Genomic DNA, 72,089 nt, shown 5'->3' with positions numbered 1-72,089 from the left:
GAAACTGAGTAAAACAGGAGCTTCTCATCAGTCCAATACACTGTACTGGCTGGGAACAGACGCGAATGCTATTTGCACTATATAAGGCCAGAATAGCACAAGTGTGCTGTTCTTAGCCTGAATGCACACTTGCTGCTAGAACTTGAATCTCAACGTGTTTCAACTCCGTTTAGGAAGTTTAATTGAACCCTAGTGTGCCATGAAAGAAAAACACTCTGTTTTAGAGAAAACATCATTCTTTCACTCTACTGTGTTTCCTATAGGGCCCATATGTGAGCTAGCTCAGAACAAAAGAAGTGTGCTTCCTACACAAACGGGGCATATCTAGTTCAACTCAGTATTGGAAACTGAGTAAAACAGGAGCTTCTCTTCAGTCCAATACACTGTACTGGCTGGGAACAGACGCGAAAGCTATTTGCACTGTATATGGCCAGAGAAGCACAAGTGTGCTGTTCTTAGCCTGAATGAACACTTGCTGCTAGAACTTGAATCTCAACGTGATTCAACTCCGTTTAGGAAGTTTAATTGAACCCTAGTGTGCCCTGCAAGAAAAACACTCTGTTTTAGAGAAAACAGCATTCTTTCACTCTACTGTGTTTCTATAGGGCACGTACAGTGAGCTAGCTCAGAACAAAAGAACTGTGCTTCCTACACAAACGGGGCATATCTAGTTCAACTCAGTATTGGAAACTGAGTAAAACAGGAGCTTCTCATCAGTCCAATACACTGTACTGGCTGGGAACAGACGCGAATGCTATTTGCACTGTATATGGCCAGAATAGCACAAGTGTGCTGTTCTTAGCCTGAATGCACACTTGCTGCTAGAACTTGAACCTCAACGTGTTTCAACTCCGTTTAGGAAGTTTAATTGAACCCTAGTGTGCCATGCAAGAAAAACACTCTGTTTTAGAGAAAACAGCATTCTTTCCCTCTACTGTGTTTCCTATATGGCACGTACAGTGAGCTAGCTCACAACAAAAGAACTGTGCTTCCTACACAAACGGGGCATATCTAGTTCAACTCAGTATTGGAAACTGAGTAAAACAGGAGCTTCTCATCAGTCCAATACACTGTACTGGCTGGGAACAGACGCGAATGCTATTTGCACTGTATATGGCCAGAATAGCACAAGTGTGCTGGTCTTAACCTGAATGAACCCTTGCTGCTAGAACTTGTCTCAACGTGATTCAACTCCGTTTAGGAAGTTTAATTGAACCCTACTGTGCCATGCAAGAAAAACACTCTGTTTTAGAGAAAACAATATTCTTTCACTCTAATGTGTTTCCTATAGGGCCCGTATGTGAGCTAGCTCAGAACAAAGAACTGTGCTTCCTACACAAACGGGGCATATCTAGTTCAACTCAGTATTGGAAACTGAGTAAAACAGGAGCTTCTCTTCAGTCCAATACACTGTACTGGCTGGGAACAGACGCGAATGCTATTTGCACTGTATATGGCCAGAATAGCACAAGTGTGCTGTTCTTAGCCTGAATGAACACTTGCTGCTAGAACTTGAATCTCAACGTGTTTCAACTCCGTTTAGGAAGTTTAATTGAACCCTAGTGTGCCATGCAAGAAAAACACTCTGTTTTAGAGAAAACAGCATTCTTTCCCTCTACTGTGTTTCCTATAGGGCCCGTAAGTGAGCTTGCTCAGAACAAAAGAACTGTGCTTCCTACACAAACGGGGCATATCTAGTTCAACTCAGTATTGGAAACTGAGTAAAACAGGAGCTTCTCATCAGTCCAATACACTGTACTGCCTGGGAACAGACGCGAATGCTATTTGCACTGTATATGGCCAGAATAGCACAAGTGTGCTGTTCATAGCCTGAATGCACACTTGCTGCTAGAACTTGAATCTCAACGTTTTTCAACTCCGTTTAGGAAGTTTAATTGAACCCTAGTGTGCCATGCAAGAAAAACACTCTGTTTTAGAGAAAACAGCATTCTTTCCCTCTACTGTGTTTCCTATAGGGCCCGTAATTGAGATAGCTCAGAACAAAAGAACTGTGCTTCCTACACAAACGGGGCATATCTAGTTCAACTCAGTATTGGAAACGGAGTAAAACAGGAGCTTCTCTTCAGTCCAATACACTGTACTGGCTGGAAACAGACGCGAATGCTATTTGCACTGTATTTGGCCAGAAAAGCACAAGTGTGCTGTTCTTAGCCTGAATGCACACTTGCTGCTAGAACTTGAATCTCAACGTGATTCAACTCCGTTTAGGAAGTTTAATTGAACCCTAGTGTGCCATGCAAGAAAAACACTCTGGTTTAGAGAAAACAGCATTCATTCACTCTACTGTGTTTCCTATAGGGCACGTACAGTGAGCTAGCTCAGAACAAAAGAACTGTGCTTCCGAACCAAACGGGGCATATCTAGTTCAACTCAGTATTGGAAACTGAGTAAAACAGATCTTCTCTTCAGTCCAATACACTGTACTGGCTGGGAACAGTCACGAATGCTATTTGCACTGTATATGGCCAGAATTGCACAAGAGTGCTGTTTTTAGCCTGAATGCACACTTGCTGCTAGAACTTGAATCTCAACGTGTTTCAACTCCGTTTAGGAAGTTTAATTGAACCCTAGTGTGCCATGCAAGAAAAACACTCTGTTTTAGAGAAAACAGCATTCTTTCACTCTACTGTGTTTCCTATAGGGCCCTTAAGTGAGCTAGCTCAGAACAAAAGAACTGTGCTTCCTACACAAACGGGGCATATCTAGTTCAACTCAGTATTGGAAACTGAGTAAAACAGGAGCTTCTCATCAGTCCAATACACTGTACTGGCTGGGAACAGATGCGAATGCTATTTGCACTGTATATGTCCAGAATAGCACAAGTGTGCTGTTCTTAGCCTGAATGAACACTTGCTGCTAGAACTTGAATCTCAACGTAATTCAACTCCGTTTAGGAAGTTTAATTGAACCCTAGTGTGCCATGCAAGAAAAATGCTCTGTTTTAGAGAAAACAGCATTCTTTCCCTCTACTGTGTTTCCTATAGGGCCCGTAAGTGAGCTAGGTCAGAACAAAAGAACTGTGCTTCCTACACAAACGGGGCATATCTAGTTTCTCTCAGTATTGGAAACTGAGTAAAACAGGAGCTTCTCATCAGTCCAATACACTGTACTGGCTGGGAACAGACGCGAATGCTATTTGCACTGTATATGGCCAGAATAGCACAAGTGTGCTGTTCTTAGCCTGAATGCACACTTGCTGCTAGAACTTGAATCTCAATGTGTTTCTACTCCGTTTAGGAAGTTTAATTGAACCCTAGTGTGCCATGAAAGAAAAACACTCTGTTTTAGAGAAAACAGCATTCTTTCACTCTACTGTGTTTCCTATAGGGCCGTATGTGAGCTAGCTCAGAACAAAAGAACTGTGCTTCCAACACAAACGGGGCATATCTAGTTCAACTCAGTATTGGAAACTGAGTAAAACAGGAGCTTCTCTTCAGTCCAATACACTGCACTGGCTGGGAACAGACGCGAATGCTATTTCCACTGTATATGGCCAGAATAGCACAAGTGTGCTGTTCTTAGCCTGAATGAACACTTGCTGCTAGAACTTGAATCTCAACGTGTTTCAACTCCGTGTAGGAAGTTTAATTGAACCCTAGTGTGCCATGCAAGAAAAACACTCTGTTTTAGAGAAAACAGCATTCTTTCCCTCTACTGTGTTTCCTATAGTGCCCGTAAGTGAGCTAGCTCAGAACAAAAGAACTGTGCTTCCTACACAAACGGGGCATATCTAGTTCAAGTCAGTATTGGAAACTGAGTAAAACAGGAGCTTCTCATCAGTCCAATACACTGTACTGGCTGGGAACAGACGCGAATGCTATTTGCACTATATAAGGCCAGAATAGCACAAGTGTGCTGTTCTTAGCCTGAATGCACACTTGCTGCTAGAACTTGAATCTCAACGTGTTTCAACTCCGTTTAGGAAGTTTAATTGAACCCTAGTGTGCCATGAAAGAAAAACACTCTGTTTTAGAGAAAACAGCATTCATTCACTCTACTGTGTTTCCTATAGGGCCCGTATGTGAGCTAGCTCAGAACAAAAGAAGTGTGCTTCCTACACAAACGGGGCATATCTAGTTCAACTCAGTATTGGAAACTGAGTAAAACAGGAGCTTCTCTTCAGTCCAATACACTGTACTGGCTGGGAACAGACGCGAAAGCTATTTGCACTGTATATGGCCAGAGAAGCACAAGTGTGCTGTTCTTAGCCTGAATGAACACTTGCTGCTAGAACTTGAATCTCAACGTGATTCAACTCCGTTTAGGAAGTTTAATTGAACCCTAGTGTGCCCTGCAAGAAAAACACTCTGTTTTAGAGAAAACAGCATTCTTTCACTCTACTGTGTTTCTATAGGGCACGTACAGTGAGCTAGCTCAGAACAAAAGAACTGTGCTTCCTACACAAACGGGGCATATCTAGTTCAACTCAGTATTGGAAACTGAGTAAAACAGGAGCTTCTCATCAGTCCAATACACTGTACTGGCTGGGAACAGACGCGAATGCTATTTGCACTGTATATGGCCAGAATAGCACAAGTGTGCTGTTCTTAGCCTGAATGCACACTTGCTGCTAGAACTTGAACCTCAACGTGTTTCAACTCCGTTTAGGAAGTTTAATTGAACCCTAGTGTGCCATGCAAGAAAAACACTCTGTTTTAGAGAAAACAGCATTCTTTCCCTCTACTGTGTTTCCTATATGGCACGTACAGTGAGCTAGCTCACAACAAAAGAACTGTGCTTCCTACACAAACGGGGCATATCTAGTTCAACTCAGTATTGGAAACTGAGTAAAACAGGAGCTTCTCATCAGTCCAATACACTGTACTGGCTGGGAACAGACGCGAATGCTATTTGCACTGTATATGGCCAGAATAGCACAAGTGTGCTGGTCTTAACCTGAATGAACCCTTGCTGCTAGAACTTGTCTCAACGTGATTCAACTCCGTTTAGGAAGTTTAATTGAACCCTAGTGTGCCATGCAAGAAAAACACTCTGTTTTAGAGAAAACAATATTCTTTCACTCTAATGTGTTTCCTATAGGGCCCGTATGTGAGCTAGCTCAGAACAAAGAACTGTGCTTCCTACACAAACGGGGCATATCTAGTTCAACTCAGTATTGGAAACTGAGTAAAACAGGAGCTTCTCTTCAGTCCAATACACTGTACTGGCTGGGAACAGACGCGAATGCTATTTGCACTGTATATGGCCAGAATAGCACAAGTGTGCTGTTCTTAGCCTGAATGAACACTTGCTGCTAGAACTTGAATCTCAACGTGTTTCAACTCCGTTTAGGAAGTTTAATTGAACCCTAGTGTGCCATGCAAGAAAAACACTCTGTTTTAGAGAAAACAGCATTCTTTCCCTCTACTGTGTTTCCTATAGGGCCCGTAAGTGAGCTTGCTCAGAACAAAAGAACTGTGCTTCCTACACAAACGGGGCATATCTAGTTCAACTCAGTATTGGAAACTGAGTAAAACAGGAGCTTCTCATCAGTCCAATACACTGTACTGCCTGGGAACAGACGCGAATGCTATTTGCACTGTATATGGCCAGAATAGCACAAGTGTGCTGTTCATAGCCTGAATGCACACTTGCTGCTAGAACTTGAATCTCAACGTTTTTCAACTCCGTTTAGGAAGTTTAATTGAACCCTAGTGTGCCATGCAAGAAAAACACTCTGTTTTAGAGAAAACAGCATTCTTTCCCTCTACTGTGTTTCCTATAGGGCCCGTAATTGAGATAGCTCAGAACAAAAGAACTGTGCTTCCTACACAAACGGGGCATATCTAGTTCAACTCAGTATTGGAAACGGAGTAAAACAGGAGCTTCTCTTCAGTCCAATACACTGTACTGGCTGGAAACAGACGCGAATGCTATTTGCACTGTATTTGGCCAGAAAAGCACAAGTGTGCTGTTCTTAGCCTGAATGCACACTTGCTGCTAGAACTTGAATCTCAACGTGATTCAACTCCGTTTAGGAAGTTTAATTGAACCCTAGTGTGCCATGCAAGAAAAACACTCTGGTTTAGAGAAAACAGCATTCATTCACTCTACTGTGTTTCCTATAGGGCACGTACAGTGAGCTAGCTCAGAACAAAAGAACTGTGCTTCCGAACCAAACGGGGCATATCTAGTTCAACTCAGTATTGGAAACTGAGTAAAACAGATCTTCTCTTCAGTCCAATACACTGTACTGGCTGGGAACAGTCACGAATGCTATTTGCACTGTATATGGCCAGAATTGCACAAGAGTGCTGTTTTTAGCCTGAATGCACACTTGCTGCTAGAACTTGAATCTCAACGTGTTTCAACTCCGTTTAGGAAGTTTAATTGAACCCTAGTGTGCCATGCAAGAAAAACACTCTGTTTTAGAGAAAACAGCATTCTTTCACTCTACTGTGTTTCCTATAGGGCCCTTAAGTGAGCTAGCTCAGAACAAAAGAACTGTGCTTCCTACACAAACGGGGCATATCTAGTTCAACTCAGTATTGGAAACTGAGTAAAACAGGAGCTTCTCATCAGTCCAATACACTGTACTGGCTGGGAACAGATGCGAATGCTATTTGCACTGTATATGTCCAGAATAGCACAAGTGTGCTGTTCTTAGCCTGAATGAACACTTGCTGCTAGAACTTGAATCTCAACGTAATTCAACTCCGTTTAGGAAGTTTAATTGAACCCTAGTGTGCCATGCAAGAAAAATGCTCTGTTTTAGAGAAAACAGCATTCTTTCCCTCTACTGTGTTTCCTATAGGGCCCGTAAGTGAGCTAGGTCAGAACAAAAGAACTGTGCTTCCTACACAAACGGGGCATATCTAGTTTCTCTCAGTATTGGAAACTGAGTAAAACAGGAGCTTCTCATCAGTCCAATACACTGTACTGGCTGGGAACAGACGCGAATGCTATTTGCACTGTATATGGCCAGAATAGCACAAGTGTGCTGTTCTTAGCCTGAATGCACACTTGCTGCTAGAACTTGAATCTCAATGTGTTTCTACTCCGTTTAGGAAGTTTAATTGAACCCTAGTGTGCCATGAAAGAAAAACACTCTGTTTTAGAGAAAACAGCATTCTTTCACTCTACTGTGTTTCCTATAGGGCCGTATGTGAGCTAGCTCAGAACAAAAGAACTGTGCTTCCAACACAAACGGGGCATATCTAGTTCAACTCAGTATTGGAAACTGAGTAAAACAGGAGCTTCTCTTCAGTCCAATACACTGCACTGGCTGGGAACAGACGCGAATGCTATTTCCACTGTATATGGCCAGAATAGCACAAGTGTGCTGTTCTTAGCCTGAATGAACACTTGCTGCTAGAACTTGAATCTCAACGTGTTTCAACTCCGTGTAGGAAGTTTAATTGAACCCTAGTGTGCCATGCAAGAAAAACACTCTGTTTTAGAGAAAACAGCATTCTTTCCCTCTACTGTGTTTCCTATAGTGCCCGTAAGTGAGCTAGCTCAGAACAAAAGAACTGTGCTTCCTACACAAACGGGGCATATCTAGTTCAAGTCAGTATTGGAAACTGAGTAAAACAGGAGCTTCTCATCAGTCCAATACACTGTACTGGCTGGGAACAGACGCGAATGCTATTTGCACTATATAAGGCCAGAATAGCACAAGTGTGCTGTTCTTAGCCTGAATGCACACTTGCTGCTAGAACTTGAATCTCAACGTGTTTCAACTCCGTTTAGGAAGTTTAATTGAACCCTAGTGTGCCATGAAAGAAAAACACTCTGTTTTAGAGAAAACAGCATTCATTCACTCTACTGTGTTTCCTATAGGGCCCGTATGTGAGCTAGCTCAGAACAAAAGAAGTGTGCTTCCTACACAAACGGGGCATATCTAGTTCAACTCAGTATTGGAAACAGAGTAAAACAGGAGCTTCTCTTCAGTCCAATACACTGTACTGGCTGGGAACAGACGCGAAAGCTATTTGCACTGTATATTGCCAGAGAAGCACAAGTGTGCTGGTCTTAGCCTGAATGAACCCTTGCTGCTAGAACTTGAATCTCAACGTGATTCAACTCCGTTTAGGAAGTTTAATTGAAACCTAGTGTGCCATGCAAGAAAAACACTCTGTTTTAGAGAAAACAGCATTCTTTCACTCTACTGAGTTTCTATAGGGCACGTACAGTGAGCTAGCTCAGAACAAAAGAACTGTGCTTCCTACACAAACGGGGCATATCTAGTTCAACTCAGTATTGGAAAATGAGTAAAACAGGAGCTTCTCATCAGTCCAATACACTGTACTGGCTGGGAACAGACGCGAATGCTATTTGCACTGTATATGGCCAGAATAGCACAAGTGTGCTGTTCTTAGCCTGAATGAACACTTGCTGCTAGAACTTGAATCTCAACGTGATTCAACTCCGTTTAGGAAGTTTAATTGAACCCTAGTGTGCCATGCAAGAAAAACACTCTGTTTTAGAGAAAACAGCATTCTTTCACTCTGCTGTGTTTCCTATAGGCCCCTTAAGTGAGCTAGCTCAGAACAAAAGAACTGTGCTTCCTACACAAACGGGGCATATCTAGTTCAACTCAGTATTGGAAACTGAGTAAAACAGGAGCTTCTCATCAGTCCAATACACTGTACTGGCTGGGAACAGACGCGAATGCTATTTGCACTGTATATGGCCAGAATAGCACAAGTGTGCTGTTCTTAGCCTGAATGCACACTTGCTGCTAGAACTTGAACCTCAACGTGTTTCAACTCCGTTTAGGAAGTTTAATTGAACCCTAGTGTGCCATGAAAGAAAAACACTCTGTTTTAGAGAAAACAGCATTCTTTCACTCTACTGTGTTTCCTATATGGCACGTACAGTGAGCTAGCTCAGAACAAAAGAACTGTGCTTCCTACACAAACGGGGCATATCTAGTTCAACTCAGTATTGGAAACTGAGTAAAACAGGAGCTTCTCATCAGTCCAATACACTGTACTGGCTGGGAACAGACGCGAATGCTATTTGCACTGTATATGGCCAGAATAGCACAAGTGTGCTGGTCTTAGCCTGAATGAACCCTTGCTGCTAGAACTTGAATCTCAACGTGATTCAACTCCGTTTAGGAAGTTTAATTGAACCCTAGTGTGCCATGCAAGAAAAACACTCTGTTTTAGAGAAAACAGCATTCTTTCACTCTACTGAGTTTCTATAGGGCACGTACAGTGAGCTAGCTCAGAACAAAAGAACAGTGCTTCCTACACAAACGGGGCATATCTAGTTCAACTCAGTATTGGAAACTGAGTAAAACAGGAGCTTCTCATCAGTCCAATACACTGTACTGGCTGGGAACAGACGCGAATGCTATTTGCACTGTATATGGCCAGAATAGCACAAGTGTGCTGTTCTTAGCCTGAATGAACACTTGCTGCTAGAACTTGAATCTCAACGTGTTTCAACTCCATTTAGGAAGTTTAATTGAACCCTAGTGTGCCATGCAAGAAAAACACTCTGTTTTAGAGAAAACAATATTCTTTCACTCTACTGTGTTTCCTATAGGGCCCGTATGTGAGCTAGCTCAGAACAAAGAACTGTGCTTCCTACACAAACGGGGCATATCTAGTTCAACTCAGTATTGGAAACTGAGTAAAACAGGAGCTTCTCTTCAGTCCAATACACTGTACTGGCTGGGAACAGACGCGAATGCTATTTGCACTGTATATGGCCAGAATAGCACAAGTGTGCTGTTCTTAGCCTGAATGAACACTTGCTGCTAGAACTTGAATCTCAACGTGATTCAACTCCGTTTAGGAAGTTTAATTGAACCCTAGTGTGCCATGCAAGAAAAACACTCTGTTTTAGAGAAAACAGCATTCTTTCACTCTGCTGTGTTTCCTATAGGCCCCTTAAGTGAGCTAGCTCAGAACAAAAGAACTGTGCTTCTTACACAAACGGGGCATATCTAGTTCAACTCAGTATTGGAAACTGAGTAAAACAGGAGCTTCTCATCAGTCCAATACACTGTACTGGCTGGGAACAGACGCGAATGCTATTTGCACTGTTTAGGGCCAGAATAGCACAAGTGTGCTGTTCTTAGCCTGAATGCACACTTGCTGCTAGAACTTGAACCTCAACGTGTTTCAACTCCGTTTAGGAAGTTTAATTGAACCCTAGTGTGCCATGCAAGAAAAACACTCTGTTTTAGAGAAAACAGCATTCTTTCCCTCTACTGTGTTTCCTATATGGCACGTACAGTGAGCTAGCTCACAACAAAAGAACTGTGCTTCCTACACAAACGGGGCATATCTAGTTCAACTCAGTATTGGAAACTGAGTAAAAAAGGAGCTTCTCATCAGTCCAATACACTGTACTGGCTGGGAACAGACGCGAATGCTATTTGCACTGTATATGGCCAGAATAGCACAAGTGTGCTGGTCTTAGCCTGAATGAACCCTTGCTGCTAGAACTTGAATCTCAACGTGATTCAACTCCGTTTAGGAAGTTTAATTGAACCCTAGTGTGCCATGCAAGAAAAACACTCTGTTTTAGAGAAAACAGCATTCTTTCACTCTACTGAGTTTCTATAGGGCACGTACAGTGAGCTAGCTCAGAACAAAAGAAATGTGCTTCCTACACAAACGGGGCATATCTAGTTCAACTCAGTATTGGAAACTGAGTAAAACAGGAGCTTCTCATCAGTCCAATACACTGTACTGGCTGGGAACAGACGCGAATGCTATTTGCACTGTATATGGCCAGAATAGCACAAGTGTGCTGTTCTTAGCCTGAATGAACACTTGCTGCTAGAACTTGAATCTCAACGTGTTTCAACTCCATTTAGGAAGTTTAATTGAACCCTAGTGTGCCATGCAAGAAAAACACTCTGTTTTAGAGAAAACAATATTCTTTCACTCTACTGTGTTTCCTATAGGGCCCGTATGTGAGCTAGCACAGAACAAAGAACTGTGCTTCCTACACAAACGGGGCATATCTAGTTCAACTCATTATTGGAAACTGAGTAAAACAGGAGCTTCTCATCAGTCCAATACACTGTACTGGCTGGGAACAGACGCGAATGCTATTTGCACTGTTTAGGGCCAGAAGAGCACAAGTGTGCTGTTCTTAGCCTGAATGCACACTTGCTGCTAGAACTTGAACCTCAACGTGTTTCAACTCCGTTTAGGAAGTTTAATTGAACCCTAGTGTGCCATGCAAGAAAAACACTGTGTTTTAGAGAAAACAGCATTCTTTCCCTCTACTGTGTTTCCTATATGGCACGTACAGTGAGCTAGCTCACAACAAAAGAAATGTGCTTCCTACACAAACGGGGCATATCTAGTTCAACTCAGTATTGGAAACTGAGTAAAACAGGAGCTTCTCATCAGTCCAATACACTGTACTGGCTGGGAACAGACGCGAATGCTATTTGCACTGTATATGGCCAGAATAGCACAAGTGTGCTGGTCTTAGCCTGAATGAACCCTTGCTGCTAGAACTTGAATCTCAACGTGTTTCAACTCCGTGTAGGAAGTTTAATTGAACCCTAGTGTGCCATGCAAGAAAAACACTCTGTTTTAGAGAAAACAGCATTCTTTCCCTCTACTGTGTTTCCTATAGTGCCCGTAAGTGAGCTAGCTCAGAACAAAAGAACTGTGCTTCCTACACAAACGGGGCATATCTAGTTCAAGTCAGTATTGGAAACTGAGTAAAACAGGAGCTTCTCATCAGTCCAATACACTGTACTGGCTGGGAACAGACGCAAATGCTATTTGCACTATATAAGGCCAGAATAGCACAAGTGTGCTGTTCTTAGCCTGAATGCACACTTGCTGCTAGAACTTGAATCTCAACGTGTTTCAACTCCGTTTAGGAAGTTTAATTGAACCCTAGTGTGCCATGAAAGAAAAACACTCTGTTTTAGAGAAAACAGCATTCTTTCACTCTACTGTGTTTCCTATAGGGCCCGTATGTGAGCTAGCTCAGAACAAAAGAAGTGTGCTTCCTACACAAACGGGGCATATCTAGTTCAACTCAGTATTGGAAACTGAGTAAAACAGGAGCTTCTCTTCAGTCCAATACACTGTACTGGCTGGGAACAGACGCGAAAGCTATTTGCACTGTATATGGCCAGAGAAGCACAAGTGTGCTGTTCTTAGCCTGAATGAACACTTGCTGCTAGAACTTGAATCTCAACGTGATTCAACTCCGTTTAGGAAGTTTAATTGAACCCTAGTGTGCCCTGCAAGAAAAACACTCTGTTTTAGAGAAAACAGCATTCTTTCACTCTACTGTGTTTCTATAGGTCACGTACAGTGAGCTAGCTCAGAACAAAAGAACTGTGCTTCCTACACAAACGGGGCATATCTAGTTCAACTCAGTATTGGAAACTGAGTAAAACAGGAGCTTCTCATCAGTCCAATACACTGTACTGGCTGGGAACAGACGCGAATGCTATTTGCACTGTATATGGCCAGAATAGCACAAGTGTGCTGTTCTTAGCCTGAATGCACACTTGCTGCTAGAACTTGAACCTCAACGTGTTTCAACTCCGTTTAGGAAGTTTAATTGAACCCTAGTGTGCCATGCAAGAAAAACACTCTGTTTTAGAGAAAACAGCATTCTTTCCCTCTACTGTGTTTCCTATATGGCACGTACAGTGAGCTAGCTCACAACAAAAGAACTGTGCTTCCTACACAAACGGGGCATATCTAGTTCAACTCAGTATTGGAAACTGAGTAAAACAGGAGCTTCTCATCAGTCCAATACACTGTACTGGCTGGGAACAAACGCGAATGCTATTTGCACTGTATATGGCCAGAATAGCACAAGTGTGCTGGTCTTAACCTGAATGAACCCTTGCTGCTAGAACTTGTCTCAACGTGATTCAACTCCGTTTAGGAAGTTTAATTGAACCCTACTGTGCCATGCAAGAAAAACACTCTGTTTTAGAGAAAACAATATTCTTTCACTCTACTGTGTTTCCTATAGGGCCCGTATGTGAGCTAGCTCAGAACAAAGAACTGTGCTTCCTACACAAACGGGGCATATCTAGTTCAACTCAGTATTGGAAACTGAGTAAAACAGGAGCTTCTCTTCAGTCCAATACACTGTACTGGCTGGGAACAGACGCGAATGCTATTTGCACTGTATATGGCCAGAATAGCACAAGTGTGCTGTTCTTAGCCTGAATGAACACTTGCTGCTAGAACTTGAATCTCAACGTGTTTCAACTCCGTTTAGGAAGTTTAATTGAACCCTAGTGTGCCATGCAAGAAAAACACTCTGTTTTAGAGAAAACAGCATTCTTTCCCTCTACTGTGTTTCCTATAGGGCCCGTAAGTGAGCTTGCTCAGAACAAAAGAACTGTGCTTCCTACACAAACGGGGCATATCTAGTTCAACTCAGTATTGGAAACTGAGTAAAACAGGAGCTTCTCATCAGTCCAATACACTGTACTGCCTGGGAACAGACGCGAATGCTATTTGCACTGTATATGGCCAGAATAGCACAAGTGTGCTGTTCATAGCCTGAATGCACACTTGCTGCTAGAACTTGAATCTCAACGTTTTTCAACTCCGTTTAGGAAGTTTAATTGAACCCTAGTGTGCCATGCAAGAAAAACACTCTGTTTTAGAGAAAACAGCATTCTTTCCCTCTACTGTGTTTCCTATAGGGCCCGTAATTGAGATAGCTCAGAACAAAAGAACTGTGCTTCCTACACAAACGGGGCATATCTAGTTCAACTCAGTATTGGAAACTGAGTAAAACAGGAGCTTCTCATCAGTCCAATACACTGTACTGGCTGGAAACAGACGCGAATGCTATTTGCACTGTATTTGGCCAGAAAAGCACAAGTGTGCTGTTCTTAGCCTGAATGCACACTTGCTGCTAGAACTTGAATCTCAACGTGATTCAACTCCGTTTAGGAAGTTTAATTGAACCCTAGTGTGCCATGCAAGAAAAACACTCTGGTTTAGAGAAAACAGCATTCATTCACTCTACTGTGTTTCCTATAGGGCACGTACAGTGAGCTAGCTCAGAACAAAAGAACTGTGCTTCCGAACCAAACGGGGCATATCTAGTTCAACTCAGTATTGGAAACTGAGTAAAACAGATCTTCTCTTCAGTCCAATACACTGTACTGGCTGGGAACAGTCACGAATGCTATTTGCACTGTATATGGCCAGAATTGCACAAGAGTGCTGTTTTTAGCCTGAATGCACACTTGCTGCTAGAACTTGAATCTCAACGTGTTTCAACTCCGTTTAGGAAGTTTAATTGAACCCTAGTGTGCCATGAAAGAAAAACACTCTGTTTTAGAGAAAACAGCATTCTTTCACTCTACTGTGTTTCCTATATGGCCCGTAAGTGAGCTAGCTCAGAACAAAAGAACTGTGCTTCCTACACAAACGGGGCATATCTAGTTCAACTCAGTATTGGAAACTGAGTAAAACAGGAGCTTCGCTTCAGTCCAATACACTGTACTGGCTGGGAACAGACGCGAATGCTATTTGCACTGTATATGGCCAGAATAGCACAAGTGTGCTGTTCTTAGCCTGAATGAACACTTGCTGCTAGAACTTGAATCTCAACGTGATTCAAATCCGTTTAGGAAGTTTAATTTAACCCTAGTGGCCATGCAAGAAAAACACTCTGTTTTAGAGAAAACAGAATTCTTTCCCTCTACTGTGTTTCCTATAGGGCCCGTAAGTGAGCTAGATCAGAACAAAAGAACTGTGCTTCCTACACAAACGGGGCATATCTAGTTCAACTCAGTATTGGAAACTGAGTAAAACAGGAGCTTCTCTTCAGTCCAATACACTGTACTGGATGTAAACAGACGCGAAAGCTATTTGCACTGTATTTGGCCAGAAAAGCACAAGTGTGCTGTTCTTAGCCTGAATGAACACTTGCTGCTAGAACTTGAATCTCAACGTGTTTCAACTCCGTTTAGGAAGTTTAATTGAACCCTAGTGTGCCATGCAAGAAAAACACTCTGTTTTAGAGAAAACAGCATTCTTTCACTCTACTGTGTTTCCTATAGGGCCCTTAAGTGAGCTAGCTCAGAAAAAAAGAACTGTGCTTCCTACACAAACGGGGCATATCTAGTTCAACTCAGTATTGGAAACTGAGTAAAACAGGAGCTTCTCATCAGTCCAATACACTGTACTGGCTGGGAACAGATGCGAATGCTATTTGCACTGTATATGTCCAGAATAGCACAAGTGTGCTGTTCTTAGCCTGAATGAACACTTGCTGCTAGAACTTGAATCTCAACGTAATTCAACACCGTTTAGGAAGTTTAATTGAACCCTAGTGTGCCATGCAAGAAAAATGCTCTGTTTTAGAGAAAACAGCATTCTTTCCCTCTACTGTGTTTCCTATAGGGCCCGTAAGTGAGCTAGGTCAGAACAAAAGAACTGTGCTTCCTACACAAACGGGGCATATCTAGTTTCTCTCAGTATTGGAAACTGAGTAAAACAGGAGCTTCTCATCAGTCCAATACACTGTACTGGCTGGGAACAGACGCGAATGCTATTTGCACTGTATATGGCCAGAATAGCACAAGTGTGCTGTTCTTAGCCTGAATGCACACTTGCTGCTAGAACTTGAATCTCAATGTGTTTCTACTCCGTTTAGGAAGTTTAATTGAACCCTAGTGTGCCATGAAAGAAAAACACTCTGTTTTAGAGAAAACAGCATTCTTTCACTCTACTGTGTTTCCTATAGGGCCGTATTTGAGCTAGCTCAGAACAAAAGAACTGTGCTTCCAACACAAACGGGGCATATCTAGTTCAACTCAGTATTGGAAACTGAGTAAAACAGGAGCTTCTCTTCAGTCCAATACACTGCACTGGCTGGGAACAGACACGAATACTATTTCCACTGTATATGGCCAGAATAGCACAAGTGTGCTGTTCTTAGCCTGAATGAACACTTGCTGCTAGAACTTGAATCTCAACGTGTTTCAACTCCGTGTAGGAAGTTTAATTGAACCCTAGTGTGCCATGCAAGAAAAACACTCTGTTTTAGAGAAAACAGCATTCTTTCCCTCTACTGTGTTTCCTATAGTGCCCGTAAGTGAGCTAGCTCAGAACAAAAGAACTGTGCTTCCTACACAAACGGGGCATATCTAGTTCAAGTCAGTATTGGAAACTGAGTAAAACAGGAGCTTCTCATCAGTCCAATACACTGTACTGGCTGGGAACAGACGCGAATGCTATTTGCACTATATAAGGCCAGAATAGCACAAGTGTGCTGTTCTTAGCCTGAATGCACACTTGCTGCTAGAACTTGAATCTCAACGTGTTTCAACTCCGTTTAGGAAGTTTAATTGAACCCTAGTGTGCCATGAAAGAAAAACACTCTGTTTTAGAGAAAACAGCATTCATTCACTCTACTGTGTTTCCTATAGGGCCCGTATGTGAGCTAGCTCAGAACAAAAGAAGTGTGCTTCCTACACAAACGGGGCATATCTAGTTCAACTCAGTATTGGAAACTGAGTAAAACAGGAGCTTCTCTTCAGTCCAATACACTGTACTGGCTGGGAACAGACGCGAAAGCTATTTGCACTGTATATTGCCAGAGAAGCACAAGTGTGCTGGTCTTAGCCTGAATGAACCCTTGCTGCTAGAACTTGAATCTCAACGTGATTCAACTCCGTTTAGGAAGTTTAATTGAAACCTAGTGTGCCATGCAAGAAAAACACTCTGTTTTAGAGAAAACAGCATTCTTTCACTCTACTGAGTTTCTATAGGGCACGTACAGTGAGCTAGCTCAGAACAAAAGAACTGTGCTTCCTACACAAACGGGGCATATCTAGTTCAACTCAGTATTGGAAACTGAGTAAAACAGGAGCTTCTCATCAGTCCAATACACTGTACTGGCTGGGAACAGACGCGAATGCTATTTGCACTGTATATGGCCAGAATAGCACAAGTGTGCTGTTCTTAGCCTGAATGAACACTTGCTGCTAGAACTTGAATCTCAACGTGTTTCAACTCCATTTAGGAAGTTTAATTGAACCCTAGTGTGCCATGCAAGAAAAACACTCTGTTTTAGAGAAAACAATATTCTTTCACTCTACTGTGTTTCCTATAGGGCCCGTATGTGAGCTAGCTCAGAACAAAGAACTGTGCTTCCTACACAAACGGGGCATATTTGGTTCTACTCAGTATTGGAAACTGAGTAAAACAGGAGCTTCTCTTCAGTCCAATACACTGTACTGGCTGGGAACAGACGCGAATGCTATTTGCACTGTATATGGCCAGAATAGCACAAGTGTGCTGTTCTTAGCCTGAATGAACACTTGCTGCTAGAACTTGAATCTCAACGTGATTCAACTCCGTTTAGGAAGTTTAATTGAACCCTAGTGTGCCATGCAAGAAAAACACTCTGTTTTAGAGAAAACAGCATTCTTTCACTCTGCTGTGTTTCCTATAGGCCCCTTAAGTGAGCTAGCTCAGAACAAAAGAACTGTGCTTCCTACACAAACGGGGCATATCTAGTTCAACTCAGTATTGGAAACTGAGTAAAACAGGAGCTTCTCATCAGTCCAATACACTGTACTGGCTGGGAACAGACGCGAATGCTATTTGCACTGTTTAGGGCCAGAATAGCACAAGTATGCTGTTCTTAGCCTGAATGCACACTTGCTGCTAGAACTTGAACCTCAACGTGTTTCAACTCCGTTTACGAAGTTTAATTGAACCCTAGTGTGCCATGAAAGAAAAACACTCTGTTTTAGAGAAAACAGCATTCTTTCACTCTACTGTGTTTCCTATATGGCCCGTAAGTGAGCTAGCTCAGAACAAAAGAACTGTGCTTCCTACACAAACGGGGCATATCTAGTTCAACTCAGTATTGGAAACTGAGTAAAACAGGAGCTTCGCTTCAGTCCAATACACTGTACTGGCTGGGAACAGACGCGAATGCTATTTGCACTGTATATGGCCAGAATAGCACAAGTGTGCTGTTCTTAGCCTGAATGAACACTTGCTGCTAGAACTTGAATCTCAACGTGATTCAAATCCGTTTAGGAAGTTTAATTTAACCCTAGTGGCCATGCAAGAAAAACACTCTGTTTTAGAGAAAACAGAATTCTTTCCCTCTACTGTGTTTCCTATAGGGCCCGTAAGTGAGCTAGATCAGAACAAAAGAACTGTGCTTCCTACACAAACGGGGCATATCTAGTTCAACTCAGTATTGGAAACTGAGTAAAACAGGAGCTTCTCTTCAGTCCAATACACTGTACTGGATGTAAACAGACGCGAAAGCTATTTGCACTGTATTTGGCCAGAAAAGCACAAGTGTGCTGTTCTTAGCCTGAATGAACACTTGCTGCTAGAACTTGAATCTCAACGTGTTTCAACTCCGTTTAGGAAGTTTAATTGAACCCTAGTGTGCCATGCAAGAAAAACACTCTGTTTTAGAGAAAACAGCATTCTTTCACTCTACTGTGTTTCCTATAGGGCCCTTAAGTGAGCTAGCTCAGAAAAAAAGAACTGTGCTTCCTACACAAACGGGGCATATCTAGTTCAACTCAGTATTGGAAACTGAGTAAAACAGGAGCTTCTCATCAGTCCAATACACTGTACTGGCTGGGAACAGATGCGAATGCTATTTGCACTGTATATGTCCAGAATAGCACAAGTGTGCTGTTCTTAGCCTGAATGAACACTTGCTGCTAGAACTTGAATCTCAACGTAATTCAACACCGTTTAGGAAGTTTAATTGAACCCTAGTGTGCCATGCAAGAAAAATGCTCTGTTTTAGAGAAAACAGCATTCTTTCCCTCTACTGTGTTTCCTATAGGGCCCGTAAGTGAGCTAGGTCAGAACAAAAGAACTGTGCTTCCTACACAAACGGGGCATATCTAGTTTCTCTCAGTATTGGAAACTGAGTAAAACAGGAGCTTCTCATCAGTCCAATACACTGTACTGGCTGGGAACAGACGCGAATGCTATTTGCACTGTATATGGCCAGAATAGCACAAGTGTGCTGTTCTTAGCCTGAATGCACACTTGCTGCTAGAACTTGAATCTCAATGTGTTTCTACTCCGTTTAGGAAGTTTAATTGAACCCTAGTGTGCCATGAAAGAAAAACACTCTGTTTTAGAGAAAACAGCATTCTTTCACTCTACTGTGTTTCCTATAGGGCCGTATGTGAGCTAGCTCAGAACAAAAGAACTGTGCTTCCAACACAAACGGGGCATATCTAGTTCAACTCAGTATTGGAAACTGAGTAAAACAGGAGCTTCTCTTCAGTCCAATACACTGCACTGGCTGGGAACAGACACGAATACTATTTCCACTGTATATGGCCAGAATAGCACAAGTGTGCTGTTCTTAGCCTGAATGAACACTTGCTGCTAGAACTTGAATCTCAACGTGTTTCAACTCCGTGTAGGAAGTTTAATTGAACCCTAGTGTGCCATGCAAGAAAAACACTCTGTTTTAGAGAAAACAGCATTCTTTCCCTCTACTGTGTTTCCTATAGTGCCCGTAAGTGAGCTAGCTCAGAACAAAAGAACTGTGCTTCCTACACAAACGGGGCATATCTAGTTCAAGTCAGTATTGGAAACTGAGTAAAACAGGAGCTTCTCATCAGTCCAATACACTGTACTGGCTGGGAACAGACGCGAATGCTATTTGCACTATATAAGGCCAGAATAGCACAAGTGTGCTGTTCTTAGCCTGAATGCACACTTGCTGCTAGAACTTGAATCTCAACGTGTTTCAACTCCGTTTAGGAAGTTTAATTGAACCCTAGTGTGCCATGAAAGAAAAACACTCTGTTTTAGAGAAAACAGCATTCATTCACTCTACTGTGTTTCCTATAGGGCCCGTATGTGAGCTAGCTCAGAACAAAAGAAGTGTGCTTCCTACACAAACGGGGCATATCTAGTTCAACTCAGTATTGGAAACTGAGTAAAACAGGAGCTTCTCTTCAGTCCAATACACTGTACTGGCTGGGAACAGACGCGAAAGCTATTTGCACTGTATATTGCCAGAGAAGCACAAGTGTGCTGGTCTTAGCCTGAATGAACCCTTGCTGCTAGAACTTGAATCTCAACGTGATTCAACTCCGTTTAGGAAGTTTAATTGAAACCTAGTGTGCCATGCAAGAAAAACACTCTGTTTTAGAGAAAACAGCATTCTTTCACTCTACTGAGTTTCTATAGGGCACGTACAGTGAGCTAGCTCAGAACAAAAGAACTGTGCTTCCTACACAAACGGGGCATATCTAGTTCAACTCAGTATTGGAAACTGAGTAAAACAGGAGCTTCTCATCAGTCCAATACACTGTACTGGCTGGGAACAGACGCGAATGCTATTTGCACTGTATATGGCCAGAATAGCACAAGTGTGCTGTTCTTAGCCTGAATGAACACTTGCTGCTAGAACTTGAATCTCAACGTGTTTCAACTCCATTTAGGAAGTTTAATTGAACCCTAGTGTGCCATGCAAGAAAAACACTCTGTTTTAGAGAAAACAATATTCTTTCACTCTACTGTGTTTCCTATAGGGCCCGTATGTGAGCTAGCTCAGAACAAAGAACTGTGCTTCCTACACAAACGGGGCATATTTGGTTCTACTCAGTATTGGAAACTGAGTAAAACAGGAGCTTCTCTTCAGTCCAATACACTGTACTGGCTGGGAACAGACGCGAATGCTATTTGCACTGTATATGGCCAGAATAGCACAAGTGTGCTGTTCTTAGCCTGAATGAACACTTGCTGCTAGAACTTGAATCTCAACGTGATTCAACTCCGTTTAGGAAGTTTAATTGAACCCTAGTGTGCCATGCAAGAAAAACACTCTGTTTTAGAGAAAACAGCATTCTTTCACTCTGCTGTGTTTCCTATAGGCCCCTTAAGTGAGCTAGCTCAGAACAAAAGAACTGTGCTTCCTACACAAACGGGGCATATCTAGTTCAACTCAGTATTGGAAACTGAGTAAAACAGGAGCTTCTCATCAGTCCAATACACTGTACTGGCTGGGAACAGACGCGAATGCTATTTGCACTGTTTAGGGCCAGAATAGCACAAGTATGCTGTTCTTAGCCTGAATGCACACTTGCTGCTAGAACTTGAACCTCAACGTGTTTCAACTCCGTTTACGAAGTTTAATTGAACCCTAGTGTGCCATGCAAGAAAAACACTCTGTTTTAGAGAAAACAGCATTCTTTCCCTCTACTGTGTTTCCTATATGGCACGTACAGTGAGCTAGCTCAGAACAAAAGAACTGTGCTTCCTACACAAACGGGGCATATCTAGTTCAACTCAGTATTGGAAACTGAGTAAAACAGGAGCTTCTCATCAGTCCAATACACTGTACTGGCTGGGAACAGACGCGAATGCTATTTGCACTGTATATGGCCAGAATAGCACAAGTGTGCTGGTCTTAGCCTGAATGAACCCTTGCTGCTAGAACTTGAATCTCAACGTGATTCAACTCCGTTTAGGAAGTTTAATTGAACCCTAGTGTGCCATGCAAGAAAAACACTCTGTTTTAGAGAAAACAGCATTCTTTCACTCTACTGAGTTTCTATAGGGCACGTACAGTGAGCTAGGTCAGAACAAAAGAACTGTGCTTCCTACACAAACGGGGCATATCTAGTTCAACTCAGTATTGGAAACTGAGTAAAACAGGAGCTTCTCATCAGTCCAATACACTGTACTGGCTGGGAACAGACGCGAATGCTATTTGCACTGTATATGGTCAGAATAGCACAAGTGTGCTGTTCTTAGCCTGAATGAACACTTGCTGCTAGAACTTGAATCTCAACGTGTTTCAACTCCATTTAGGAAGTTTAATTGAACCCTAGTGTGCCATGCAAGAAAAACACTCTATTTTAGAGAAAACAGCATTCTTTCCCTCTACTGTGTTTCCTATAGGGCCCGTAATTGAGATAGCTCAGAACAAAAGAACTGTGCTTCCTACACAAACGGGGCATATCTAGTTCAACTCAGTATTGGAAACTGAGTTAAACAGGAGCTTCTCTTCAGTCCAATACACTGTACTGGCTGGGAACAGACGCGAATGCTATTTGCACTGTATATGGCCAGAGAAGCACAAGTGTGCTGTTCTTAGCCTGAATGAACACTTGCTGCTAGAACTTGAATCTCAACGTGATTCAACTCCGTTTAGGAAGTTTAATTGAACCCTAGTGTGCCATGAAAGAAAAACACTCTGTTTTAGAGAAAACAGCATTCTTTCACTCTGCTGTGTTTCCTATAGGCCCCTTAAGTGAGCTAGCTCAGAACAAAAGAACTGTGCTTCCTACACAAACGGGGCATATCTAGTTCAACTCAGTATTGGAAACTGAGTAAAACAGGAGCTTCTCATCAGTCCAATACACTGTACTGGCTGGGAACAGACGCGAATGCTATTTGCACTGTTTAGGGCCAGAAGAGCACAAGTGTGCTGTTCTTAGCCTGAATGCACACTTGCTGCTAGAACTTGAACCTCAACGTGTTTCAACTCCGTTTAGGAAGTTTAATTGAACCCTAGTGTGCCATGCAAGAAAAACACTCTGTTTTAGAGAAAACAGCATTCTTTCCCTCTACTGTGTTTCCTATATGGCACGTACAGTGAGCTAGCTCACAACAAAAGAACTGTGCTTCCTACACAAACGGGGCATATCTAGTTCAACTCAGTATTGGAAACTGAGTAAAACAGGAGCTTCTCATCAGTCCAATACACTGTACTGGCTGGGAACAGACGCGAATGCTATTTGCACTGTATATGGCCAGAATAGCACAAGTGTGCTGGTCTTAGCCTGAATGAACCCTTGCTGCTAGAACTTGAATCTCAACGTGATTCAACTCCGTTTAGGAAGTTTAATTGAACCCTAGTGTGCCATGCAAGAAAAACACTCTGTTTTAGAGAAAACAGCATTCTTTCACTCTACTGAGTTTCTATAGGGCACGTACAGTGAGCTAGCTCAGAACAAAAGAACTGTGCTTCCTACACAAACGGGGCATATCTAGTTCAACTCAGTATTGGAAACTGAGTAAAACAGGAGCTTCTCATCAGTCCAATACACTGTACTGGCTGGGAACAGACGCGAATGCTATTTGCACTGTATATGGCCAGAATAGCACAAGTGTGCTGTTCTTAGCCTGAATGAACACTTGCTGCTAGAACTTGAATCTCAACGTGTTTCAACTCCATTTAGGAAGTTTAATTGAACCCTAGTGTGCCATGCAAGAAAAACACTCTGTTTTAGAGAAAACAATATTCTTTCACTCTACTGTGTTTCCTATAGGGCCCGTATGTGAGCTAGCTCAGAACAAAGAACTGTGCTTCCTACACAAACGGGGCATATCTAGTTCAACTCAGTATTGGAAACTGAGTAAAACAGGAGCTTCTCTTCAGTCCAATACACTGTACTGGCTGGGAACAGACGCGAATGCTATTTGCACTGTATATGGCCAGAATAGCACAAGTGTGCTGTTCTTAGCCTGAATGAACACTTGCTGCTAGAACTTGAATCTCAACGTGATTCAACTCCGTTTAGGAAGTTTAATTGAACCCTAGTGTGCCATGCAAGAAAAACACTCTGTTTTAGAGAAAACAGCATTCTTTCACTCTGCTGTGTTTCCTATAGGCCCCTTAAGTGAGCTAGCTCAGAACAAAAGAACTGTGCTTCTTACACAAACGGGGCATATCTAGTTCAACTCAGTATTGGAAACTGAGTAAAACAGGAGCTTCTCTTCAGTCCAATACACTGTACTGGCTGGGAACAGACGCGAATGCTATTTGCACTGTTTAGGGCCAGAATAGCACAAGTGTGCTGTTCTTAGCCTGAATGCACACTTGCTGCTAGAACTTGAACCTCAACGTGTTTCAACTCCGTTTAGGAAGTTTAATTGAACCCTAGTGTGCCATGCAAGAAAAACACTCTGTTTTAGAGAAAACAGCATTCTTTCCCTCTACTGTGTTTCCTATATGGCACGTACAGTGAGCTAGCTCACAACAAAAGAACTGTGCTTCCTACACAAACGGGGCATATCTAGTTCAACTCAGTATTGGAAACTGAGTAAAAAAGGAGCTTCTCATCAGTCCAATACACTGTACTGGCTGGGAACAGACGCGAATGCTATTTGCACTGTATATGGCCAGAATAGCACAAGTGTGCTGGTCTTAGCCTGAATGAACCCTTGCTGCTAGAACTTGAATCTCAACGTGATTCAACTCCGTTTAGGAAGTTTAATTGAACCCTAGTGTGCCATGCAAGAAAAACACTCTGTTTTAGAGAAAACAGCATTCTTTCACTCTACTGAGTTTCTATAGGGCACGTACAGTGAGCTAGCTCAGAACAAAAGAACTGTGCTTCCTACACAAACGGGGCATATCTAGTTCAACTCAGTATTGGAAACTGAGTAAAACAGGAGCTTCTCATCAGTCCAATACACTGTACTGGCTGGGAACAGACGCGAATGCTATTTGCACTGTATATGGCCAGAATAGCACAAGTGTGCTGTTCTTAGCCTGAATGAACACTTGCTGCTAGAACTTGAATCTCAACGTGTTTAAACTCCATTTAGGAAGTTTAATTGAACCCTAGTGTGCCATGCAAGAAAAACACTCTGTTTTAGAGAAAACAGCATTCTTTCACTCTGCTGTGTTTCCTATAGGCCCCTTAAGTGAGCTAGCTCAGAACAAAAGAACTGTGCTTCCTACACAAACGGGGCATATCTAGTTCAACTCAGTATTGGAAACTGAGTAAAACAGGAGCTTCTCATCAGTCCAATACACTGTACTGGCTGGGAACAGACGCGAATGCTATTTGCACTGTTTAGGGCCAGAATAGCACAAGTGTGCTGTTCTTAGCCTGAATGCACACTTGCTTCTAGAACTTGAACCTCAACGTGTTTCAACTCCGTTTAGGAAGTTTAATTGAACCCTAGTGTGCCATGCAAGAAAAACACTCTGTTTTAGAGAAAACAGCATTCTTTCCCTCTACTGTGTTTCCTATATGGCACGTACAGTGAGCTAGCTCAGAACAAAAGAACTGTGCTTCCTACACAAACGGGGCATATCTAGTTCAACTCAGTATTGGAAACTGAGTAAAACAGGAGCTTCTCATCAGTCCAATACACTGTACTGGCTGGGAACAGACGCGAATGCTATTTGCACTGTATATGGCCAGAATAGCACAAGTGTGCTGGTCTTAGCCTGAATGAACCCTTGCTGCTAGAACTTGAATCTCAACGTGATTCAACTCCGTTTAGGAAGTTTAATTGAACCCTAGTGTGCCATGCAAGAAAAACACTCTGTTTTAGAGAAAACAGCATTCTTTCACTCTACTGAGTTTCTATAGGGCACGTACAGTGAGCTAGCTCAGAACAAAAGAACTGTGCTTCCTACACAAACGGGGCATATCTAGTTCAACTCAGTATTGGAAACTGAGTAAAACAGGAGCTTCTCATCAGTCCAATACACTGTACTGGCTGGGAACAGACGCGAATGCTATTTGCACTGTATATGGTCAGAATAGCACAAGTGTGCTGTTCTTAGCCTGAATGAACACTTGCTGCTAGAACTTGAATCTCAACGTGTTTCAACTCCATTTAGGAAGTTTAATTGAACCCTAGTGTGCCATGCAAGAAAAACACTCTGTTTTAGAGAAAACAGCATTCTTTCCCTCTACTGTGTTTCCTATAGGGCCCGTAATTGAGATAGCTCAGAACAAAAGAACTGTGCTTCCTACACAAACGGGGCATATCTAGTTCAACTCAGTATTGGAAACTGAGTAAAACAGGAGCTTCTCTTCAGTCCAATACACTGTACTGGCTGGGAACAGACGCGAATGCTATTTGCACTGTATATGGCCAGAGAAGCACAAGTGTGCTGTTCTTAGCCTGAATGAACACTTGCTGCTAGAACTTGAATCTCAACGTGATTCAACTCCGTTTAGGAAGTTTAATTGAACCCTAGTGTGCCATGAAAGAAAAACACTCTGTTTTAGAGAAAACAGCATTCTTTCACTCTGCTGTGTTTCCTATAGGCCCCTTAAGTGAGCTAGCTCAGAACAAAAGAACTGTGCTTCCTACACAAACGGGGCATATCTAGTTCAACTCAGTATTGGAAACTGAGTAAAACAGGAGCTTCTCATCAGTCCAATACACTGTACTGGCTGGGAACAGACGCGAATGCTATTTGCACTGTTTAGGGCCAGAAGAGCACAAGTGTGCTGTTCTTAGCCTGAATGCACACTTGCTGCTAGAACTTGAACCTCAACGTGTTTCAACTCCGTTTAGGAAGTTTAATTGAACCCTAGTGTGCCATGCAAGAAAAACACTCTGTTTTAGAGAAAACAGCATTCTTTCCCTCTACTGTGTTTCCTATATGGCACGTACAGTGAGCTAGCTCACAACAAAAGAACTGTGCTTCCTACACAAACGGGGCATATCTAGTTCAACTCAGTATTGGAAACTGAGTAAAACAGGAGCTTCTCATCAGTCCAATACACTGTACTGGCTGGGAACAGACGCGAATGCTATTTGCACTGTATATGGCCAGAATAGCACAAGTGTGCTGGTCTTAGCCTGAATGAACCCTTGCTGCTAGAACTTGAATCTCAACGTGATTCAACTCCGTTTAGGAAGTTTAATTGAACCCTAGTGTGCCATGCAAGAAAAACACTCTGTTTTAGAGAAAACAGCATTCTTTCACTCTACTGAGTTTCTATAGGGCACGTACAGTGAGCTAGCTCAGAACAAAAGAACTGTGCTTCCTACACAAACGGGGCATATCTAGTTCAACTCAGTATTGGAAACTGAGTAAAACAGGAGCTTCTCATCAGTCCAATACACTGTACTGGCTGGGAACAGACGCGAATGCTATTTGCACTGTATAGGGCCAGAATAGCACAAGTGTGCTGTTCTTAGCCTGAATGAACACTTGCTGCTAGAACTTGAATCTCAACGTGTTTCAACTCCATTTAGGAAGTTTAATTGAACCCTAGTGTGCCATGCAAGAAAAACACTCTGTTTTAGAGAAAACAATATTCTTTCACTCTACTGTGTTTCCTATAGGGCCCGTATGTGAGCTAGCTCAGAACAAAGAACTGTGCTTCCTACACAAACGGGGCATATCTAGTTCAACTCAGTATTGGAAACTGAGTAAAACAGGAGCTTCTCTTCAGTCCAATACACTGTACTGGCTGGGAACAGACGCGAATGCTATTTGCACTGTATATGGCCAGAATAGCACAAGTGTGCTGTTCTTAGCCTGAATGAACACTTGCTGCTAGAACTTGAATCTCAACGTGATTCAACTCCGTTTAGGAAGTTTAATTGAACCCTAGTGTGCCATGCAAGAAAAACACTCTGTTTTAGAGAAAACAGCATTCTTTCACTCTGCTGTGTTTCCTATAGGCCCCTTAAGTGAGCTAGCTCAGAACAAAAGAACTGTGCTTCTTACACAAACGGGGCATATCTAGTTCAACTCAGTATTGGAAACTGAGTAAAACAGGAGCTTCTCTTCAGTCCAATACACTGTACTGGCTGGGAACAGACGCGAATGCTATTTGCACTGTTTAGGGCCAGAATAGCACAAGTGTGCTGTTCTTAGCCTGAATGCACACTTGCTGCTAGAACTTGAACCTCAACGTGTTTCAACTCCGTTTAGGAAGTTTAATTGAACCCTAGTGTGCCATGCAAGAAAAACACTCTGTTTTAGAGAAAACAGCATTCTTTCCCTCTACTGTGTTTCCTATATGGCACGTACAGTGAGCTAGCTCACAACAAAAGAACTGTGCTTCCTACACAAACGGGGCATATCTAGTTCAACTCAGTATTGGAAACTGAGTAAAAAAGGAGCTTCTCATCAGTCCAATACACTGTACTGGCTGGGAACAGACGCGAATGCTATTTGCACTGTATATGGCCAGAATAGCACAAGTGTGCTGGTCTTAGCCTGAATGAACCCTTGCTGCTAGAACTTGAATCTCAACGTGATTCAACTCCGTTTAGGAAGTTTAATTGAACCCTAGTGTGCCATGCAAGAAAAACACTCTGTTTTAGAGAAAACAGCATTCTTTCACTCTACTGAGTTTCTATAGGGCACGTACAGTGAGCTAGCTCAGAACAAAAGAACTGTGCTTCCTACACAAACGGGGCATATCTAGTTCAACTCAGTATTGGAAACTGAGTAAAACAGGAGCTTCTCATCAGTCCAATACACTGTACTGGCTGGGAACAGACGCGAATGCTATTTGCACTGTATATGGCCAGAATAGCACAAGTGTGCTGTTCTTAGCCTGAATGAACACTTGCTGCTAGAACTTGAATCTCAACGTGTTTCAACTCCATTTAGGAAGTTTAATTGAACCCTAGTGTGCCATGCAAGAAAAACACTCTGTTTTAGAGAAAACAATATTCTTTCACTCTACTGTGTTTCCTATAGGGCCCGTATGTGAGCTAGCTCAGAACAAAGAACTGTGCTTCCTACACAAACGGGGCATATCTAGTTCAACTCAGTATTGGAAACTGAGTAAAACAGGAGCTTCTCATCAGTCCAATACACTGTACTGGCTGGGAACAGACGCGAATGCTATTTGCACTGTTTAGGGCCAGAAGAGCACAAGTGTGCTGTTCTTAGCCTGAATGCACACTTGCTGCTAGAACTTGAACCTCAACGTGTTTCAACTCCGTTTAGGAAGTTTAATTGAACCCTAGTGTGCCATGCAAGAAAAACACTGTGTTTTAGAGAAAACAGCATTCTTTCCCTCTACTGTGTTTCCTATATGGCACGTACAGTGAGCTAGCTCACAACAAAAGAAATGTGCTTCCTACACAAACGGGGCATATCTAGTTCAACTCAGTATTGGAAACTGAGTAAAACAGGAGCTTCTCATCAGTCCAATACACTGTACTGGCTGGGAACAGACGCGAATGCTATTTGCACTGTATATGGCCAGAATAGCACAAGTGTGCTGGTCTTAGCCTGAATGAACCCTTGCTGCTAGAACTTGAATCTCAACGTGATTCAACTCCGTTTAGGAAGTTTAATTGAACCCTAGTGTGCCATGCAAGAAAAACACTCTGTTTTAGAGAAAACAGCATTCTTTCACTCTACTGAGTTTCTATAGGGCACGTACAGTGAGCTAGCTCAGAACAAAAGAACTGTGCTTCCTACACAAACGGGGCATATCTAGTTCAACTCAGTATTGGAAACTGAGTAAAACAGGAGCTTCTCATCAGTCCAATACACTGTACTGGCTGGGAACAGACGCGAATGCTATTTGCACTGTATATGGCCAGAATAGCACAAGTGTGCTGTTCTTAGCCTGAATGAACACTTGCTGCTAGAACTTGAATCTCAACGTGTTTCAACTCCGTTTAGGAAGTTTAATTGAACCCTAGTGTGCCATGCAAGAAAAACACTCTGTTTTAGAGAAAACAATATTCTTTCACTCTACTGTGTTTCCTATAGGGCCCGTATGTGAGCTAGCTCAGAACAAAGAACTGTGCTTCCTACACAAACGGGACAAATCTAGTTCAACTCAGTATTGGAAACTGAGTAAAACAGGAGCTTCTCATCAGTCCAATACACTGTACTGGCTGGGAACAGACGCGAATGCTATTTGCACTGTATATGGCCAGAATATCACAAGTGTGCTGTTCTTAGCCTGAATGAACACTTGCTGCTAGAACTTGAATCTCAACGTGATTCAACTCCGTTTAGGAATTTTAATTGAACCCTAGTGTGCCATGCAAGAAAAACACTCTGTTTTAGAGAAAACAGCATTCTTTCACTCTACTGTGTTTCTATAGGGCACGTACAGTGAGCTAGCTCAGAACAAAAGAACTGTGCTTCCGCAACAAACTGGGCATATCTAGTTCAAATCAGTATTGGAAACTGAGTAAAACAGGAGCTTCTCTTCAGTCCAATACACTGTACTGGCTGGGAACAGACGCGAATGCTATTTGCACTGTATATGGCCAGAATAGCACAAGTGTGCTGTTCTTAGCCTGAATGCACACTTGCTGCTAGAACTTGAATCTCAACGTGATTCAACTCCGTTTAGGAAGTTTAATTGAACACTAGTGTGCCATGCAAGAAAAACACTCTGTTTTAGAGAAAACAGCATTCTTTCACTCTACTGTGTTTCCTATAGGGCCCGTAAGTGAGCTAGCTCAGAACAAAAGAACTGTGCTTCCTACACAAACGGGGCATATCTAGTTCAACTCAGTATTGGAAACTGAGTAAAACAGGAGCTTCTCTTCAGTCCAATACACTGTACTGGCTGGGAACAGACGCGAATGCTATTTGCACTGTTTAGGGCCAGAATAGCACAAGTGTGCTGTTCTTAGCCTGAATGCACACTTGCTGCTAGAACTTGAACCTCAACGTGTTTCAACTCCGTTTAGGAAGTTTAATTGAACCCTAGTGTGCCATGCAAGAAAAACACTCTGTTTTAGAGAAAACAGCATTCTTTCCCTCTACTGTGTTTCCTATATGGCACGTACAGTGAGCTAGCTCACAACAAAAGAACTGTGCTTTCTACACAAACGGGGCATATCTAGTTCAACTCAGTATTGGAAACTGAGTAAAACAGGAGCTTCTCATCAGTCCAATACACTGTACTGGCTGGGAACAGACGCGAATGCTATTTGCACTGTATATGGCCAGAATAGCACAAGTGTGCTGGTCTTAGCCTGAATGAACCCTTGCTGCTAGAACTTGAATCTCAACGTGATTCAACTCCGTTTAGGAAGTTTAATTGAACCCTAGTGTGCCATTCAAGAAAAACACTCTGTTTTAGAGAAAACAGCATTCTTTCACTCTACTGAGTTTCTATAGGGCACGTACAGTGAGCTAGCTCAGAACAAAAGAACTGTGCTTCCTACACAAACGGGGCATATCTAGTTCAACTCAGTATTGGAAACTGAGTAAAACAGGAGCTTCTCATCAGTCCAATACACTGTACTGGCTGGGAACTGACGCGAATGCTATTTGCACTGTATATGGCCAGAATAGCACAAGTGTGCTGTTCTTAGCCTGAATGAACACTTGCTGCTAGAACTTGAATCTCAACGTGTTTCAACTCCATTTAGGAAGTTTAATTGAACCCTAGTGTGCCAGGCAAGAAAAACACTCTGTTTTAGAGAAAACAATATTCTTTCACTCTACTGTGTTTCCTATAGGGCCCGTATGTGAGCTAGCTCAGAACAAAGAACTGTGCTTCCTACACAAACGGGGCATATCTAGTTCAACTCAGTATTGGAAACTGAGTAAAACAGGAGCTTCTCTTCAGTCCAATACACTGTACTGGCTGGGAACAGACGCGAATGCTATTTGCACTGTATATGGCCAGAATAGCACAAGTGTGCTGTTCTTAGCCTGAATGAACACTTGCTGCTAGAACTTGAATCTCAACGTGATTCAACTCCGTTTAGGAAGTTTAATTGAACCCTAGTGTGCCATGCAAGAAAAACACTCTGTTTTAGAGAAAACAGCATTCTTTCACTCTGCTGTGTTTCCTATAGGCCCCTTAAGTGAGCTAGCTCAGAACAAAAGAACTGTGCTTCCTACACAAACGGGGCATATCTAGTTCAACTCAGTATTGGAAACTGAGTAAAACAGGAGCTTCTCATCAGTCCAATACACTGTACTGGCTGGGAACAGACGCGAATGCTATTTGCACTGTTTAGGGCCAGAATAGCACAAGTGTGCTGTTCTTAGCCTGAATGCACACTTGCTGCTAGAACTTGAACCTCAACGTGTTTCAACTCCGTTTAGGAAGTTTAATTGAACCCTAGTGTGCCATGCAAGAAAAACACTCTGTTTTAGAGAAAACAGCATTCTTTCCCTCTACTGTGTTTCCTATATGGCACGTACAGTGAGCTAGCTCACAACAAAAGAACTGTGCTTCCTACACAAACGGGGCATATCTAGTTCAACTCAGTATTGGAAACTGAGTAAAACAGGAGCTTCTCATCAGTCCAATACACTGTACTGGCTGGGAACAGACGCGAATGCTATTTGCACTGTATATGGCCAGAATAGCACAAGTGTGCTGGTCTTAGCCTGAATGAACCCTTGCTGCTAGAACTTGAATCTCAACGTGATTCAACTCCGTTTAGGAAGTTTAATTGAACCCTAGTGTGCCATTCAAGAAAAACACTCTGTTTTAGAGAAAACAGCATTCTTTCACTCTACTGAGTTTCTATAGGGCACGTACAGTGAGCTAGCTCAGAACAAAAGAACTGTGCTTCCTACACAAACGGGGCATATCTAGTTCAACTCAGTATTGGAAACTGAGTAAAACAGGAGCTTCTCATCAGTCCAATACACTGTACTGGCTGGGAACTGACGCGAATGCTATTTGCACTGTATATGGCCAGAATAGCACAAGTGTGCTGTTCTTAGCCTGAATGAACACTTGCTGCTAGAACTTGAATCTCAACGTGTTTCAACTCCATTTAGGAAGTTTAATTGAACCCTAGTGTGCCATGCAAGAAAAACACTCTGTTTTAGAGAAAACAATATTCTTTCACTCTACTGTGTTTCCTATAGGGCCCGTATGTGAGCTAGCTCAGAACAAAGAACTGTGCTTCCTACACAAACGGGGCATATCTAGTTCAACTCAGTATTGGAAACTGAGTAAAACAGGAGCTTCTCTTCAGTCCAATACACTGTACTGGCTGGGAACAGACGCGAATGCTATTTGCACTGTATATGGCCAGAATAGCACAAGTGTGCTGTTCTTAGCCTGAATGAACACTTGCTGCTAGAACTTGAATCTCAACGTGATTCAACTCCGTTTAGGAAGTTTAATTGAACCCTAGTGTGCCATGCAAGAAAAACACTCTGTTTTAGAGAAAACAGCATTCTTTCACTCTGCTGTGTTTCCTATAGGCCCCTTAAGTGAGCTAGCTCAGAACAAAAGAACTGTGCTTCCTACACAAACGGGGCATATCTAGTTCAACTCAGTATTGGAAACTGAGTAAAACAGGAGCTTCTCATCAGTCCAATACACTGTACTGGCTGGGAACAGACGCGAATGCTATTTGCACTGTTTAGGGCCAGAATAGCACAAGTGTGCTGTTCTTAGCCTGAATGCACACTTGCTGCTAGAACTTGAACCTCAACGTGTTTCAACTCCGTTTAGGAAGTTTAATTGAACCCTAGTGTGCCATGCAAGAAAAACACTCTGTTTTAGAGAAAACAGCATTCTTTCCCTCTACTGTGTTTCCTATATGGCACGTACAGTGAGCTAGCTCACAACAAAAGAACTGTGCTTCCTACACAAACGGGGCATATCTAGTTCAACTCAGTATTGGAAACTGAGTAAAACAGGAGCTTCTCATCAGTCCAATACACTGTACTGGCTGGGAACAGACGCGAATGCTATTTGCACTGTATATGGCCAGAATAGCACAAGTGTGCTGGTCTTAGCCTGAATGAACCCTTGCTGCTAGAACTTGAATCTCAACGTGATTCAACTCCGTTTAGGAAGTTTAATTGAACCCTAGTGTGCCATGCAAGAAAAACACTCTGTTTTAGAGAAAACAGCATTCTTTCACTCTACTGAGTTTCTATAGGGCACGTACAGTGAGCTAGCTCAGAACAAAAGAACTGTGCTTCCTACACAAACGGGGCATATCTAGTTCAACTCAGTATTGGAAACTGAGTAAAACAGGAGCTTCTCATCAGTCCAATACACTGTACTGGCTGGGAACAGACGCGAATGCTATTTGCACTGTATATGGCCAGAATAGCACAAGTGTGCTGTTCTTAGCCTGAATGAACACTTGCTGCTAGAACTTGAATCTCAACGTGTTTCAACTCCATTTAGGAAGTTTAATTGAACCCTAGTGTGCCATGCAAGAAAAACACTCTGTTTTAGAGAAAACAATATTCTTTCACTCTACTGTGTTTCCTATAGGGCCCGTATGTGAGCTAGCTCAGAACAAAGAACTGTGCTTCCTACACAAACGGGGCATATCTAGTTCACCTCAGTATTGGAAACTGAGTAAAACAGGAGCTTCTCATCAGTCCAATACACTGTACTGGCTGGGAACAGACGCGAATGCTATTTGCACTGTTTAGGGCCAGAATAGCACAAGTGTGCTGTTCTTAGCCTGAATGCACACTTGCTGCTAGAACTTGAACCTCAACGTGTTTCAACTCCGTTTAGGAAGTTTAATTGAACCCTAGTGTGCCATGCAAGAAAAACACTCTGTTTTAGAGAAAATAGCATTCTTTCCCTCTACTGTGTTTCCTTTATGGCACGTACAGTGAGCTAGCTCACAACAAAAGAACTGTGCTTCCTACACAAACGGGGCATATCTAGTTCAACTCAGTATTGGAAACTGAGTAAAACAGGAGCTTCTCATCAGTCCAATACACTGTACTGGCTGGGAACAGACGCGAATGCTATTTGCACTGTATATGGCCAGAATAGCACAAGTGTGCTGGTCTTAGCCTGAATGAACCCTTGCTGCTAGAACTTGAATCTCAACGTGATTCAACTCCGTTTAGGAAGTTTAATTGAACCCTAGTGTGCCATGCAAGAAAAACACTCTGTTTTATAGAAAACAGCATTCTTTCACTCTACTGAGTTTCTATAGGGCACGTACAGTGAGCTAGCTCAGAACAAAAGAACTGTGCTTCCTACACAAACGGGGCATATCTAGTTCAACTCAGTATTGGAAACTGAGTAAAACAGGAGCTTCTCATCAGTCCAATACACTGTACTGGCTGGGAACAGACGCGAATGCTATTTGCACTGTATATGGCCAGAATAGCACAAGTGTGCTGTTCTTAGCCTGAATGAACACTTGCTGCTAGAACTTGAATCTCAACGTGTTTCAACTCCATTTAGGAAGTTTAATTGAACCCTAGTGTGCCATGCAAGAAAAACACTCTGTTTTAGAGAAAACAATATTCTTTCACTCTACTGTGTTTCCTATAGGGCCCGTATGTGAGCTAGCTCAGAACAAAGAACTGTGCTTCCTACACAAACGGGGCATATCTAGTTCAACTCAGTATTGGAAACTGAGTAAAACAGGAGCTTCTCTTCAGTCCAATACACTGTACTGGCTGGGAACAGACGCGAATGCTATTTGCACTGTATATGGCCAGAATAGCACAAGTGTGCTGGTCTTAGCCTGAATGAACACTTGCTGCTAGAACTTGAATCTCAACGTGTTTCAACTCCGTTTAGGAAGTTTAATTGAACCCTAGTGTGCCATGCAAGAAAAACACTCTGTTTTAGAGAAAACAGCATTCTTTCCCTCTACTGTGTTTCCTATAGGGCCCGTAAGTGAGCTAGCTCAGAAAAAAAGAACTGTGCTTCCTACACAAACGGGGCATATCTAGTTCAACTCAGTATTGGAAACTGAGTAAAACAGGAGCTTCTCATCAGTCCAATACACTGTACTGGCTGGGAACAGACGCGAATGCTATTTGCACTGTATATGGCCAGAATATCACAGGTGTGCTGTTCTTAGCCTGAATGAACACTTGCTGCTAGAACTTGAATCTCAACGTGATTCAACTCCGTTTAGGAAGTTTAATTGAACCCTAGTGTGCCATGCAAGAAAAACACTCTGTTTTAGAGAAAACAGCATTCTTTCACTCTACTGTGTTTCTATAGGGCACGTACAGTGAGCTAGCTCAGAACAAAAGAACTGTGCTTCTGCAACAAACGGGGCATATCTAGTTCAAATCAGTATTGGAAACTGAGTAAAACAGGAGCTTCTCTTCAGTCCAATACACTGTACTGGCTGGGAACAGACGCGAATGCTATTTGCACTGTATATGGCCAGAATAGCACAAGTGTGCTGTTCTTAGCCTGAATGCACACTTGCTGCTAGAACTTGAATCTCAACGTGATTCAACTCCGTTTAGGAAGTTTAATTGAACCCTAGTGTGCCATGCAAGAAAAACACTCTGTTTTAGAGAAAACAGCATTCTTTCACTCTACTGTGTTTCCTATAGGGCCCGTAAGTGAGCTAGCTCAGAACAAAAGAACTGTGCTTCCTACACAAACGGGGCATATCTAGTTCAACTCAGTATTGGAAACTGAGTAAAACAGGAGCTTCTCTTCAGTCCAATACACTGTACTGGCTGGAAACAGACGCGAATGCTTTTTGCACTGTATTTGGCCAGAAAAGCACAAGTGTGCTGTTCTTAGCCTGAATGCACACTTGCTGCTAGAACTTGAATCTCAACGTGATTCAACTCCGTTTAGGAAGTTTAATTGAACCCTAGTGTGCCATGCAAGAAAAACACTCTGTTTTAGAGAAAACAGCATTCTTTCCCTCTACTGTGTTTCCTATATGGCACGTACAGTGAGCTAGCTCAGAACAAAAGAACTGTGCTTCCTACACAAACGGGGCATATCTAGTTCAACTCAGTATTGGAAACTGAGTAAAACAGGAGCTTCTCATCAGTCCAATACACTGTACTGGCTGGGAACAGACGCGAATGCTATTTGCACTGTATATGGCCAGAATAGCACAAGTGTGCTGGTCTTAGCCTGAATGAACCCTTGCTGCTAGAACTTGAATCTCAACGTGATTCAACTCCGTTTAGGAAGTTTAATTGAACCCTAGTGTGCCATGCAAGAAAAACACTCTGTTTTAGAGAAAACAGCATTCTTTCACTCTACTGAGTTTCTATAGGGCACGTACAGTGAGCTAGCTCAGAACAAAAGAACTGTGCTTCCTACACAAACGGGGCATATCTAGTTCAACTCAGTATTGGAAACTGAGTAAAACAGGAGCTTCTCATCAGTCCAATACACTGTACTGGCTGGGAACAGACGCGAATGCTATTTGCACTGTATATGGCCAGAATAGCACAAGTGTGCTGTTCTTAGCCTGAATGAACACTTGCTGCTAGAACTTGAATCTCAACGTGTTTCAACTCCATTTAGGAAGTTTAATTGAACCCTAGTGTGCCATGCAAGAAAAACACTCTGTTTTAGAGAAAACAATATTCTTTCACTCTACTGTGTTTCCTATAGGGCCCGTATGTGAGCTAGCTCAGAACAAAGAACTGTGCTTCCTACACAAACGGGGCATATCTAGTTCAACTCAGTATTGGAAACTGAGTAAAACAGGAGCTTCTCTTCAGTCCAATACACTGTACTGGCTGGGAACAGACGCGAATGCTATTTGCACTGTATATGGCCAGAATAGCACAAGTGTGCTGTTCTTAGCCTGAATGAACACTTGCTGCTAGAACTTGAATCTCAACGTGATTCAACTCCGTTTAGGAAGTTTAATTGAACCCTAGTGTGCCATGCAAGAAAAACACTCTGTTTTAGAGAAAACAGCATTCTTTCCCTCTACTGTGTTTCCTATAGGGCCCATAAGTGAGCTAGCTCAGAAAAAAAGAACTGTGCTTCCTACACAAACGGGGCATATCTAGTTCAACTCAGTATTGGAAACTGAGTAAAACAGGAGCTTCTCATCAGTCCAATACACTGTACTGGCTGGGAACAGACGCGAATGCTATTTGCACTGTATATGGCCAGAATATCACAAGTGTGCTATTCTTAGCCTGAATGAACACTTGCTGCTAGAACTTGAATCTCAACGTGATTCAACTCCGTTTAGGAAGTTTAATTGAACCCTAGTGTGCCATGCAAGAAAAACACTCTGTTTTAGAGAAAACAGCATTCTTTCACTCTACTGTGTTTCTATAGGGCACGTACAGTGAGCTAGCTCAGAACAAAAGAACTGTGCTTCCGCAACAAACGGGGCATATCTAGTTCAAATCAGTATTGGAAACTGAGTAAAACAGGAGCTTCTCTTCAGTCCAATACACTGTACTGGCTGGGAACAGACGCGAATGCTATTTGCACTGTATATGGCCAGAATAGCACAAGTGTGCTGTTCTTAGCCTGAATGCACACTTGCTGCTAGAACTTGAATCTCAACGTGATTCAACTCCGTTTAGGAAGTTTAATTGAACCCTAGTGTGCCATGCAAGAAAAACACTCTGTTTTAGAGAAAACAGCATTCTTTCACTCTACTGTGTTTCCTATAGGGCCCGTAAGTGAGCTAGCTCAGAACAAAAGAACTGTGCTTCCTACACAAACGGGGCATATCTAGTTCAACTCAGTATTGGAAACTGAGTAAAACAGGAGCTTCTCTTCAGTCCAATACACTGTACTGGCTGGAAACAGACGCGAATGCTTTTTGCACTGTATTTGGCCAGAAAAGCACAAGTGTGCTGTTCTTAGCCTGAATGCACACTTGCTGCTAGAACTTGAATCTCAACGTGATTCAACTCCGTTTAGGAAGTTTAATTGAACCCTAGTGTGCCATGCAAGAAAAACACTCTGTTTTAGAGAAAACAGCATTCTTTCACTCTACTGAGTTTCTATAGGGCACGTACAGTGAGCTAGCTCAGAACAAAAGAATTGTGCTTCCTACACAAACGGGGCATATCTAGTTCAACTCAGTATTGGAAACTGAGTAAAACAGGAGCTTCTCATCAGTCCAATACACTGTACTGGCTGGGAACAGACGCGAATGCTATTTGCACTGTATATGGCCAGAATAGCACAAGTGTGCTGTTCTTAGCCTGAATGAACACTTGCTGCTAGAACTTGAATCTCAACGTGTTTCAACTCCATTTAGGAAGTTTAATTGAACCCTAGTGTGCCATGCAAGAAAAACACTCTGTTTTAGAGAAAACAATATTCTTTCACTCTACTGTGTTTCCTATACGGCCCGTATGTGAGCTAGCTCAGAACAAAGAACTGTGCTTCCTACACAAACGGGGCATATCTAGTTCAACTCAGTATTGGAAACTGAGTAAAACAGGAGCTTCTCTTCAGTCCAATACACTGTACTGGCTGGGAACAGACGCGAATGCTATTTGCACTGTATATGGCCAGAATAGCACAAGTGTGCTGTTCTTAGCCTGAATGAACACTTGCTGCTAGAACTTGAATCTCAACGTGATTCAACTCCGTTTAGGAAGTTTAATTGAACCCTAGTGTGCCATGCAAGAAAAACACTCTGTTTTAGAGAAAACAGCATTCTTTCACTCTGCTGTGTTTCCTATAGGCCCCTTAAGTGAGCTAGCTCAGAACAAAAGAACTGTGCTTCCTACACAAACGGGGCATATCTAGTTCAACTCAGTATTGGAAACTGAGTAAAACAGGAGCTTCTCATCATTCCAATACACTGTACTGGCTGGGAACAGACGCGAATGCTATTTGCACTGTTTAGGGCCAGAATAGCACAAGTGTGCTGTTCTTAGCCTGAATGCACACTTGCTGCTAGAACTTGAACCTCAACGTGTTTCAACTCCGTTTAGGAAGTTTAATTGAACCCTAGTGTGCCATGCAAGAAAAACACTCTGTTTTAGAGAAAACAGCATTCTTTCCCTCTACTGTGTTTCCTATATGGCACGTACAGTGAGCTAGCTCACAACAAAAGAACTGTGCTTCCTACACAAACGGGGCATATCTAGTTCAACTCAGTATTGGAAACTGAGTAAAAAAGGAGCTTCTCATCAGTCCAATACACTGTACTGGCTGGGAACAGACGCGAATGCTATTTGCACTGTATATGGCCAGAATAGCACAAGTGTGCTGGTCTTAGCCTGAATGAACCCTTGCTGCTAGAACTTGAATCTCAACGTGATTCAACTCCGTTTAGGAAGTTTAATTGAACCCTAGTGTGCCATGCAAAAAAACACTCTGTTTTAGAGAAAACAGCATTCTTTCACTCTACTGAGTTTTTATAGGGCACGTACAGTGAGCTAGCTCAGAACAAAAGAACTGTGCTTCCTACACAAACGGGGCATATCTAGTTCAACTCAGTATTGGAAACTGAGTAAAACAGGAGCTTCTCATCAGTCCAATACACTGTACTGGCTGGGAACAGACGCGAATGCTATTTGCACTGTATATGGCCAGAATAGCACAAGTGTGCTGTTCTTAGCCTGAATGAACACTTGCTGCTAGAACTTGAATCTCAACGTGTTTCAACTCCATTTAGGAAGTTTAATTGAACCCTAGTGTGCCATGCAAGAAAAACACTCTGTTTTAGAGAAAACAATATTCTTTCACTCTACTGTGTTTCCTATAGGGCCCGTATGTGAGCTAGCTCAGAACAAAGAACTGTGCTTCCTACACAAACGGGGCATATCTAGTTCAACTCAGTATTGGAAACTGAGTAAAACAGGAGCTTCTCATCAGTCCAATACACTGTACTGGCTGGGAACAGACGCGAATGCTATTTGCACTGTTTAGGGCCAGAATAGCACAAGTGTGCTGTTCTTAGCCTGAATGCACACTTGCTGCTAGAACTTGAACCTCAACGTGTTTCAACTCCGTTTAGGAAGTTTAATTGAACCCTAGTGTGCCATGCAAGAAAAACACTCTGTTTTAGAGAAAACAGCATTCGTTCCCTCTACTGTGTTTCCTATAAGGCACGTACAGTGAGCTAGCTCACAACAAAAGAACTGTGCTTCCTACACAAACGGGGCATATCTAGTTCAACTCAGTATTGGAAACTGAGTAAAACAGGAGCTTCTCATCAGTCCAATACACTGTACTGGCTGGGAACAGACGCGAATGCTATTTGCACTGTATATGGCCAGAATAGCACAAGTGTGCTGGTCTTAGCCTGAATGAACCCTTGCTGCTAGAACTTGAATCTCAACGTGATTCAACTCCGTTTAGGAAGTTTAATTGAACCCTAGTGTGCCATGCAAGAAAAACACTCTGTTTTAGAGAAAACAGCATTCTTTCACTCTACTGAGTTTCTATAGGGCACGTACAGTGAGCTAGCTCAGAACAAAAGAACTGTGCTTCCTACACAAACGGGGATATCTAGTTCAACTCAGTATTGGAAACTGAGTAAAACAGGAGCTTCTCATCAGTCCAATACACTGTACTGGCTGGGAACAGACGCGAATGCTATTTGCACTGTATATGGCCAGAATAGCACAAGTGTGCTGTTCTTAGCCTGAATGAACACTTGCTGCTAGAACTTGAATCTCAACGTGTTTCAACTCCATTTAGGAAGTTTAATTGAACCCTAGTGTGCCATGCAAGAAAAACACTCTGTTTTAGAGAAAACAATATTCTTTCACTCTACTGTGTTTCCTATAGGGCCCGTATGTGAGCTAGCTCAGAACAAAGAACTGTGCTTCCTACACAAACGGGGCATATCTAGTTCAACTCAGTATTGGAAACTGAGTAAAACAGGAGCTTCTCTTCAGTCCAATACACTGTACTGGCTGGGAACAGACGCGAATGCTATTTGCACTGTATATGGCCAGAATAGCACAAGTGTGCTGTTCTTAGCCTGCATGAACACTTGCTGCTAGAACTTGAATCTCAAAGTGATTCAACTCCGTTTAGGAAGTTTAATTGAACCCTAGTGTGCCATGCAAGAAAAACACTCTGTTTTAGAGAAAACAGCATTCTTTCACTCTACTGTGTTTCCTATAGGGCCCGTAAGTGAGCTAGGTCAGAACAAAAGAACTGTGCTTCCTACACAAACGGGGCATATCTAGTTCAACTCAGTATTGGAAACTGAGTAAAACAGGAGCTTCTCTTCAGTCCAATACACTGTACTGGCTGGGAACAGACGCGAATGCTATTTGCACTGTATTTGGCCAGAAAAGCACAAGTGTGCTGGTCTTAGCCTGAATGAACCCTTGCTGCTAGAACTTGAATCTCAACGTGATTCAACTCCGTTTAGGAAGTTTAATTGAACCCTAGTGTGCCATGCAAGAAAAACACTCTGTTTTAGAGAAAACAGCATTCTTTCACTCTACTGAGTTTCTATAGGGCACGTACAGTGAGCTAGCTCAGAACAAAAGAACTGTGCTTCCTACACAAACGGGGCATATCTAGTTCAACTCAGTATTGGAAACTGAGTAAAACAGGAGCTTCTCATCAGTCCAATACACTGTACTGGCTGGGAACAGACGCGAATGCTATTTGCACTGTATATGGCCAGAATAGCACAAGTGTGCTGTTCTTAGCCTGAATGAACACTTGCTGCTAGAACTTGAATCTCAACGTGTTTCAACTCCATTTAGGAAGTTTAATTGAACCCTAGTGTGCCATGCAAGAAAAACACTCTGTTTTAGAGAAAACAATATTCTTTCACTCTACTGTGTTTCCTATAGGGCCCGTATGTGAGCTAGCTCAGAACAAAGAACTGTGCTTCCTACACAAACGGGGCATATCTAGTTCAACTCAGTATTGGAAACTGAGTAAAACAGGAGCTTCTCTTCAGTCCAATACACTGTACTGGCTGGGAACAGACGCGAATGCTATTTGCACTGTATATGGCCAGAATAGCACAAGTGTGCTGTTCTTAGCCTGAATGAACACTTGCTGCTAGAACTTGAATCTCAACGTTATTCAACTCCGTTTAGGAAGTTTAATTGAACCCTAGTGTGCCATGCAAGAAAAACACTCTGTTTTAGAGAAAACAGCATTCTTTCACTCTACTGTGTTTCTATAGGGCACGTACAGTGAGCTAGCTCAGAACAAAAGAACTGTGCTTCCGCAACAAACGGGGCATATCTAGTTCAAATCAGTATTGGAAACTGAGTAAAACAGGAGCTTCTCTTCAGTCCAATACACTGTACTGGCTGGGAACAGACGCGAATGCTATTTGCACTGTATATGGCCAGAATAGCACAAGTGTGCTGTTTTTAGCCTGAATGCACACTTGCTGCTAGAACTTGAACCTCAACGTGTTTCAACTCCGTTTAGGAAGTTTAATTGAACCCTAGTGTGCCATGCAAGAAAAACACTCTGTTTTAGAGAAAACAGCATTCTTTCCCTCTACTGTGTTTCCTATATGGCACGTACAGTGAGCTAGCTCACAACAAAAGAACTGTGCTTCCTACACAAACGGGGCATATCTAGTTCAACTCAGTATTGGAAACTGAGTAAAACAGGAGCTTCTCATCAGTCCAATACACTGTACTGCCTGGGAACAGACGCGAATGCTATTTGCACTGTATATGGCCAGAAAAGCACAAGTGTGCTGGTCTTAGCCTGAATGAACCCTTGCTGCGAGAACTTGAATCTCAACGTGATTCAACTCCGTTTAGGAAGTTTAATTGAACCCTACTGTGCCATGCAAGAAAAACACTCTGTTTTAGAGAAAACAGCATTCTTTCACTCTACTGTGTTTCCTATAGGGCCCTTAAGTGAGCTAGCTCAGAACAAAAGAACTGTGCTTCCTACACAAACGGGGCATATCTAGTTCAACTCAGTATTGGAAACTGAGTAAAACAGGAGCTTCTCATCAGTCCAATACACTGTACTGGCTGGGAACAGACGCGAATGCTATTTGCACTGTATATGGCTAGAATAGCACAAGTGTGCTGTTCTTAGCCTGAATGAACACTTGCTGCTAGAACTTGAATCTCAACGTGATTCAACTCCGTTTAGGAAGTTTAATTGAACCCTAGTGTGCCATGCAAGAAAAACACTCTGTTTTAGAGAAAACAGCATTCTTTCCCTCTACTGTGTTTCCTATAGGGCCCATAAGTGAGCTAGCTCAGAAAAAAAGAACTGTGCTTCCTACACAAACGGGGCATATCTAGTTCAACTCAGTATTGGAAACTGAGTAAAACAGGAGCTTCTCATCAGTCCAATACACTGTACTGGCTGGGAACAATTGCGAATGCTATTTGCACTGTATATGGCCAGAATATCACAAGTGTGCTGTTCTTAGCCTGAATGAACACTTGCTGCTAGAACTTGAATCTCAACGTGATTCAACTCCGTTTAGGAAGTTTAATTGAACCCTAGTGTGCCATGCAAGAAAAACACTCTGTTTTAGAGAAAACAGCATTCTTTCACTCTACTGTGTTTCTATAGGGCACGTACAGTGAGCTAGCTCAGAACAAAAGAACTGTGCTTCCTACACAAACGGGGCATATCTAGTTCAACTCAGTATTGGAAACTGAGTAAAACAGGAGCTTCTCTTCAGTCCAATACACTGTACTGGCTGGGAACAGACGCGAATGCTATTTGCACTGTATATGGCCAGAATAGCACAAGTGTGCTGTTCTTAGCCTGAATGAACACTTGCTGCTAGAACTTGAATCTCAACGTGTTTCAACTCCGTTTAGGAAGTTTAATTGAACCCTAGTGTGCCATGCAAGAAAAACACTCTGTTTTAGAGAAAACAGCATTCTTTCCCTCTACTGTGTTTCCTATAGGGCCCGTTAGTGAGCTTGCTCAGAACAAAAGAACTGTGCTTCCTACACAAACGGGGCATATCTAGTTCAACTCAGTATTGGAAACTGAGTAAAACAGGAGCTTCTCATCAGTCCAATACACTGTACTGGCTGGGAACAGACGCGAATGTTATTTGCACTGTATATGGCCAGAATAGCACAAGTGTGCTGTTCTTAGCCTGAATGCACACTTGCTGCTAGAACTTGAATCTCAACGTGATTCAACTCCGTTTAGGAAGTTTAATTGAACCCTAGTGTGCCATGCAAGAAAAACACTCTGTTTTAGAGAAAACAGCATTATTTCCCTCTACTGTGTTTCATATAGGGCCCGTAATTGAGCTAGCTCAGAACAAAAGAACTGTGCTTCCTACACAAACGGGGCATATCTAGTTCAACTCAGTATTGGAAACTGAGTAAAACAGGAGCTTCTCTTCAGTCCAATACACTGTACTGGCTGGGAACAGACGCGAATGCTATTTGCACTGTATTTGGCCAGAAAAGCACAAGTGTGCTGTTCTTAGCCTGAATGCACACTTGCTGCTAGAACTTGAATCTCAACGTGATTCAACTCCGTTTAGGAAGTTTAATTGAACCCTAGTGTGCCATGAAAGAAAAACACTCTGTTTTAGAGAAAACAGCATTCATTCACTCTACTGTGTTTCCTATAGGGCACGTACAGTGAGCTAGCTCAGAACAAAAGAACTGTGCTTCCTACACAAATGGGGCATATCTAGTTCAACTCAGTATTGGAAACTGAGTAAAACAGGAGCTTCTCATCAGTCCAATACACTGTACTGGCTGGGAACAGACGCGAATGCTATTTGCACTGTATATGGCCAGAATAGCACAAGTGTGCTGTTTTTAGCCTGAATGCACACTTGCTGCTAGAACTTGAACCTCAACGTGTTTCAACTCCGTTTAGGAAGTTTAATTGAACCCTAGTGTGCCATGCAAGAAAAACACTCTGTTTTAGAGAAAACAGCATTCTTTCCCTCTACTGTGTTTCCTTTATGGCACGTACAGTGAGCTAGCTCACAACAAAAGAACTGTGCTTCCTACACAAACGGGGCATATCTAGTTCAACTCAGTATTGGAAACTGAGTAAAACAGGAGCTTCTCATCAGTCCAATACACTGTACTGCCTGGGAACAGACGCGAATGCTATTTGCACTGTATATGGCCAGAATAGCACAAGTGTGCTAGTCTTAGCCTGAATGAACCCTTGCTGCTAGAACTTGAATCTCAACGTGATTCAACTCCGTTTAGGAAGTTTAATTGAACCCTACTGTGCCATGTAAGAAAAACACTCTGTTTTAGAGAAAACAGCATTCTTTCACTCTACTGTGTTTCCTATAGGGCCCGTAAGTGAGCTAGCTCAGAACAAAAGAACTGTGCGTCCTACACAAACGGGGCATATCTAGTTCAACTCAGTATTGGAAACTGAGTAAAACAGGAGCTTCTCATCAGTCCAATACACTGTACTGGCTGGGAACAGACGCGAATGCTATTTGCACTGTATATGGCCAGAATAGCACAAGTGTGCTGTTCTTAGCCTGAATGAACACTTGCTGCTAGAACTTGAATCTCAACGTGATTCAACTCCGTTTAGGAAGTTTAATTGAACCCTAGTGTGCCATGCAAGAAAAACACTCTGTTTTAGAGAAAACAGCATTCTTTCACTCTACTGTGTTTCTATAGGGCAGGTAGTGAGCTAGCTCAGAACAAAAGAACTGTGCTTCCTACACAAACGGGGCATATCTAGTTCAACTCAGTATTGGAAACTGAGTAAAACAGGAGCTTCTCTTCAGTCCAATACACTGTACTGGCTGGGAACAGACGCGAATGCTATTTGCACTGTATATGGCCAGAATAGCACAAGTGTGCTGTTCTTAGCCTGAATGAACACTTGCTGCTAGAACTTGAATCTTAACGTGTTTCAACTCCGTTTAGGAAATTTAATTGAACCCTAGTGTGCCATGCAAGAAAAGCACTCTGTTTTAGAGAAAACAGCATTCTTTCCCTCTACTGTGTTTCCTATAGGGCCCGTAAGTGAGCTTGCTCAGAACAAAAGAACTGTGCTTCCTACACAAACGGGGCATATCTAGTTCAACTCAGTATTGGAAACTGAGTAAAACAGGAGCTTCTCATCAGTCCAATACACTGTACTGGCTGGGAACAGACGCGAATGCTATTTGCACTGTATATGGCCAGAATAGCACAAGTGTGCTGTTCTTAGCCTGAATGCACACTTGCTGCTAGAACTTGAATCTCAACGTTTTTCAACTCCGTTTAAGAAGTTTAATTGAACCCTAGTGTGCCATGCAAGAAAAACACTCTGTTTTAGAGAAAACAGCATTCTTTCCCTCTACTGTGTTTCCTATAGGGCCCGTAATTGAGCTAGCTCAGAACAAAAGAACTGTGCTTCCTACACAAACGGGGCGTATCTAGTTCAACTCAGTATTGGAAACTGAGTAAAACAGGAGCTTCTCTTCAGTCCAATACACTGTACTGGCTGGAAACAGACGCGAATGCTATTTGCACTGTATTTGGCCAGAAAAGCACAAGTGTGCTGTTCTTAGCCTGAATGCACACTTGCTGCTAGAACTTGAATCTCAACGTGATTCAACTCCGTTTAGGAAGTTTAATTGAACCCTACTGTGCCATGAAAGAAAAACACTCTTTTAGAGAAAATAGCATTCATTCACTCTACTGTGTTTCCTATAGGGCACGTACAGTGAGCTAGCTCAGAAAAAAAGAACTGTGCTTCCGAACCAAACGGGGCATATCTAGTTCAACTCAGTATTGGAAACTGAGTAAAACAGATCTTCTCTTCAGTCCAATACACTGTACTGGCTGGGAACAGACGCGAATGCTATTTGCACTGTATATGGCCAGAATTGCACAAGAGTGCTATTCTTAGCCTGAATGAACACTTGCTGCTAGAACTTGAATCTCAACGTGTTTCAACTCCGTTTAGGAAGTTTAATTGAACCCTAGTGTGCAATGCAAGAAAAACACTCTGTTTTAGAGAAAACAATATTCTTTCACTCTACTGTGTTTCCTATAGGGCCCGTATGTGAGCTAGCTCAGAACAAAAGAACTGTGCTTCCTACACAAACGGGGCATATCTAGTTCAACTCAGTATTGGAAACTGAGTAAAACAGGAGCTTCTCATCAGTCCAATACACTGTACTGGCTGGGAACAGACGCGAATGCTATTTGCACTGTATATGGCCAGAATAGCACAAGTGTGCTGTTCTTAGCCTGAATGAACACTTGCTGCTAGAACTTGAATCTCAACGTGATTCAACTCCGTTTAGGAAGTTTAATTGAACCCTAGTGTGCCATGAAAGAAAAACACTCTGTTTTAGAGAAAACAGCATTCTTTCCCTCTACTGTGTTTCCTATAGGGCCCATAAGTGAGCTAGCTCAGAAAAAAAGAACTGTGCTTCCTACACAAACGGGGCATATCTACTTCAACTCAGTATTGGAAATTGAGTAAAACAGGAGCTTCTCATCAGTCCAATACACTGTACTGGCTGGGAACAGACGCGAATGCTATTTGCACTGTATATGGCCAGAATAGCACAAGTGTGCTGTTCTTAGCCTGAATGAACACTTGCTGCTAGAACTTGAATCTCAACGTGATTCAACTCCGTTTAGGAAGTTTAATTGAACCCTAGTGTGCCATGCAAGAAAAACACTCTGTTTTAGAGAAAACAGCATTCTTTCACTCTACTGTGTTTCTATAGGGCACGTACAGTGAGCTAGCTCAGAACAAAAGAACTGTGCTTCCTACACAAACGGGGCATATCTAGTTCAACTCAGTATTGGAAACTGAGTAAAACAGGAGCTTCTCTTCAGTCCAATACACTGTACTGGCTGGGAACAGACGCGAATGCTATTTGCACTGTATATGGCCAGAATAGCACAAGTGTGCTGTTCTTAGCCTGAATGAACACTTGCTGCTAGAACTTGAATCTCAACGTGTTTCAACTCCGTTTAGGAAATTTAATTGAACCCTAGTGTGCCATGCAAGAAAAACACTCTGTTTTAGAGAAAACAGCATTCTTTCCCTCTACTGTGTTTCCTATAGGGCCCGTAAGTGAGCTTGCTCAGAACAAAAGAACTGTGCTTCCTACACAAACGGGGCATATCTAGTTCAACTCAGTATTGGAAACTGAGTAAAACAGGAGCTTCTCATCAGTCCAATACACTGTACTGGCTGGGAACAGACGCGAATGCTATTTGCACTGTATATGGCCAGAATAGTACAAGTGTGCTGTTCTTAGCCTGAATGCACACTTGCTGCTAGAACTTGAATCTCAACGTTTTTCAACTCCGTTTAAGAAGTTTAATTGAACCCTAGTGTGCCATGCAAGAAAAACACTCTGTTTTAGAGAAAACAGCATTCTTTCCCTCTACTGTGTTTCCTATAGGGCCCGTAATTGAGCTAGCTCAGAACAAAAGAACTGTGCTTCCTACACAAACGGGGCGTATCTAGTTCAACTCAGTATTGGAAACTGAGTAAAACAGGAGCTTCTCTTCAGTCCAATACACTGTACTGGCTGGAAACAGACGCGAATGCTATTTGCACTGTATTTGGCCAGAAAAGCACAAGTGTGCTGTTCTTAGCCTGAATGCACACTTGCTGCTAGAACTTGAATCTCAACGTGATTCAACTCCGTTTAGGAAGTTTAATTGAACCCTAGTGTGCCATGAAAGAAAAACACTCTGTTTTAGAGAAAATAGCATTCATTCACTCTACTGTGTTTCCTATAGGGCACGTACAGTGAGCTAGCTCAGAAAAAAAGAACTGTGCTTCCGAACCAAACGGGGCATATCTAGTTCAACTCAGTATTGGAAACTGAGTAAAACAGATCTTCTCTTCAGTCCAATACACTGTACTGGCTGGGAACAGACGCGAATGCTATTTGCACTGTATATGGCCAGAATTGCACAAGAGTGCTGTTCTTAGCCTGAATGAACACTTGCTGCTAGAACTTGAATCTCAACGTGTTTCAACTCCGTTTAGGAAGTTTAATTGAACCCTAGTGTGCCATACAAGAAAAACACTCTGTTTTAGAGAAAACAATATTCTTTCACTCTACTGTGTTTCCTATAGGGCCCGTATGTGAGCTAGCTCAGAACAAAAGAACTGTGCTTCCTACACAAACGGGGCATATCTAGTTCAACTCAGTATTGGAAACTGAGTAAAACAGGAGCTTCTCATCAGTCCAATACACTGTACTGGCTGGGAACAGACGCGAATGCTATTTGCACTGTATATGGCCAGAATAGCACAAGTGTGCTGTTTTTAGCCTGAATGCACACTTGCTGCTAGAACTTGAATCTCAACGTGTTTCAACTCCGTTTAGGAAGTTTAATTGAACCCTAGTGTGCCATGAAAGAAAAACACTCTGTTTTAGAGAAAACAGCATTCTTTCACTCTACTGTGTTTCCTATAGGGCCCGTAAGTGAGCTAGCTCAGAACAAAAGAACTGTGCTTCCTACACAAACGGGGCATATCTAGTTCAACTCAGTATTGGAAACTGAGTAAAACAGGAGCTTCTCTTCAGTCCAATACACTGTACTGGCTGGGAACAGCCGCGAATGCTATTTGCACTTTATATGGCCAGAAGAGCACAAGTGTGCTGTTCTTAGCCTGAATGAACACTTGCTGCTAGAACTTGAATCTCAACGTGATTCAACTCCGTTTAGGAAGTTTAATTGAACCCTAGTGTGCCATGCAAGAAAAACACTCTGTTTTAGAGAAAACAGAATTCTTTCCCTCTACTGTGTTTCCTATAGGGCCCGTAAGTGACCTAGCTCAGAACAAAAGAACTGTGCTTCCTACACAAACGGGGCATATCTAGTTCAACTCAGTATTGGAAACTGAGTAAAACAGGAGCTTCTCATCAGTCCAATACACTGTACTGGCTGGGAACAGACGCGAATGCTATTTCCACTGTATATGGCCAGAATAGCACAAGTGTCCTGTTCTTAGCCTGAATGAACACTTGCTGCTAGAACGTGAATCTCAACGTGATTCAACTCCGTTTAGGAAGTTTAATTGAACCCTAGTGTGCCATGCAAGAAAAACACTCTGTTTTAGAGAAAACAGAATTCTTTCACTCTACTGTGTTTCCTATAGGGCCCGTAAGTGAGCTAGATCAGAACAAAAGAACTGTGCTTCCTACACAAACGGGGCATATCTAGTTCAACTCAGTATTGGAAACTGAGTAAAACAGGAGCTTCTCTTCAGTCCAATACACTGTACTGGCTGGAAACAGACGCGAATGCTATTTGCACTGTATATGGCCAGAATAACACAAGTGTGCTGTTCTTAGCCTGAATGAACACTTGCTGCTAGAACTTGAATCTCAACGTGTTTCAACTCCGTTTAGGAAGTTTAATTGAACCCTAGTGTGCCCTGCAAGAAAAACACTCTGTTTTAGATAAAACAGCATTCTTTCACTCTACTGTGTTTCCTATAGGGCCCTTAAGTGAGCTAGCTCAGAACAAAGAACTGTGCTTCCTACAAAAAACGGGGCATATCTAGTTCAACTCAGTATTGGAAACTGAGTAAAACAGGAGCTTCTCATCAGTCCAATACACTGTACTGGCTTGGAACAGACGCGAATGCTATTTGCACTGTTTAGGGCCAGAATAGCACAAGTGTGCTGTTCTTAGCCTGAATGCACACTTGCTGCTAGAACTTGAACCTCAACGTGTTTCAACTCCGTTTAGGATGTTTAATTGAACCCTAGTGTGCCATGCAAGAAAAACACTCTGTTTTAGAGAAAACAGCATTCTTTCCCTCTACTGTGTTTCCTATAGGGCCCGTAATTGAGCTAGCTCAGAACAAAAGAACTGTGCTTCCTACCAAACGGGGCATATCTAGTTCAACTCAGTATTGGAAACTAAGTAAAACAGGAGCTTCTCTTCAGTCCAATACACTGTACTGCCTGGAACAGACACGAATGCTATTTGCACTGTATATGGCCAGAATAGCACAAGTGTGCTGTTCTTAGCCTGAATGAACACTTGCTGCTAGAACTTGAATCTCAACGTGTTTCAACTCCATTTAGGAAGTTTAATTGAACCCTAGTGTGCCATGAAAGAAAAACACTCTGTTTTAGAGAAAACAGCATTCTTTCACTCTACTGTGTTTCTTATAGGGCCCGTATGTGAGCTAGCTCAGAACAAAGAACTGTGCTTCCTACACAAACGGGGCAATTCTAGTTCAACTCAGTATTGGAAACTGAGTAAAACAGGAGCTTCTCTTCAGTCCAATACACTGTACTGGCTGGGAACAGACGCGAATGCTATTTGCACTGTATATGGCCAGAATAGCACAAGTGTGCTGTTCTTAGCCTGAATGAACACTTGCTGCTAGAACTTGAATCTCAACGTGATTCAACTCCGTTTAGGAAGTTTAATTGAACCCTAGTGTGCCATGCAAGAAAAACACTCTGTTTTAGAGAAAACAGCATTCTTTCCCACTACTGTGTTTCCTATAGGGCCCATAAGTGAGCTAGCTCAGAAAAAAAGAACTGTGCTTCCTACACAAACGGGGCATATCTAGTTCAACTCAGTATTGGAAACTGAGTAAAACAGGAGCTTCTCATCAGTCCAATACACTGTACTGGCTGGGAACAGACGCGAATGCTATTTGCACTGTATATGGCCAGAATATCACAAGGGTGCTGTTCTTAGCCTGAATGAACACTTGCTGCTAGAACTTGAATCTCAACGTGATTCAACTCCGTTTAGGAAGTTTAATTGAACCCTAGTGTGCCATGCAAGAAAAACACTCTGTTTTAGAGAAAACAGCATTCTTTCCCTCTATTGTGTTTCCTATAGGGACCGTAAGTCAGCTTGCTCAGAACAAAAGAACTGTGCTTCCTACACAAACGGGGCATATCTAGTTCAACTCAGTATTGGAAACTGAGTAAAACAGGAGCTTATCATCAGTCCAATACACTGTACTGTCTGGGAACAGACGCGAATGCTATTTGCACTGTATATGGCCAGAATAGCACAAGTGTGCTGTTCTTAGCCTGAATGCACACTTGCTGCTAGAACTTGAATCTCAACGTGATTCAACTCCGTTTAGGAAGTTTAATTGAACCCTAGTGTGCCATGCAAGAAAAACACTCTGTTTTAGAGAAAACAGCATTCTTTCCCTCTACTGTGTTTCCTATAGGGCCCGTAATTGAGCTAGCTCAGAACAAAAGAACTGTGCTTCCCACACAAACGGGGCATATCTAGTTCAACTCAGTATTGGAAACTGAGTAAAACAGGAGCTTCTCTTCAGTCCAATACACTGTACTGGATGGAAACAGACGCGAATGCTATTTGCACTGTATTTGGCCAGAAAAGCACAAGTGTGCTGTTCTTAGCCTGAATGCACACTTGCTGCTAGGACTTGAATCTCAACGTGATTCAACTCCGTTTAGGAAGTTTAATTGAACCCTAGTGTGCCATGAAAGAAAAACACTCTGTTTTAGAGAAAACAGCATTCATTCACTCTACTGTGTTTCCTATAGGGCACGTACAGTGAGCTAGCTCAGAAAAAAAGAACTGTGCTTCCGAACCAAACGGGGCATATCTAGTTCAACTCAGTATTGGAAACTGAGTAAAACAGGAGCTTCTCATCAGTCCAATACACTGTACTGGCTGGGAACAGACACGAATGCTATTTGCACTGTATATGGCCAGAATAGCACAAGTGTGCTGTTCTTAGCCTGAATGAACACTTGCTGCTAGAACTTGAATCTCAACGTGTTTCAACTCCATTTAGGAAGTTTAATTGAACCCTAGTGTGCCATGAAAGAAAAACACTCTGTTTTAGAGAAAACAATATTCTTTCACTCTACTGTGTTTCCTATAGGGCCCGTATGTGAGCTACCTCAGAACAAAGAACTGTGCTTCCTACACAAACGGGGCATATCTAGTTCAACTCAGTATTGGAAACTGAGTAAAACAGGAGCTTCTCTTCAGTCCAATACACTGTACTGGCTGGGAACAGACGCGAATGCTATTTGCACTGTATATGGCCAGAATAGCACAAGTGTTCTGTTCTTAGCCTGAATGAACACTTGCTGCTAGAACTTAAATCTCAACGTGATTTAACTCCGTTTAGGAAGTTTAATTGAACCCTAGTGTGCCATGCAAGAAAAACACTCTGTTTTAGAGAAAACAGCATTCTTTCCCTCTACTGTGTTTCCTATAGGGCCCATAAGTGAGCTAGCTCAGAAAAAAGAACTGTGCTTCCTACACAAACGGGGCATATCTAGTTCAACTCAGTATTGGAAATTGAGTAAAACAGGAGCTTCTCATCAGTCCAATACACTGTACTGGCTGGGAACAGACGCGAATGCTATTTGCACTGTATATGGCCAGAATAGCACAAGTGTGCTGTTCTTAGCCTGAATGAACACTTGCTGCTAGAACTTGAATCTCAACGTGATTCAACTCCGTTTAGGAAGTTTAATTGAACCCTAGTGTGCCATGCAAGAAAAACACTCTGTTTTAGAGAAAACAGCATTCTTTCACTCTACTGTGTTTCTATAGGGCACGTACAGTGAGCTAGCTGAGAACAAAGAACTGTGCTTCCTACACAAACGGGGCATATCTAGTTCAACTCAGTATTGGAAACTGAGTAAAACAGGAGCTTCTCTTCAGTCCAATACACTGTACTGGCTGGGAACAGACGCGAATGCTATTTGCACTGTATATGGCCAGAATAGCACAAGTGTGCTGTTCTTAGCCTGAATGAACACTTGCTGCTAGAACTTGAATCTCAACGTGATTCAACTCCGTTTAGGAAGTTTAATTGAACCCTAGTGTGCCATGCAAGAAAAACACTCTGTTTTAGAGAAAACAGCATTCTTTCACTCTACTGTGTTTCCTATAGAGCCCGTAAGTGAGCTTGCTCAGAACAAAAGAACTGTGCTTCCTACACAAACGGGGCATATCTAGTTCAACTCAGTATTGGAAACTGAGTAAAACAGGAGCTTCTAATCAGTCCAATACACTGTACTGGCTGGGAACAGACGCGAATGCTATTTCCACTGTATATGGCCAGAATAGCACAAGTGTGCTGTTCTTAGCCTGAATGCACACTTGCTGCTAGAACTTGAATCTCAACGTTTTTCAACTCCGTTTAGGAAGTTTAATTGAACCCTAGTGTGCCATGCAAGAAAAACACTCTGTTTTAGAGAAAACAGCATTCTTTCCCTCTACTGTGTTTCCTATAGGGCCCGTAATTGAGCTAGCTCAGAACAAAAGAACTGTGCTTCCTACACAAACGGGGCATATCTAGTTCAACTCAGTATTGGAAACTGAGTAAAACAGGAGCTTCTCTTCAGTCCAATACACTGTACTGGCTGGAAACAGACGCGAATGCTATTTGCACTGTATTTGGCCAGAAAAGCACAAGTGTGCTGTTCTTAGCCTGAATGCACACTTGCTGCTAGAACTTGAATCTCAACCTGATTCAACTCCGTTTAGGAAGTTTAATTGAACCCTAGTGTGCCATGCAAGAAAAACACTCTGTTTTAGAGAAAACAGCATTCATTCACTCTACTGTGTTTCCTATAGGGCACGTACAGTGAGCTAGCTCAGAACAAAAGAACTGTGCTTCCGAACCAAACGGGGCATATCTAGTTCAACTCAATATTGGAAACTGAGTAAAACAGATCTTCTCTTCAGTCCAATACACTGTACTGGCTGGGAACAGAAGCGAATGCTATTTGCACTGTATATGGCCAGAATAGCACAAGTGTGCTGTTCTTAGCCTGAATGAACACATGCTGCTAGAACTTGAATCTCAACGTGATTCAACTCCGTTTAGGAAGTTTAATTGAACCCTAGTGTGCCATGCAAGAAAAACACTCTGTTTTAGAGAAAACAGCATTCTTTCCCTCTACTGTGTTTCCTATAGGGCCCGTAATTGAGCTAGCTCAGAACAAAAGAACTGTGCTTCCTACACAAACGGGGCATATCTAGTTCAACTCAGTATTGGAAACTGAGTAAAACAGGAGCTTCTCTTCAGTCCAATACACTGTACTGGATGGAAACAGACGCGAATGCTATTTGCACTGTATTTGGCCAGAAAAGCACAAGTGTGCTGTTCTTAGCCTGAATGCACACTTGCTGCTAGGACTTGAATCTCAACGTGATTCAACTCCGTTTAGGAAGTTTAATTGAACCCTAGTGTGCCATGAAAGAAAAACACTCTGTTTTAGAGAAAACAGCATTCATTCACTCTACTGTGTTTCCTATAGGGCACGTACAGTGAGCTAGCTCAGAAAAAAAGAACTGTGCTTCCGAACCAAACGGGTCATATCTAGTTCAACTCAGTATTGGAAACTGAGTAAAACAGGAGCTTCTCATCAGTCCAATACACTGTACTGGCTGGGAACAGACACGAATGCTATTTGCACTGTATATGGCCAGAATAGCACAAGTGTGCTGTTCTTAGCCTGAATGAACACTTGCTGCTAGAACTTGAATCTCAACGTGTTTCAACTCCATTTAGGAAGTTTAATTGAACCCTAGTGTGCCATGCAAGAAAAACACTCTGTTTTAGAGAAAACAATATTCTTTCACTCTACTGTGTTTCCTATAGGGCCCGTATGTGAGCTAGCTCAGAACAAAGAACTGTGCTTCCTACACAAACGGGGCATATCTAGTTCAACTCAGTATTGGAAACTGAGTAAAACAGGAGCTTCTCTTCAGTCCAATACACTGTACTGGCTGGGAACAGACGCGAATGCTATTTGCACTGTATATGGCCAGAATAGCACAAGTGTTCTGTTCTTAGCCTGAATGAACACTTGCTGCTAGAACTTAAATCGAAACGTGATTCAACTCCGTTTAGGAAGTTTAATTGAACCCTAGTGTGCCATGCAAGAAAAACACTCTGTTTTAGAGAAAACAGCATTCTTTCCCTCTACTGTGTTTCCTATAGGGCCCATAAGTGAGCTAGCTCAGAAAAAAAGAACTGTGCTTCCTACACAAACGGGGCATATGTAGTTCAACTCAGTATTGGAAACTGAGTAAAACAGGAGCTTCTCATCAGTCCAATACACTGTACTGGCTGGGAACAGACGCGAATGCTATTTGCACTGTATATGGCCAGAATAGCACAAGTGTGCTGTTCTTAGCCTGAATGCACACTTGCTGCTAGAACTTGAATCTCAACGTGATTCAACTCCGTTTAGGAAGTTTAATTGAACCCTAGTGTGCCATGCAAGAAAAACACTCTGTTTTAGAGAAAACAGCATTCTTTCACTCTACTGTGTTTCTATAGGGCACGTACAGTGAGCTAGCTGAGAACAAAGAACTGTGCTTCCTACAGAAACGGGGCATATCTAGTTCAACTCAGTATTGGAAACTGAGTAAAACAGGAGCTTCTCTTCAGTCCAATACACTGTACTGGCTGGGAACAGACGCGAATGCTATTTGCACTGTATATGGCCAGAATAGCACAAGTGTGCTGTTCTTAGCCTGAATGAACACTTGCTGCTAGAACTTGAATCTCAACGTGATTCAACTCCGTTTAGGAAGTTTAATTGAACCCTAGTGTGCCATGCAAGAAAAACACTCTGTTTTAGAGAAAACAGCATTCTTTCACTCTACTGTGTTTCCTATAGAGCCCGTAAGTGAGCTTGCTCAGAACAAAAGAACTGTGCTTCCTAAACAAACGGGGCATATCTAGTTCAACTCAGTATTGGAAACTGAGTAAAACAGGAGCTTCTAATCAGTCCAATACACTGTACTGGCTGGGAACAGACGCGAATGCTATTTGTACTGTATATGGCCAGAATAGCACAAGTGTGCTGTTCTTAGCCTGAATGCACACTTGCTGCTAGAACTTGAATCTCAACGTTTTTCAACTCCGTTTAGGAAGTTTAATTGAACCCTAGTGTGCCATGCAAGAAAAACACTCTGTTTTAGAGAAAACAGCATTCTTTCCCTCTACTGTGTTTCCTATAGGGCCCGTAATTGAGCTAGCTCAGAACAAAAGAACTGTGCTTCCTACACAAACGGGGCATATCTAGTTCAACTCAGTATTGGAAACTGAGTAAAACAGGAGCTTCTCTTCAGTCCAATACACTGTACTGGCTGGAAACAGACGCGAATGCTATTTGCACTGTATTTGGCCAGAAAAGCACAAGTGTGCTGTTCTTAGCCTGAATGCACACTTGCTGCTAGAACTTGAATCTCAACGTGATTCAACTCCGTTTAGGAAGTTTAATTGAACCCTAGTGTGCCATGAAAGAAAAACACTCTGTTTTAGAGAAAACAGCATTCATTCACTCTACTGTGTTTCCTATAGGGCACGTACAGTGAGCTAGCTCAGAACAAAAGAACTGTGCTTCCGAACCAAACGGGGCATATCTAGTTCAACTCAATATTGGAAACTGAGTAAAACAGATCTTCTCTTCAGTCCAATACACTGTACTGGCTGGGAACAGACGCGAATGCTATTTGCACTGTATATGGCCAGAATATCACAAGTGTGCTGTTCTTAGCCTGAATGAACACTTGCTGCTAGAACTTGAATCTCAACGTGATTCAACTCCGTTTAGGAAGTTTAATTGAACCCTAGTGTGCCATGCAAGAAAAACACTCTGTTTTAGAGAAAACAGCATTCTTTCACTCTACTGTGTTTCTATAGGACACGTACAGTGAGCTAGCTCAGAACAAAGAACTGTGCTTCCTACACAAACGGGGCATATCTAGTTCAACTCAGTATTGGAAACTGAGTAAAACAGGAGCTTCTCTTCAGTCCAATACACTGTACTGGCTGGGAACAGACGCGAATGCTATTTGCACTGTATATGGCCAGAATAGCACAAGTGTGCTGTTCTTAGCCTGAATGAACACTTGCTGCTAGAACTTGAATCTCAACGTGATTCAACTCCGTTTAGGAAGTTTAATTGAACCCTAGTGTGCCATGCAAGAAAAACACTCTGTTTTAGAGAAAACAGCATTCGTTCACTCTACTGTGTTTCCTATAGGGCCCGTAAGTGAGCTTGCTCAGAACAAAAGAACTGTGCTTCCGAACCAAACGGGGCATATCTAGTTCAACTCAGTATTGGAAACTGAGTAAAACAGATCTTCTCTTCAGTCCAATACACTGTACTGGCTGGGAACAGACGCGAATGCTATTTGCACTGTATATGGCCAGAATTGCACAAGTGTGCTGTTCTTAGCCTGAATGAACACTTGCTGCTAGAACTTGAATCTCAACGTGATTCAACTCCGTTTAGGAAGTTTAATTGAACCCTAGTGTTCCATGCAAGAAAAACACTCTGTTTTAGAGAAAACAATATTCTTTCACTCTACTGTGTTTCCTATAGGGCCCGTATGTGAGCTAGCTCAGAACAAAAGAACTGTGCTTCCTACACAAACAGGGCATATCTAGTTCAACTCAGTATTGGAAACTGAGTAAAACAGGAGCTTCTCATCAGTCCAATACACTGTACTGCCTGGAACAGACGCGAATGCTATTTGCACTGTATATGGCCAGAATAGCACAAGTGTGCTGTTTTTAGCCTGAATGCACACTTGCTGCGAGAACTTGAATCTCAACGTGTTTCAACTCCGTATAGGAAGTTTAATTGAACCCTAGTGTGCCATGAAAGAAAAACACTCTGTTTTAGAGAAAACAGCATTCTTTCCCTCTACTGTGTTTCCTATAGGGCCCGTAATTGAGCTAGCTCAGAACAAAAGAACTGTGCTTCCTACACAAACGGGGCATATCTAGTTCAACTCAGTATTGGAAACTGAGTAAAACAGGAGCTTCTCTTCAGTCCAATAAACTGTACTGGCTGGGAACAGACGCGAATGCTATTTGCACTGTATATGGCCAGAATAGCACAAGTGTGCTGTTCTTAGCCTGAATGAACACTTGCTGCTAGAACATGAATCTCAACGTGATTCAACTCCGTTTAGGAAGTTTAATTGAACCCTCGTGTGCCATGAAAGAAAAACACTCTGTTTTAGAGAAAACAGCATTCTTTCACTCTACTGTGTTTCCTACAGGGCACGTACAGTGAGCTAGCTCAGAACAAAAGAACTGTGCTTCCTACACAAACGGGGCATATCTAGTTCAACTCAGTATTGGAAACTGAGTAAAACAGGAGCTTCTCTTCAGTCCAATACACTGTACTGGCTGGAAACAGACGCGAATGCTATTTGCACTGTATTTGGCCAGAAAAGCACAAGTGTGCTGTTCTTAGCCTGAATGCACACTTGCTGCTAGGACTTGAATCTCAACGTGATTCAACTCCGTTTTGGAAGTTTAATTGAACCCTAGTGTGCCATGAAAGAAAAACACTCTGTTTTATAGAAAACAGCATTCATTCACTCTACTATGTTTCCTATAGGGCACGTACAGTGAGCTAGCTCAGAAAAAAAGAACTGTGCTTCCTACACAAACGGGGCATATCTAGTTCAACTCAGTATTGGAAACTGAGTAAAACAGGAGCTTCTCATCAGTCCAATACACTGTACTGGCTGGGAACAGACGCGAATGCTATTTGCACTGTATATGGCCAGAATAGCACAAGTGTGCTGTTCTTAGCCTGAATGAACACTTGCTGCTAGAACTTGAATCTCAACGTGATTCAACTCCGTTTAGGAAGTTTAATTGAACCCTAGTGTGCCATGCAAGAAAAACACTCTGTTTTAGAGAAAACAGCATTCTTTCACTCTACTGTGTTTCTATAGGGCACGTACAGTGAGCTAGCTGAGAACAAAGAACTGTGCTTCCTACACAAACGGGGCATATCTAGTTCAACTCAGTATTGGAAACTGAGTAAAACAGGAGCTTCTCTTCAGTCCAATACACTGTACTTGCTGGGAACAGACGCGAATGCTATTTGCACTGTATATGGCCAGAATAGCACAAGTGTGCTGTTCTTAGCCTGAATGAACACTTGCTGCTAGAACTTGAATCTCAACGTGATTCAACTCCGTTTAGGAAGTTTAATTGAACCCTAGTGTGCCATGCAAGAAAAACACTCTGTTTTAGAGAAAACAGCATTCTTTCACTCTACTGTGTTTCCTATAGGGCCCGTAAGTGAGCTTGATCAGAACAAAAGAACTGTGCTTCCTACACAAACGGGGCATATCTAGTTCAACTCAGTATTGGAAACTGAGTAAAACAGGAGCTTCTCATCAGTCCAATACACTGTACTGGCTGGGAACAGATGCGAATGCTATTTGTACTGTATATGGCCAGAATAGCACAAGTGTGCTGTTCTTAGCCTGAATGAACACTTGCTGCTAGAACTTGAATCTCAACGTGATTCAACTCCGTATAGGAAGTTTAATTGAACCCTCGTGTGCCATGAAAGAAAAACACTCTGTTTTAGAGAAAACAGCATTCTTTCACTCTACTGTGTTTCCTATAGGGCACGTACAGTGAGCTAGCTCAGAACAAAAGAACTGTGCTTCCTACACAAACGGGGCATATCTAGTTCAACTCAGTATTGGAAACTGAGTAAAACAGGAGCTTCTCATCAGTCCAATACACTGTACTGGCTGGGAACAGACGCGAATGCTATTTGCACTGTATATGGCCAGAATAGCACAAGTGTGATGTTCTTAGCCTGAATGAACACTTGCTGCTAGAACTTGAATCTCAACGTGTTTCAACTCCGTTTAGGAAGTTTAATTGAACCCTAGTGTGCCATGCAAGAAGAACACTCTGTTTTAGAGAAAACAATATTCTTTCACTCTACTGTGTTTCCTATAGGGCCCGTATGTGAGCTAGCTCAGAACAAAAGAACTGTGCTTCCGAACCAAACGCGGCATATCTAGTTCAACTCAGTATTGGAAACTGAGTAAAACAGATCTTCTCTTCAGTCCAATACACTGTACTGGATGGGAACAGACGCGAATGCTATTTGCACTGTATATGGCCAGAATTGCACAAGTGTGCTGTTCTTAGCCTGAATGAACACTTGCTGCTAGAACTTGAATCTCAACGTGATTCAACTCCGTTTAGGAACTTTAATTGAACCCTAGTGTGCCATGCAAGAAAAACATTCTGTTTTAGAGAAAACAATATTCTTTCACTCTACTGTGTTTCCTATAGGGCCCGTATGTGAGCTAGCTCAGAACAAAGAACTGTGCTTCCTACACAAACGGGGCATATCTAGTTCAACTCAGTATTGGAAACTGAGTAAAACAGGAGCTTCTCATCAGTCCAATACACTGTACTGGCTGGGAACAGACACGAATGCTATTTGCACTGTATATGGCCAGAATAGCACAAGTGTGCTGTTCTTAGCCTGAATGAACACTTGCTGCTAGAACTTGAATCTCAACGTGATTCAACTCCGTTTAGGAAGTTTAATTGAACCCTAGTGTGCCATGCAAGAAAAACACTCTGTTTTAGAGAAAACAGCATTCTTTCCCTCTACTGTGTTTCCTATAGGGCCCATAAGTGAGCTAGCTCAGAAAAAAAGAACTGTGCTTCCTACACAAACGGGGCATATCTAGTTCAACTCAGTATTGGACACTGAGTAAAACAGGAGCTTCTCATCAGTCCAATACACTGTACTGCCTGGGAACAGACGCGAATGCTATTTGCACTGTATATGGCCAGAATAGCACAAGGGTGCTGTTCTTAGCCTGAATGAACACTTGCTGCTAGAACTTGAATCTCAACGTGTTTCAACTCCGTGTAGGAAGTTTAATTGAACCCTAGTGTGCCATGCAAGAAAAACACTCTGTTTTAGAGAAAACAGCATTCTTTCCCTCTACTGTGTTTCCTATAGGGCCCGTATGTGAGCTAGCTCAGAAAAAAAGAACTGTGCTTCCTACACAAACGGGGCATATGTAGTTCAACTCAGTATTGGAAACTGAGTAAAACAGGAGCTTCTCATCAGTCCAATACACTGTACTGGCTGGGAACAGACGCGAATGCTATTTGCACTGTATATGGCCAGAATAGCACAAGTGTGCTGTTCTTAGCCTGAATGCACACTTGCTGCTAGAACTTGAATCTCAACGTGATTCAACTCCGTTTAGGAAGTTTAATTGAACCCTAGTGTGCCATGCAAGAAAAACACTCTGTTTTAGAGAAAACAGCATTCTTTCACTCTACTGTGTTTCTATAGGGCACGTACAGTGAGCTAGCTGAGAACAAAGAACTGTGCTTCCTACAGAAACGGGGCATATCTAGTTCAACTCAGTATTGGAAACTGAGTAAAACAGGAGCTTCTCTTCAGTCCAATACACTGTACTGGCTGGGAACAGACGCGAATGCTATTTGCACTGTATATGGCCAGAATAGCACAAGTGTGCTGTTCTTAGCCTGAATGAACACTTGCTGCTAGAACTTGAATCTCAACGTGATTCAACTCCGTTTAGGAAGTTTAATTGAACCCTAGTGTGCCATGCAAGAAAAACACTCTGTTTTAGAGAAAACAGCATTCTTTCACTCTACTGTGTTTCCTATAGAGCCCGTAAGTGAGCTTGCTCAGAACAAAAGAACTGTGCTTCCTAAACAAACGGGGCATATCTAGTTCAACTCAGTATTGGAAACTGAGTAAAACAGGAGCTTCTAATCAGTCCAATACACTGTACTGGCTGGGAACAGACGCGAATGCTATTTCCACTGTATATGGCCAGAATAGCACAAGTGTGCTGTCCTTAGCCTGAATGCACACTTGCTGCTAGAACTTGAATCTCAACGTTTTTCAACTCCGTTTAGGAAGTTTAATTGAACCCTAGTGTGCCATGCAAGAAAAACACTCTGTTTTAGAGAAAACAGCATTCTTTCCCTCTACTGTGTTTCCTATAGGGCCCGTAATTGAGCTAGCTCAGAACAAAAGAACTGTGCTTCCTACACAAACGGGGCATATCTAGTTCAACTCAGTATTGGAAACTGAGTAAAACAGGAGCTTCTCTTCAGTCCAATACACTGTACTGGCTGGGAACAGACGCGAATGCTATTTGCACTGTATTTGGCCAGAAAAGCACAAGTGTGCTGTTCTTAGCCTGAATGCACACTTGCTGCTAGAACTTGAATCTCAACGTGATTCAACTCCGTTTAGGAAGTTTAATTGAACCCTAGTGTGCCATGCAAGAAAAACACTCTGTTTTAGAGAAAACAGCATTCATTCACTCTACTGTGTTTCCTATAGGGCACGTACAGTGAGCTAGCTCAGAACAAAAGAACTGTGCTTCCGAACCAAACGGGGCATATCTAGTTCAACTCAATATTGGAAACTGAGTAAAACAGATCTTCTCTTCAGTCCAATACACTGTACTGGCTGGGAACAGACGCGAATGCTATTTGCACTGTATATGGCCAGAATATCACAAGTGTGCTGTTCTTAGCCTGAATGAACACTTGCTGCTAGAACTTGAATCTCAACGTGATTCAACTCCGTTTAGGAAGTTTAATTGAACCCTCGTGTGCCATGAAAGAAAAACACTCTGTTTTAGAGAAAACAGCATTCTTTCACTCTACTGTGTTTCCTACAGGGCACGTACAGTGAGCTAGCTCAGAACAAAAGAACTGTGCTTCCTACACAAACGGGGCATATCTAGTTCAACTCAGTATTGGAAACTGAGTAAAACAGGAGCTTCTCTTCAGTCCAATACACTGTACTGGCTGGAAACAGACGCGAATGCTATTTGCACTGTATTTGGCCAGAAAAGCACAAGTGTGCTGTTCTTAGCCTGAATGCACACTTGCTGCTAGGACTTGAATCTCAACGTGATTCAACTCCGTTTAGGAAGTGTAATTGAACCCTAGTGTGCCATGAAAGAAAAACACTCTGTTTTATAGAAAACAGCATTCATTCACTCTACTGTGTTTCCTATAGGGCACGTACAGTGAGCTAGCTCAGAAAAAATGAACTGTGCTTCCTACACAAACGGGGCATATCTAGTTCAACTCAGTATTGGAAACTGAGTAAAACAGGAGCTTCTCATCAGTCCAATACACTGTACTGGCTGGGAACAGACGCGAATGCTATTTGCACTGTATATGGCCAGAATAGCACAAGTGTGCTGTTCTTAGCCTGAATGCACACTTGCTGCTAGAACTTGAATCTCAACGTGATTCAACTCCGTTTAGGAAGTTTAATTGAACCCTAGTGTGCCATGCAAGAAAAACACTCTGTTTTAGAGAAAACAGCATTCTTTCACTCTACTGTGTTTCTATAGGGCACGTACAGTGAGCTAGCTGAGAACAAAGAACTGTGCTTCCTACACAAACGGGGCATATCTAGTTCAACTCAGTATTGGAAACTGAGTAAAACAGGAGCTTCTCTTCAGTCCAATACACTGTACTGGCTGGGAACAGACGCGAATGCTATTTGCACTGTATATGGCCAGAATAGCACAAGTGTGCTGTTCTTAGCCTGAATGAACACTTGCTGCTAGAACTTGAATCTCAACGTGATTCAACTCCGTTTAGGAAGTTTAATTGAACCCTAGTGTGCCATGCAAGAAAAACACTCTGTTTTAGAGAAAACAGCATTCTTTCACTCTACTGTGTTTCCTATAGAGCCCGTAAGTGAGCTTGCTCAGAACAAAAGAACTGTGCTTCCTAAACAAACGGGGCATATCTAGTTCAACTCAGTATTGGAAACTGAGTAAAACAGGAGCTTCTAATCAGTCCAATACACTGTACTGGCTGGGAACAGACGCGAATGCTATTTCCACTGTATATGGCCAGAATAGCACAAGTGTGCTGTCCTTAGCCTGAATGCACACTTGCTGCTAGAACTTGAATCTCAACGTTTTTCAACTCCGTTTAGGAAGTTTAATTGAACCCTAGTGTGCCATGCAAGAAAAACACTCTGTTTTAGAGAAAACAGCATTCTTTCCCTCTACTGTGTTTCCTATAGGGCCCGTAATTGAGCTAGCTCAGAACAAAAGAACTGTGCTTCCTACACAAACGGGGCATATCTAGTTCAACTCAGTATTGGAAACTGAGTAAAACAGGAGCTTCTCTTCAGTCCAATACACTGTACTGGCTGGAAACAGACGCGAATGCTATTTGCACTGTATTTGGCCAGAAAAGCACAAGTGTGCTGTTCTTAGCCTGAATGCACACTTGCTGCTAGAACTTGAATCTCAACGTGATTCAACTCCGTTTAGGAAGTTTAATTGAACCCTAGTGTGCCATGAAAGAAAAACACTCTGTTTTAGAGAAAACAGCATTCATTCACTCTACTGTGTTTCCTATAGGGCACGTACAGTGAGCTAGCTCAGAACAAAAGAACTGTGCTTCCGAACCAAACGGGGCATATCTAGTTCAACTCAATATTGGAAACTGAGTAAAACAGATCTTCTCTTCAGTCCAATACACTGTACTGGCTGGGAACAGACGCGAATGCTATTTGCACTGTATATGGCCAGAATATCACAAGTGTGCTGTTCTTAGCCTGAATGAACACTTGCTGCTAGAACTTGAATCTCAACGTGATTCAACTCCGTTTAGGAAGTTTAATTGAACCCTAGTGTGCCATGCAAGAAAAACACTCTGTTTTAGAGAAAACAGCATTCTTTCACTCTACTGTGTTTCTATAGGACACGTACAGTGAGCTAGCTCAGAACAAAGAACTGTGCTTCCTACACAAACGGGGCATATCTAGTTCAACTCAGTATTGGAAACTGAGTAAAACAGGAGCTTCTCTTCAGTCCAATACACTGTACTGGCTGGGAACAGACGCGAATGCTATTTGCACTGTATATGGCCAGAATAGCACAAGTGTGCTGTTCTTAGCCTGAATGAACACTTGCTGCTAGAACTTGAATCTCAACGTGATTCAACTCCGTTTAGGAAGTTTAATTGAACCCTAGTGTGCCATGCAAGAAAAACACTCTGTTTTAGAGAAAACAGCATTCGTTCACTCTACTGTGTTTCCTATAGGGCCCGTAAGTGAGCTTGCTCAGAACAAAAGAACTGTGCTTCCGAACCAAACGGGGCATATCTAGTTCAACTCAGTATTGGAAACTGAGTAAAACAGATCTTCTCTTCAGTCCAATACACTGTACTGGCTGGGAACAGACGCGAATGCTATTTGCACTGTATATGGCCAGAATTGCACAAGTGTGCTGTTCTTAGCCTGAATGAACACTTGCTGCTAGAACTTGAATCTCAACGTGATTCAACTCCGTTTAGGAAGTTTAATTGAACCCTAGTGTTCCATGCAAGAAAAACACTCTGTTTTAGAGAAAACAATATTCTTTCACTCTACTGTGTTTCCTATAGGGCCCGTATGTGAGCTAGCTCAGAACAAAAGAACTGTGCTTCCTACACAAACAGGGCATATCTAGTTCAACTCAGTATTGGAAACTGAGTAAAACAGGAGCTTCTCATCAGTCCAATACACTGTACTGCCTGGAACAGACGCGAATGCTATTTGCACTGTATATGGCCAGAATAGCACAAGTGTGCTGTTTTTAGCCTGAATGCACACTTGCTGCGAGAACTTGAATCTCAACGTGTTTCAACTCCGTATAGGAAGTTTAATTGAACCCTAGTGTGCCATGAAAGAAAAACACTCTGTTTTAGAGAAAACAGCATTCTTTCCCTCTACTGTGTTTCCTATAGGGCCCGTAATTGAGCTAGCTCAGAACAAAAGAACTGTGCTTCCTACACAAACGGGGCATATCTAGTTCAACTCAGTATTGGAAACTGAGTAAAACAGGAGCTTCTCTTCAGTCCAATAAACTGTACTGGCTGGGAACAGACGCGAATGCTATTTGCACTGTATATGGCCAGAATAGCACAAGTGTGCTGTTCTTAGCCTGAATGAACACTTGCTGCTAGAACATGAATCTCAACGTGATTCAACTCCGTTTAGGAAGTTTAATTGAACCCTCGTGTGCCATGAAAGAAAAACACTCTGTTTTAGAGAAAACAGCATTCTTTCACTCTACTGTGTTTCCTACAGGGCACGTACAGTGAGCTAGCTCAGAACAAAAGAACTGTGCTTCCTACACAAACGGGGCATATCTAGTTCAACTCAGTATTGGAAACTGAGTAAAACAGGAGCTTCTCTTCAGTCCAATACACTGTACTGGCTGGAAACAGACGCGAATGCTATTTGCACTGTATTTGGCCAGAAAAGCACAAGTGTGCTGTTCTTAGCCTGAATGCACACTTGCTGCTAGGACTTGAATCTCAACGTGATTCAACTCCGTTTTGGAAGTTTAATTGAACCCTAGTGTGCCATGAAAGAAAAACACTCTGTTTTATAGAAAACAGCATTCATTCACTCTACTATGTTTCCTATAGGGCACGTACAGTGAGCTAGCTCAGAAAAAAAGAACTGTGCTTCCTACACAAACGGGGCATATCTAGTTCAACTCAGTATTGGAAACTGAGTAAAACAGGAGCTTCTCATCAGTCCAATACACTGTACTGGCTGGGAACAGACGCGAATGCTATTTGCACTGTATATGGCCAGAATAGCACAAGTGTGCTGTTCTTAGCCTGAATGAACACTTGCTGCTAGAACTTGAATCTCAACGTGATTCAACTCCGTTTAGGAAGTTTAATTGAACCCTAGTGTGCCATGCAAGAAAAACACTCTGTTTTAGAGAAAACAGCATTCTTTCACTCTACTGTGTTTCTATAGGGCACGTACAGTGAGCTAGCTGAGAACAAAGAACTGTGCTTCCTACACAAACGGGGCATATCTAGTTCAACTCAGTATTGGAAACTGAGTAAAACAGGAGCTTCTCTTCAGTCCAATACACTGTACTTGCTGGGAACAGACGCGAATGCTATTTGCACTGTATATGGCCAGAATAGCACAAGTGTGCTGTTCTTAGCCTGAATGAACACTTGCTGCTAGAACTTGAATCTCAACGTGATTCAACTCCGTTTAGGAAGTTTAATTGAACCCTAGTGTGCCATGCAAGAAAAACACTCTGTTTTAGAGAAAACAGCATTCTTTCACTCTACTGTGTTTCCTATAGGGCCCGTAAGTGAGCTTGATCAGAACAAAAGAACTGTGCTTCCTACACAAACGGGGCATATCTAGTTCAACTCAGTATTGGAAACTGAGTAAAACAGGAGCTTCTCATCAGTCCAATACACTGTACTGGCTGGGAACAGATGCGAATGCTATTTGTACTGTATATGGCCAGAATAGCACAAGTGTGCTGTTCTTAGCCTGAATGAACACTTGCTGCTAGAACTTGAATCTCAACGTGATTCAACTCCGTATAGGAAGTTTAATTGAACCCTCGTGTGCCATGAAAGAAAAACACTCTGTTTTAGAGAAAACAGCATTCTTTCACTCTACTGTGTTTCCTATAGGGCACGTACAGTGAGCTAGCTCAGAACAAAAGAACTGTGCTTCCTACACAAACGGGGCATATCTAGTTCAACTCAGTATTGGAAACTGAGTAAAACAGGAGCTTCTCATCAGTCCAATACACTGTACTGGCTGGGAACAGACGCGAAAGCTATTTGCACTGTATATGGCCAGAATAGCACAAGTGTGATGTTCTTAGCCTGAATGAACACTTGCTGCTAGAACTTGAATCTCAACGTGTTTCAACTCCGTTTAGGAAGTTTAATTGAACCCTAGTGTGCCATGCAAGAAGAACACTCTGTTTTAGAGAAAACAATATTCTTTCACTCTACTGTGTTTCCTATAGGGCCCGTATGTGAGCTAGCTCAGAACAAAAGAACTGTGCTTCCGAACCAAACGGGGCATATCTAGTTCAACTCAGTATTGGAAACTGAGTAAAACAGATCTTCTCTTCAGTCCAATACACTGTACTGGATGGGAACAGACGCGAATGCTATTTGCACTGTATATGGCCAGAATTGCACAAGTGTGCTGTTCTTAGCCTGAATGAACACTTGCTGCTAGAACTTGAATCTCAACGTGATTCAACTCCGTTTAGGAACTTTAATTGAACCCTAGTGTGCCATGCAAGAAAAACATTCTGTTTTAGAGAAAACAATATTCTTTCACTCTACTGTGTTTCCTATAGGGCCCGTATGTGAGCTAGCTCAGAACAAAGAACTGTGCTTCCTACACAAACGGGGCATATCTAGTTCAACTCAGTATTGGAAACTGAGTAAAACAGGAGCTTCTCATCAGTCCAATACACTGTACTGGCTGGGAACAGACACGAATGCTATTTGCACTGTATATGGCCAGAATAGCACAAGTGTGCTGTTCTTAGCCTGAATGAACACTTGCTGCTAGAACTTGAATCTCAACGTGATTCAACTCCGTTTAGGAAGTTTAATTGAACCCTAGTGTGCCATGCAAGAAAAACACTCTGTTTTAGAGAAAACAGCATTCTTTCCCTCTACTGTGTTTCCTATAGGGCCCATAAGTGAGCTAGCTCAGAAAAAAAGAACTGTGCTTCCTACACAAACGGGGCATATCTAGTTCAACTCAGTATTGGAAACTGAGTAAAACAGGAGCTTCTCATCAGTCCAATACACTGTACTGGCTGGGAACAGACGCGAATGCTATTTGCACTGTATATGGCCAGAATAGCACAAGTGTGCTGTTCTTAGCCTGAATGAACACTTGCTGCTAGAACTTGAATCTCAACGTGTTTCAACTCCGTGTAGGAAGTTTAATTGAACCCTAGTGTGCCATGCAAGAAAAACACTCTGTTTTAGAGAAAACAGCATTCTTTCCCTCTACTGTGTTTCCTATAGGGCCCGTATGTGAGCTAGCTCAGAACAAAAGAAGTGTGCTTCCTACACAAACGGGGCATATCTAGTTCAACTCAGTATTGGAAACTGAGTAAAACAGGAGCTTCTCATCAGTCCAATACACTGTACTGCTGGGAACAGACACGAATGCTATTTGCACTGTATATGGCCAGAATAGCACAAGGGTGCTGTTCTTAGCCTGAATGCACACTTGCTGCTAGAACTTGAATCTCAAAGTGTTTCAACTCCGTTTAGGAAGGTTAATTGAACCCTACTGTGCCATGCAAGAAAAACACTCTGTTTTAGAGAAAACAGCATTCTTTCACTCTACTGTGTTTCCTATAGGGCCCGTAAGTGAGCTAGCTCAGAACAAAAGAAATGTGCTTCCTACACAAACGGGGCATATCTAGTTCAACTCAGTATTGGGAACTGAGTAAAACAGGAGCTTCTCTTCAGTCCAATACACTGTACTGGCTGGAAACTGACGCGAATGCTATTTGCACTGTATATGGCCAGAGAAGCATAAGTGTGCTGTTCTTAGCCTGAATGAACACTTGCTGCTAGAACTTGAATCTCAACGTGTTTCAACTCCGTGTAGGAAGTTTAATTGAACCCTAGTGTGCCATGCAAGAAAAACACTCTGTTTTAGAGAAAACAGCATTCTTTCCCTCTACTGTGTTTCCTATAGTGCCCGTAAGTGAGCTAGCTCAGAACAAAAGAACTGTGCTTCCTACACAAACGGGGCATATCTAGTTCAAGTCAGTATTGGAAACTGAGTAAAACAGGAGCTTCTCATCAGTCCAATACACTGTACTGGCTGGGAACAGACGCGAATGCTATTTGCACTATATAAGGCCAGAATAGCACAAGTGTGCTGTTCTTAGCCTGAATGCACACTTGCTGCTAGAACTTGAATCTCAACGTGTTTCAACTCCGTTTAGGAAGTTTAATTGAACCCTAGTGTGCCATGAAAGAAAAACACTCTGTTTTAGAGAAAACAGCATTCTTTCCCTCTACTGTGTTTCCTATAGGGCCCGTATGTGAGCTAGCTCAGAACAAAAGAAGTGTGCTTCCTACACAAACGGGGCATATCTAGTTCAACTCAGTATTGGAAACTGAGTAAAACAGGAGCTTCTCTTCAGTCCAATACACTGTACTGGTTGGGAACAGACGCGAAAGCTATTTGCACTGTATATGGCCAGAGAAGCACAAGTGTGCTGTTCTTAGCCTGAATGAACACTTGCTGCTAGAACTTGAATCTCAACGTGATTCAACTCCGTTTAGGAAGTTTAATTGAACCCTAGTGTGCCATGAAAGAAAAACACTCTGTTTTAGAGAAAAGAGCATTCTTTCACTCTACTGTGTTTCCTATAGGGCCCGTATGTGAGCTAGCTCAGAACAAAAGAAATGTGCTTCCTACACAAACGGGGCATATCTAGTTCAAGTCAGTATTAGAACCTCAGTAAAACAGGAGCTTCTCATCAGTCCAATACACTGTACTGGCTGGGAACAGACGCGAATGCTATTTGCACTGAATATGGCCAGAAGAGCACAAGTTTGCTGTTCTTAGCCTGAATGCACACTTGCTGCTAGAACTTGAATCTCAACGTGATTCAACTCCATTTACGAAGTTTAATTGAATCCTACTGTGCCATGCAAGAAAAACACTCTGTTTTAGAGAAAACAGCATTCTTTCACTCTACTGTGTTTCCTATAGGGCCCGTAAGTGAGCTAGCTCAGAACAAAAGAACTGTGCTTCCTACACAAACGGGGCATATCTAGTTCAACTCAGTATTGGAAACTGAGTAAAACAGGAGCTTCTCTTCAGTCCAATACACTGTACTGGCTGGAAACAGACGCGAATGCTATTTGCACTGTATATGGCCAGAGAAGCATAAGTGTGCTGTTCTTAGCCTGAATGAACACTTGCTGCTAGTACTTGAATCTCAACGTGATTCAACTCCGTTTAGGAAGTTTAATTGTACCCTAGTGTGCCATGAAAGAAAAACACTCTGTTTTAGAGAAAACAGCATTCTTTCCCTCTACTGTGTTTCCTATAGGGCCCGTACAGTGAGCTAGCTCAGAACAAAAGAACTGTGCTTCCTACACAAACGAGGCATATCTAGTTCAACTCAGTATTGGAAACTGAGTAAAACAGGAGCTTCTCTTCAGTCCAATACACTGTACTGGCTGGGAACAGACGCGAATGCTATTTGCACTGTATATG

This window comes from Peromyscus maniculatus, chromosome 11 (genome assembly GCF_049852395.1).
Source record: "Peromyscus maniculatus bairdii isolate BWxNUB_F1_BW_parent chromosome 11, HU_Pman_BW_mat_3.1, whole genome shotgun sequence".
In the NCBI taxonomy this organism is placed as follows: Eukaryota; Metazoa; Chordata; class Mammalia; order Rodentia; family Cricetidae; genus Peromyscus; species Peromyscus maniculatus.
This window is presented reverse-complemented; position numbering follows the sequence as displayed.